Raw genomic sequence first — 72,089 nt, 5'->3', positions numbered from 1 at the left:
AAGGTATTAAAAATTGTCAATTGGTTATTATTAATTATTGTTCAAGTGTACAGGACCAAAGGCTAGTCAAGTAATTTCAACAGGTCTTGGAAGAACAATGAAAAGCAAAAGAATTCCAAGCATCTGAAGAAAACTGCTCCTGAAGTGATGACGTCATCAGAAGCAGAAGTTCATCAGAAGCAAGGTTTTTCATCAGAAGCTATATCATCACCAGAAGCAACAATTAATCCATATATTCAAACTGAAGGTCCAAAGTAGCTGTTTCTCATTTCAACCTTATCTAAGAAGAACGAAGAAGTGAAAGGGAGGTATCAACGGTCATTTGGATAGCTCTGAGCATTTGTCCTTCGTTAACAGAGTTGACAAAGTACAAGTGTACAACCACTACCTCCACTACTCTGTTTTGTCCACGCTACAAGACAAGACAACAGCTATGCCTGCAGAATTTGTGCCCTCAAGATGGGAATGAATTTGAAGCTTATTCTTCAAAGGAGTACACCCAAATCAGGCAAAGGATTACTGGTGGATGATCAAAGGATTTCAAACGACTCTTTAGACGTGCTGATTATCTCAACGTCTCTTTCACGCCTCTATATAAAGGAGTGAAGACTTGAAGATTGTAGACAGAGATATACAAGTTCAAAAGCGCCAAAACTCTGTCAAATTGATTCTACAAAGCACACTGAATTTCTGCACTGATTTGATACATCTTAGAAATTCAAAGTCTAGAGTCTTTATTGTATTGTATTGTGAACACTACTGATTGTATATCAAGTGTTCAAGTCAAACTCAATTCTCTGTATTTTTGTTTGATCAGAAGTCTCTTGCCTGCGTGCTTGAGCATTAGAAGTCTCTTGCTTAGTGCTTGAGCATTGGAAGACTCTTGCGTGTGTGCTTGAGCATTTTTGTGAAGTCTCATACTTTGAAAGTATTGAGCATTTGTAATCTTTGTGATTATAGTGAAATCTCCTTGGAAGTGCAAGGGGGACTGGACTACTTCCGTGTTGTGCAAGGAACCAGAATAACTGCTTGTGTCTTTGTCTTTCTTTTCTCTGCTCTGTTCTTTTCCGCTGCATATCTGACTCTGATCATTTCATCAGAAGCACTCACAATCTGCTTCTGAAGGTTTATCAGAGGAAGAATTTTTTGAGAGAAAAAGAAAACACAATTCAACCCCCCCTTCTTGTGTTTTTCTCACCTTCAATTCGTATCAGAGCTTGCTCTGTTATCATAGCGCTTAACAGTGTTACAGATCAAGATCCATTAGAAAAACATGTCTGGAGGAGAGGAATCAAATACAACCTTAAAATACACAAGTGTCAAACATGACTATGATACTGCTGACAAGAAAACAGACTCTGGTAAAGCTCCAAAGTTTAATGGAGATCCAGAAGAGTTTTCATGGTGGAAAACAAATATGTATAGCTTTATCATGGGTTTGGATGAAGAGCTATGGGATATATTGGAAGATGGAGTTGATGACCTGGATTTAGATGAAGAAGGAGCTGCTATAGACAGAAAAATACATACTCCTGCTCAGAAGAAGCTTTACAAGAAGCATCACAAAATCAGAGGGATTATTGTGGCTTCTATACCTCGCACTGAATACATTAAGATGAGTGACAAATCTACTGCGAAGGCTATGTTTGCGTCACTATGTGCCAACTTTGAAGGTGAAAGAGGCTAAAGCTTTGATGCTAGTTCATCAGTATGAACTATTCAGAATGAAGGATGATGAGAGTATTGAAGAAATGTACTCAAGATTTCAAACTTTAGTTTCTGGATTGCAAATACTGAAGAAAAGCTATGTTGCTTCTGATCATGTTAGTAAGATTTTGAGAAGCTTACCTTCAAGATGGAGACCTAAAGTAACTGCTATTGAGGAAGCTAAGGATCTAAACACTTTAAGTGTTGAAGATCTTGTTAGCTCACTCAAAGTGCATGAAATGAGTTTAAATGAGCATGAATCCTCTAAGAAGAGTAAATCCATTGCTTTACCATCTAAAGGAAAGACTTCAAAATCTTCTAAAGCCTATAAAGCCAGTGAATCTGAAGAAGAATCACCTGATGGAGATTCTGATGAAGATCAATCTGTAAAGATGGCTATGTTGTCCAACAAACTTGAGTATTTGGCAAGGAAGCAAAAGAAATTTTTGAGCAAGAGAGGTGGCTACAAGAACTCAAAGAAAGAAGATCAGAAGGGGTGCTTCAACTGCAAGAAGCCTGGTCATTTCATTGCTGATTGCCCTGATCTTCAGAAGGAGAAGTCTAAAAGCAAATCAAAGAAATCAAGCTTCAGCTCCAGTAAATTCCGAAAACAAATCAGAAGATGATACAAAAGTAGAAGCAGAAGATGATACAAAAGCAGCCATGGGGTTAGTGGCAACAGTATCATCAGAAGCAGTATCAGAAGCTGAATCAGATTCACAAGATGAAAATGAGGTATATTCCAAAATTCCTAGACAAGAACTTGTGGATTCTCTAAAAGAACTTTTATCACTGTTTGAGCACAGAACCAATGAGTTGACAGATTTAAAAGAAAAATATGTTGATTTAATGAAACAACAAAAGTCAACTCTATTGGAGCTAAAAGCTTCTGAAGAAGAACTAAAAGGGTTTAACCTCATATCAACAACATATGAAGATAGACTCAAAATTCTTTGTCAGAAGCTACAAGAAAAATGTGATAAAGGTTCAGGCAATAAACATGAGATTGCCTTGGATGATTTTATTATGGCTGGAATAGACAGAAGCAAAGTTGCTTCTATGATCTACAGCACATACAAGAACAATGGCAAAGGGATTGGATATTTTGAGGAGAAATCCAAAGAATACAGTCTCAAGCGCTACTGTGATTGTATCAAGGATGGATTGAAATCCACCTTTGTGCCTGAAGGTACAAATGCTGTAACTGCTGTTCAGTCAGAACCTGAAGCTTCTGGTTCACAGGCTAAGATCACATCAAAGCCAGAAAACCTCAAGTCCAAGGTTATGACAAAATCTGATCCTAAGATTCAAAGGATTAAAATTCTGAAAAGATCAGAACATGTTACTCAGAGTCTGATTAAACCAGAATCTAAAATCCCTAAGCAAAAGGATCAGAAGAATAAAGCAGTTACTGCTTCTGAGAAAACAATACTAAAAGGTGTCAAACCTAAAGTATTGAATGATCAGAAGCCTCTCAGCATTCACCCTAAGGTACAAGGGAGGAAAAGTAAAGCCTCCAGAACTAACCCAAAAGGACCCATGAAGATATGGGTACCTAAATCTGAATTGGTTAAAAATGCAGGTGTGCCTAAGGGCAAGAGAGAAACAAAGGTCATGGTACCTAGACAGCGGATGATCAAGGCACATGACTGGAGAGAAAGCTTTGTTCCTTACCCTTACAATGAAAGATGGAGGAGAAGTGAAGTTTGGTGGCAACCAGACTGGAAAAATCATTGGTACAGGTACTATTGGTAATTCCTCCATCTCAATAAATAATGTGTGGCTTGTAGATGGTCTGAAGCATAACCTATTGAGCATTAGTCAATTTTGTGACAATGGGTATGATGTAATGTTCAGTAAGACCAACTGCACACTAGTCAACAAGGATGACAAATCCATTACATTCAAGGGAAAGAGAGTTGAGAATGTCTATAAAATAAATTTCTCTGATCTGGCTGATCAGAAGGTAGTTTGCCTTCTGTCAATGAATGATAAAAAATGGGTATGGCATAAAAGGTTGGGACAAGCTAATTGGAGATTAATTTCTAAAATTAGCAAGTTACAACTGGTCAAAGGATTGCCTAACATTGATTATCATTCAGATGCACTTTGTGGTGCATGTCAGAAAGGGAAAATTGTGAAAAGTACTTTCAAATCTAAAGACATTGTATCAACCTCCAGACCCTTAGAATTACTCCATATTGATCTTTTTGGTCCAGTTAACACTGCATCTTTATATGGAAGTAAATATGGATTAGTCATTGTTGATGATTACAGCAGATGGACTTGGGTAAAATTCATTAAAAGTAAAGATTATGCTTGTGAAGTGTTTAGCAGCTTCTGCACTCAAATACAATCTGAAAAAGAATTGAAAATTTTGAAAGTCAGAAGTGATCATGGTGGAGAATTTGAAAATGAGCCATTTGAACTTTTTTGTGAAAAACATGGGATTCTCCATGAATTTTCTTCTCCTAGAACTCCATAACAAAATGGGGTTGTAGAGAGAAAGAACAGAACTTTACAAGAAATGGCCAGAACCATGATCCATGAAAACAATCTAGCTAAACATTTCTAGGCAGAAGCAGTTAATACTACATGTTATATTCAAAATAGGATCTATACAGACCTATGTTGGAGAAAACTGCATATGAACTCTTTAAAGGAAGAAGACCCAATATCTCTTACTTTCATCAGTTTGGATGTACTTGTTACATCTTAAACACTAAAGACTATCTGAAGAAATTTGATGCCAAGGCTCAAAGAGGAATCTTTTTAGGTTACTCTGAAAGGTCAAAGGCATACAAAGTGTATAATTCAGAAACATATTGTGTTGAAGAATCTATGCACGTAAAATTTGATGATAGAGAGCCTGGAAGTAAAACTCCAGAGCAAAGTGAAAGTAATGCAGGTACAACTGATTCTGAAGATGCATCAGAATCTAATCAACCTTCTGATTCTGAAAAGTATTCAGAAGTTGAATCTAGTCCAGAAGCTGAAATCACTCCAGAAGCTGAGTCTAATTCAGAAGCAGAACCTAGTCCAGTAGTACAGAATGAAAATGCTTCTGAGGATATTCAAGATAACACTCAGCAGGTTATTCAACCTAAATTCAAGCACAAATCTTCACACCCTGAGGAGCTAATCATTGGAAGCAAAGATAGTTCTAGAAGAACAAGATCACATTTCAGACAAGAAGAGTCTTTAATAGGATTGCTTTCAATAATTGAGCCAATTGAAGAAGCTCTCTCAGATGATGGATGGATATTAGCTATGCAAGAAGAGCTAAATCAGTTTCAAAGGAATGATGTGTGGGATCTGGTACCCAAACCCTTTCAGAAGAACATTATTGGAACAAAATGGGTATTCAGAAACAAGCTGAATGAAAAAGGAGAAGTAACCAGAAACAAAGCCAGACTTGTTGCTCAAGGCTACAGTCAACAAGAAGGCATTGATTATACTGAAACATTTGCTCCAGTTGCAAGATTGGAAGCAATCAGGTTACTTCTATCCTATGCAATTAATCATGGCATAATATTATATCAAATGGATGTCAAAAGTGCTTTTCTTAATGGTGTCATTGAAGAAGAAGTGTATGTCAAACAACCTCTTGGGTTTGAGGATCTTAAGCATCCTGACCATGTTTATAAACTTAAGAAATCATTATATGGCTTGAAACAAGCTCCCAGAGCTTGGTATGATAGACTAAGTAATTTCTTAATTAAAAATGATTTTGAAAGAGGACAAGTTGACACAACACTCTTCAGAAGGACTCTTAAGAAGGACATTTTGATTGTGCAAATATATGTTGATGATATAATATTTGGTTATACTAATGCATCTCTTTGCAAAGAATTTTCTAAGTTAATGCAGGATGAATTTGAAATGAGTATGATGGGAGAATTGAAGTTCTTTCTTGGAATTCAAATCAACCAAAGTAAAGAAGGAGTATATGTTCATCAAACAAAATATACAAAGGAGCTTCTAAAGAAGTTCAAGCTAGAAGATTGTAAAGTGATGAACACTCCAATGCATCCAACCTGCACCTTAAGCAAAGAAGATACTGGAACAGTAGTAGACCAGAAGCTATACAGAGGTATGATTGGTTCTCTGTTATACCTCACTGCATCTAGACCTGATATTTTATTCAGTGTATGCTTGTGTTCAAGATTTCAATCAGATCCTAGAGAATCTCATTTAACTGCTGTTAAGAGAATCTTCAGGTATCTGAAAGGAACAACTAATCTTGGACTCCTGTATAGGAAATCCCTAGATTATAAGTTGATTGGATTCTGTGATGCTGATTATGCTGGTGACAAGAATGAAAGAAAATCAACCAGTGGAAATTGTCAATTTTTGGGAGAGAATCTGATATCCTGGGCAAGCAAAAGACAAGCAACTATTGCTATGTCTACAGCAGAAGCAGAATACATTTCAGCTGCAAGTTGTTATACACAACTACTTTGGATGAAACATCAGTTGGAAGACTATCAGATTAATGCTAACAGTATTCCCATCTTTTGTGATAATACTGCTGCTATTTGTTTGTCAAAGAATCCAATTCTACATTCAAGAGCCAAGCATATTGAGATCAAACACCATTTTATCAGAGACTATGTTCAAAAAGGGATTTTAGATATACAATTCATTGATACTGAACATCAATGGGCTGATATATTTACAAAACCTCTATCTGTTGAAAGATTTGATTTTATTAAGAAAAGTTTGAACATGCATTTTGTGTCTGATTGAAAAATTGCTTGCCTCTGAATAAGAAGTTCGGTTCTGAAGTCTATTTAGAAGCATTTGGTCCATCAGAAGCTCTTAACTGAGGTTCTGAGGAAAATGTGCTTCTGAAGATGACGTCAGCACTAAGACTTCAGAAACGGTATTATTTGCTTCTGAATAGCAAGGTTAGTGGGAACGTTGGCAGTTACTTTTTGTAACAGCTGTCCCATTACCCAAAGGTTAGTTTTCTGAAAAGTCTCTGACGTGGTCTATTTGTATTGGAGTATAACAAAAAGGGCAATGATGTTTTATTTGCTTTTAAATGTACTAACACGCGCCCCCAATTTGTCATTAATGCTATGTTTGTTTGTCTCTTTTGAATTGCAAACGGTTTACTTAAAAACACTAAGTCAATTCACACACTACTCACTTCACAACAAACACTTTCATTTCTTTTCTAAACCTTCGTTGCTAAGAAACTTCAAAACCCTAGAACCCTCTTCAATCTTCAATCATTCAATGGAAAGTTCAAGTTCTGCTCCTGGTTCGTCTTCAAATATGGAAATAGATATTCCTGCGTATGAGATTAAAGGAAGAACCATGTCGATTGAGGAATGGGAGTTAATTATTCAAGCGGAAAATCCAGTGGATTTCGCCTCTTTAACTCACCATGGATGCGACCTGGTAAGGTTCTATAAGAAGCAGAAGTTAATGGGTTACTTTAGTCTTCTCAACGGTCCAACATATGAAGTTCTGGTCAGACAATTTTGGGTAAGGGCTTCAATATTTGACATTGATGCTGCTAGAGAAGAAGAAGCTCAGATGATTCTGGTTGATCCTACTCTGAAGGGAAAAACCAGAGAAGAAATGGGTCTACTTGCCTTCACTGGGACTGAGATTAGATCAAACGTCATGGGCATTCCCGTAACCATTAATGAGCAGATTATTGCTCAAGCCATGAGAAGGGATACTTCTGGGAAGTACTTTGGAGAAGAGATTCCTAATCCCAGAACCAGCTCCTGAATGGAAATCGTTAATCACACCATTTATGGATCAAAGGATGCTAAACCTTACAGCACCTTAAGCATGGAGAAGAAGTTGCTGCTGAAGATCCAGAATGAGAACATTTTTCCCAAAGGTGGAGGAAGTGATCAACCTTCACTTGGTCACAAAGTTTTCTTGCATCACACCATCACTCAAGAAACAACAATGAATGTTCCAAAGTACATGTTCAAGTACATGATCAAGGAACTAAAGAAGAGCCAGATGGAAAACAGGAAGTATGTTCCTTATGGAAGGCTGCTCTCTGTAATTTTTCAGGAAGGAGGAATCCTAAGTGCCTTGAAGGACGTTGGCATTTATGATAATCAGAAGCTGGGAGCAGTCACAGGGAAGATAATCAATGGATCAACTCTTGTGAAGATGAAGTTGATTCCTACCAATGCTCACCAGAAACTAGATACTGATATGCATGAATCTGATGCCATATCTGATCTGGTCACACATCTCATCCCTATTTGCAAGAAAGATCCCCGGGAGGTGCAAAGGACTTACATCATGGAATTCTACAAATCCTACAAAAAGAAGATTGACTTGAACGATGTCCCTGAGGAGATGTATGGTGGTGCCTTGCCTGTGGCCAAAGGCAGAAAATCCAAGAAGAAGCAGATCACCAAGGAAGAATATCTTGCTGATGATGCTACTGAGAAGGGTGCTCAGAAGCATCAAAAAGCTAAGAAGGAAAAATCTGCTATGTCCACTATTCAAGAAGAAGTGGAGGACTTGGATGAAGTCCCACTTATCAGAAAAAGGACAAGGAGTACTCAAGAAACGACAGAACAGCTTGCTTCTGAACAAACTGGTTCTGAACAAGCTGCTTCTGAAAAACCTCTAAGTCCTAAGAAGAAAAGAGAAGCTGCCCTTCAGACCATTAAAAGGAAGAGATCTTCAAGCTCAAGAAATCTGAAGACAGGTGAAGGACGCAGTGAGCAGATGTTGGAAGAACTTCAAGAGAACTGGGATGAAGACTCAAGTCCTAAGAAAGCTAAGAGGACTACCAATACTGGGCCTGTAGTCTTGCCCAGGTTTGAAGCTTCTGAGGATCAATTGAGAGAAGCTAATGAATATGCTGCTGCTAAGATACAGGAGAAGAAACTGCTGAGGCAGCAGTATGAGAAGGAAAGGGATGAGCAACTCAAGGCTGCTGGGTATATGCCTGAACCTGAAGTTGCTGCTTTAATCACTAAGTTAGAGCAAGAAACTATCCAGCATGGAGCATCTCTTCTTTTGCAAGCCTTGAAGAATAAGCAAGCTTCAGGAGCCACATCTTCAAATCCTTCTACAAAAGCTCCAAAAGCACCTCATTCAGAACCTCATTCTTCAGGTAATTCATCTAAAGCTCCATCTAATACTCAGATTCCTACCCTTCCTACTCTACCATCTTCACCTTCATCATCATCCACAGAATCAGATGACCAACCCATAAGCAAACACATAAATAAACTTCTCAATACCAAACCCACCAAACTAACAGAATCTGGAACATTTGATTTTGAGCAAACACAAATTGAATTTTCAAAGAACAGAATTAACATCTGTGAAAAATTCAATTTGCCTGCTTCTCACCCTCTTTATCTAGAAATTCAAGAAGCTGTCAGTATACAACACCCTGAACCTACCCCTGAACCTAACCCTGAACCTACCCAAACTCCACAAAGAGCCTCTGAAGCAGTTCTAGAAGAAACTACTTCAGAAATCCCCCAACAACAAGAGTCCTCAACCCTTCACAACCTAGAAAAACATCTAGGTGGTGAAATGCAACCAACACCCACAAAAGCCTCTAAGACAGTCCCTGAAAAGATTGTTTTGGAAACCCAAACTAAGCAAACCATCCCTGAAACCATCCCTGAGCAAACTGTTCCTGAGCAAACTGTTCCTGAACAAACTGTTCCTGAACAAGCTGCTTCTGAACAAGTTGCTTCTGACCAAGAGCTTGGTGCTTCTGAACAATCTGTTCATGAACATCATGTCTCTGACCAACAAACAGCCTCTGACCATCAAACAACAGAACAACAACAACCAGAATCACCCACTATTATAGACTTAACCTCTGACCAACCCTCCTCATCTCAAACAACCCAACCAGAACCTTCACCCATCCCTGACTATATCCTAGAGTCTGAGTATATAGATGAACAGCTAATTAGGCTTAGTGATGAGATTCAGACACTGATTCTTCGCAGAACAGTTCCTGTACCTCCTATTCACTATCATGATCAGTGGATGGATCTGAAGAAAAGTTTTGATGATTTGCTGGATCAGCTTAGAACCAAGTGTGTCTCATCTCACTCTGCCATGCTGAAGAAGATATTGGATGAAATGCATGAAGCAGCTAAAGTGAAAGAGCTGAATTATGCGCCTCTGCTTGACATCACTCCTTTCTATCCAGAAGAAGAGTACATCACAAGAGCTGCAAGAATACATGCTGGGTTTAAAAGAAGGATGCGACAAACCTCTATCCCAATAGTCAACTTATTAATTAGATCAGCAACAATTGAACTTTTTAAATACTATTGTTTGTCATCATCAAAAAGGGGGAGATTGTTGGAACAAAATGTGTTTCACAATGAACCTTATTTAGTTTTGATGATAACAAGGTATTAAAAATTGTCAATTGGTTATTACTAATTATTGTTCAAGTGTACAGGACCAAAGGCTAGTCAAGTAATTTCAACAGGTCTTGGAAGAACAATGAAAAGCAAAAGAATTCCAAGCATCTAAAGAAAACTGCTCCTGAAGTTGAAGTGCTTCTGAAGTGATGACGTCATCAGAAGCAGAAGTTCATCAGAAGCAAGGTTTTTCATCAGAAGCTATATCATCACCAGAAGCTACAATTAATCCATATATTCAAACTGAAGGTCCAAAGTAGCTGTTTCTCATTTCAACCTAATCTAAGAAGAACGAAGAAGTGAAAGGGAGGTATCAACGGTCATTTGGATAGCTCTTAGCATTTGTCCTTCGTTAACAGAGTTGACAAAGTACAAGTGTACAACCAATACCTCCACTACTCTGTTTTGTCCACGCTACAAGACAAGACAACAGCTATGCCTGCAGAATTTGTGCCCTCAAGATGGGAATGAATTTGAAGCTTATTCTTCAAAGGAGTACACCCAAATCAGGCAAAGGATTACTGGTGGATGATCAAAGGATTTCAAACGACTCTTTAGACGTGCTCATTATCTCAACGTCTCTTTCACGCCTCTATATAAAGGAGTGAAGACTTGAAGATTGTAGACAGAGATATACAAGTTCAAAAGCGCCAAAACTCTATCAAATTGATTCTACAAAGCACACTGAATTTCTGCACTGATTTGATACATCTTAGAAATTCAAAGTCTAGAGTCTTTATTGTATTGTATTGTGAACACCACTGATTGTATATCAAGTGTTCAAGTCAAACTCAATTCTCTGTATTTTTGTTTGATCAGAAGTCTCTTGCCTGCGTGCTTGAGCATTAGAAGTCTCTTGCATAGTGCTTGAGCATTGGAAGACTCTTGCGTGTGTGCTTGAGCATTTTTGTGAAGTCTCATACTTTGAAAGTATTGAGCATTTGTAATCTTGGTGATTATAGTGAAATCTCCTTGGAAGTGCAAGGGGGACTGGACTACTTCCGTGTTGTGCAAGGAACCAGAATAACTGCTTGTGTCTTTGTCTTTCTTTTCTCTGCTCTGTTCTTTTCCGCTGCATATCTGACTCTGATCATTTCATCAGAAGCACTCACAATCTGCTTCTGAAGGTTTATCAGTGGAAGAATTTTTTGAGAGAAAAAGAAAACACAATTCAACCCCCCCTTCTTGTGTTTTTCTCACCTTCACTATAAACCTTCTATAATAACCAGCCAATTCCAAAAAGCTTCTAATCTCAGTAACTAACTTAGGAGTCTCCCATTGCGATACCGCTTCAACTATAGACGGATCTTGTGACGCCCTCTTTGAATTATTTGTTTTATTTGATTCTTTTATCGAGTTTAGAGTCTTTTTGAATAATTTATTTGATTTATGATGATGTGTGTTATTTTTGTGTTATAGGTTCGTGTTTTAGTAGTATATTATCTAGTGTAGAAATATATTTGTTATAAAAATGTATTTGTTATTTGGTGTAGAAGTATTTTATATATATATATTAAAATAGAATATTGAGACTTTGGGGGCTGATTTGGGAATTTAGAAGAGTTTAAGAGAATAAGAGGAGTTAAGAGAAAATAGGTAGGTTAAGGTTATAAAAAGAGAAAAGTGAGAAGTCAGAATAGTTTTTCACGTACAACCAGTTTTTAGAGAAAAAGGGAGAAAACCTAGAGAAGAGGAGGAACGAGAAGAGAACCTTGCAATCGATTTCTTAAGGTAAGGGTGGGACTAACATTCAATAATCTTGAGTCTATGATTTTGAAAATTGTATTTAACATGTTGTAGGTTTAGTTATTGAGAATTTGAGAATTATGGTTAAGAGTGATGATTGTGATGATTTTGAATGAAAGTGAAGTTGAATAATATATGTTGCTTTTTCTGATTTTTCATTTCATCTCTGCCCCGAATTTGAAATGAAATCTCATATTGATAGGTCCAGAATTGGTCTTAGGTGTAAACACGAAAGTTGTAGGTATGGATGTTAGCTTTCTATGCCGTTGGTCTGACGTCTAAACGATTTATAGAACTTGAGTTATGGACTGGTATTGATTGGTACATAATTGGTCTTAGGTGTAAACACAAAAGTTGTAGGTATGGATGTTAGCTTTCTAATTCCGTTGGTCTGATGTCAAAAAGATTTATAGAACTTGAGTTATGGTCAAATTACTACACGCAGGTCATAGTGAATTTTTATGAATTTCAGCACAACTTTGTCCGAATTTGAAATAAAAACTGGTATTGATTGGTACAGCATTCGTCTTAGGAGTAAACACGAAAGTTGTAGGTATGGATGTTAGCTTTCTAATGCCGTTGGTTTGACTTCAAAAGAATTTATAGAACTTGAGTTATGGTCAAATTACTGCACGTAGGTCATAGTGAATAATTGAATATGATTGATGAATTTGTATATGTATGTATATGTTTGTGAATACTATATTGTTCATGATTGATGAAGTTTTATATGAATGTATATGTTTATGAGTATGATGTTGTTTATGATTGATAAATTAGTATATGTATGTATATGTTGCGAATACGATATTGTCCATGAATGATGAAGTGTTATATGTATATATGATGTTTAAGTTGATGTTGATTATCATTTGATGTTGTTATATCTTGAGATGTTTACGTGCTACCTATGTTGCTGTTGTTGGTTATGTGAAATATTTATATGCGTTATGTGGAAAATGTATGATGTTTAAGTCGTTGATGCTCTTCATTAATATTATTATGTTGTGAATTGCTTGTACTGTTTCTGTTGCTGTTGCATATTGATCAAGTTGCAGGTGTTGGTTGATGAGATAAAACCGCAAGTGCACGGTCTTACCGAAGTAGTATAAAAGAGTATCGTTCCGACAAGGAGTAGTTTAATTTAATTAACCTTTAGAGATGATTATAAGAGAGAAGAGAATTGTAAGTTGGGGGTTTTCAAGCGTTTGGAAGAATATAATAATAAAAGGCGCCTTGGGATCGTTGGTTTCCTCTAAATGACAGGTCCTTCTCAAACCAAAGCTATAAGCTTATAATGTTACGTTAGACCTAATTTCTCAAGACAGTTTCTCTTATGTTCCTCTAGCAACCAAGCCTATTTCGCTGACTTGATTACTATTAGATTTTGGTTCCTCTAACAACCTGATGAGATAAAACCGCAAGTGCACGGTCTTACCGAAGTAGTATAAAAGAGTATCGTTCCGACAGGGAGTAGTTCAATTCAATTAACTTTTTAGAGATGATTAGAAGAGAGAAGAGAATTGTAAGTCGGGGTTTTTCAAGCGTTTGAAAGAATATAATAATAAAAGGAGCCTTGAGATCATTGGTTTCCTCTAAATGACAAGTCCTTCTCAAACCAAAACTATAAGCTTATAATGTTACGTTAGACCTAATTTCTCAAGACAGTTTCTCTTATGTTCCTCTAGCAACCAAGCCTATTTCGCTGACTTGAATACTATTGGATTTTGGTTCCTCTAACAACCAAGCCTATTTCGCTGACTTGATTTGTATTAGTTCCCTTGAAGATCGAAACTATATGTCTCAAAGATTGCAAAGCCTATTTCGCTGAATTTGCAATCCTTGTCTGAATTCACTTGTTCGAATATCAAAGCTCCACTTTCGTTTTATGAATTGATATTTGGAATGATGGATAAACAATTATCAAACCATCCACTTTCGTTTCCACAGTTTGATAATGGTTGATCCATGTTAAGACGGTGAATTCAGATAAGAAATTAGGGTTACATAAGATTAGGGCTTAGAGCTTGGTTTGATTAGGATTATGTCATTTAGACTTATCCAACAATCTCAAGACAAGGAGAAGTCTACTCACTCATGTTCATCGTAGACATGGGGGAGAAGAGAGAAAGCATAAAAGTAAATGACAAGAAAGTAAAGGAAAAGAAAAGAACTTTAATTAGAAAAGCAATTGTCACTTATTGTATTCCAAGTAAAGATGAATATTTGTGATGGACGGCTACTTTATTTATAGCATTTGATCGACTTATAATCTAAGCGATTACATTTGGGCCAAAAATAGAGTAGCTTAAAATCTAAGCAAAAGCAGCAAAAGGCACTCTGGAGGGTGGCACGGCCGTGCCAAGGCTAGCACGGGCCGTGCCAGGCTTCTGACTCGTGGGAGGCATATTTTGTCTCTCAATCTTCATATTTTTGTGTCCAATTGGCTCCAAGTCCCTTTCTTTTGCTCCAAGACTCAATCCATCCAATATTCTTTCCTGAAATATAATAAAATGCAATTTAAAGTAAACTATCCTAAAATGGAAATAATACTAATATAAAATTATATAAAATCTAAATAAAACTAAACTAAAAAGCATATTAAAATAGTTAATAATTGACTCATCAAACTCCCCCACACTTGAATCTTTGCTTGTCCTCAAGCAAAAGGCATAAGCATAGTAGCACAAACAGTTATATCAAATGACAATTCAATTAAAGCACATGTCTCCTCAAGGGCTTAAATCCCAAATGTACATTAATCACAAACTCAAGCATTTCTTGTAATTTTTATTCAACCCAACGATCAAGTTTCAAGTGAGTGTGTGTGTGAAGTCCAACCCTTTTCTTACTCCTGTATAAGATAGGCATTATGAGGAAACATGGTCTAATCCTAGCACTAAACCAACCAAGAAAGATTCCTTCTATAATTCATATAAGAGAGATGGGAGTATTTGAGAATCTTTGTTCTTTGCCATTTGCACATTTAAGTTCTTTATTTAAGAAATAACATCTTCACGTAGGAGGTCGGAGGGCCTACCCCCTTCCCCAATCTAGATTCAATGGTATCCCTTAAAACATCATCTTCACGTAGGAAGTCGGAGGGCCTACCCCCTTCCCCAATCTAGATTCAATGATGCTTTTTAAAGTTTTTCCTCAAGATAACAATCATCTTCACGTAGGAAGTCGGAGGGCCTACCCCCTTCCCCAATCTAGATTCAATGATGAGATCTTGGAATTTATTTGGCTTTTTGGCTTTTTATGAACTCCCTTATACTAACTTATACAACTGGCACTTTGAGAATCTTTAAAGGTTAATGCACCACTAAGATTAAAACGCGTTTCCTTAAAATACCTATTCATACATTTACTCAAGGGAAGCAACTTTGCGTTTTTCTCATTGGAGAATTTTATTCACTTTAAAACAAGATGTGGGTATATCAAGAAGACTTAAAACACAAGTGTTTGCTTTCATGTACCAGAATCAATAAAATAAGAGGAGACAATGAAAATTTTTGTGTCATGATATTTTCAATAAAAATTAGCTACTTAACCATGCCTTTTACAATAAAACAAAACAAAAGAATAAGGTTCAAGGGAGTTTGGAAACACTACGACTAAAGACACTTTATTAGGCTCCCCCCACACTTAAGATATTAGAAACGAAAGAAATAAGGAAAAAGTGAGAAAGGATGCAGAAAGCTCACAATTTGTCGAAATTTAGAACTCCGGAGGCCTTCAGGTTGGCACGGCCGTGCCAGCTGTAGCACGGGCCGTGCTATCATTCTGCAAAGTTTTAGGAAGTTGGGGTTGTGGTTCTTGGCACGGCCGTGCCACCTTTCTGGTTCTTGGAACTTTGATTTTTCTTTCGTTTCTTAATCGATCTCGGACACTTACCTACAAAACAAAGAGAAATAATAGAAAACAAAGAAGGCAATTAAATTGGTGGGTTGCCTCCCACGAAGCGCTCTTTTAACGTCACTAGCTTGACGAAGATAAGGATAAAAATCCTTAAGGCGGGTCACTAAGGGTGAAATCAGCCACTACTTCATTTACTTCTCCGGTATTATAGATTTTAAGCCTTTGTCCATTAACCGTGAAGGATCCTGTCTCTTCAGAAAAGATTTCAATCGCCCCATAAGGGTAGACCGTGCGAACTTGAAAAGGACCGGACCATCGTGACCGTAATTTACCTGGAAAGAGCTTGAGCCTAGAGTTAAAGAGCAGTACAAGGTCACCGCTTTTGAAGTGCTTCTTGATGATTTTCTTGTCATGCCAGTTCTTAGTTCTCTCCTTATAAATGCGGTCATTCTCATAGGCATCTATCCTAAGTTCTTCTAGCTCGTGTAATTGAAGTTTTCTTTTGTCACCGGCTAAATTGGGGTCTAAGTTGAGGTTTTTAATTGCCCAATAGGCCTTATGCTCGAGCTCAACGGGAAGGTGACAAGATTTCCCATAGACAAGTTTAAAAGGGGTCATTCCAATGGGGGTCTTATAAGCCGTTCGATAGGCCCAAAGGGCATCGTCAAGCTTACTTGACCAATCTATTCTAGAGGATGAAACAGTTTTTTCAAGGATAGCCTTGATTTGTCTATTTGAGACCTCCACTTGTCCGCTAGTTTGGGGGTGATAAGGTGTCGCAATTTTGTGCCTCACTCCAAGTTTTTGCAAAAGTTTTTCGAAATGTCTTGAAATGAAGTGAGACCCTCCATCGCTTATCACAACTCGTGGCACTCCAAACCTAGGGAAAATGACCTTTTTAAAAAGTTTTATAACAACCTGTGCATCATTAGTGGGGGAGGCAATAGCTTCAACCCATTTAGACACATAGTCAACGGCTACTAATATGTACTGATTCCCAAAAGAGGAGGGGAAAGTTCCCATAAAATCAATACCCCAAACATCAAAAATTTCTACTTCAAGGATGTTGTTCAAAGGCATTTCATTTCTTTTAGTAATGTTACCGGTGCGTTGACATTTTTCACATTTAGAGATAAAGAGATGCACATCTTTGAAAAGTGATGGCCACCAGAAACCAGAATGAAGAATTTTGAAAGAAGTCTTTTGTGTACTGGCGTGGCCGCCATAAAAAGAGGAGTGACAATGAGTTAGAATACTACTTACCTCGTTTTCAGGAATGCATCTCCTGAAAATACCATCTGAGCCTCTTCTGAAGAGGTAGGGCTCATCCCAATAGTAGTGCTTGAGGTCATTGAAGAATTTCTTCTTTTGTTGGTAGTTAACTCAGGCGGTAATACTCCTGCTGCAAGAAAATTAACAAAATCTTCATACCAAGGTGTGTCAGTTTGTGCCAATAAAAAGAGTTGGTCATCCGGGAATGAATCATCCAAGGGTAACTCATCTTCATTGGTCTCCCAAAGTCGGGACAAGTGGTCAGCGATAACATTTTCTACGCCCTTTTTATCTTTTATTTCAAGGTCAAATTCTTGGAGGAGCAAAATCCATCGGATCAATCTCGGTTTGGCATCTTTTTTGTTTAGCAAGTATTTTATGGCCGAGTGATCTGTGTAAACAATGATTTTTGATCCCACCAAGTATTGCCGAAATTTGTCAATGGCGTAGACAACTGCTAGCAATTCTTTTTCTGTTGTGGCATAGTTTACCTGTGCCCCATCTAGGGTCTTACTGGCGTAATATATGGCATGCATCTTTTTTTCCTTTCTTTGACCTAACACTGCTCCAACCGCATAGTCGCTTGCATCACACATTATTTCAAAAGGCAAGTTCCAATCTGGTGGTTGTATGATTCGGGCGGTAATTAGTGCTTCTTTCAATCTGCAAAATGCCTGCAAACAAGAATCATCAAAGACAAAGTCCACGTCTTTGAGAAGCAGACTTGTTAGTGGTTTAGTGATTGATGAAAAATCTTTAATGAAACGGCGGTAGAACCCTGCATGTCCTAGGAAACTTCGAATTTCTTTGACTAAGGTGGGAGGTAGCATTTTTTCAATAATTTCGATTTTTGCTTTGTCTACCTCTATACCTCTGTCGGAGACCAAGTGTCCTAGGACAATTCCTTCTCTTACCATGAAGTGACATTTCTCCCAATTTAAGACTAGGTTCACCTGTTCACATCTTTCCAAAACTTTTTCAAGGTTAGTCAAACAATCATCAAAACTAGATCCATTTACAGAAAAATCATCCATAAAGACTTCCATTATCTTTTCAACAAATTCATAAAAAATAGACATCATGCATCTTTGAAAAGTAGCAGGGGCATTACAGAGACCAAAAGGCATCCTTCTAGGGGCAAAGGTCCCAAAGGGGCATGTAAAAGTTGTCTTTTCTTGGTCATTAGGGTGAATGGGTATTTGGAAAAATCCAGAATAGCCATCTAAGTAGCAAAAATGTGAATGCTTAGCTAACCTTTCTAACATTTGGTCTATAAAAGGGAGAGGGAAGTGATCTTTACGGGTTGCTTTATTAAGCTTCCTATAATCAATACACATTCTCCAACCGGTGACGGTCCTAGTGGCAATGGATTCATTTTTATCGTTTTTTATAACTGTGAGACCACCCTTTTTTGGTACAACTTGTACGGGGCTAACCCATTTGGAATCAGAAATTGGATAAATAACACCTGCATCTAGGAGTTTTAAGACTTCTTTTTTCACAACTTCTTTCATATTAGGATTTAGCCTTCTTTGATGTTCAATGGAGGGTTTATAGTCTTCTTCAAGAAGTATTCTATGCATGCACAATGAAGGATTTATTCCTTTAATGTCGTCAATGGTGTACCCTATAGCTTTAGGATATTTCTTGAGGACATAAAGCAACTTTTCAGTTTCTACTTCATCGAGACTTGCATTTACAATAACAGGATAGGTAGAGTTAGGGCCCAAGAATTCATACCTTAGATTTGATGGAAGTGTTTTAAGTTCTACTTTTGGTGCTTCCTTGGGTAGGAGTGCTGGCTCTTCTTTCACTAACTCCTCCACACTTAAACCTTTCATTGGAGGAGTTCTATCCAACAGCTGTTCATAAGCTTTTGCCTCCCCTTCTAGTTTTGTGCCTGCATTGTTTACTAAGCATACTTCCAAACCATCATGTGTAGTTGATGCTAAAGAGCACTCTTTCACACAATGGTCGATTATATCTATCATGCAACAAGAGTCCTTAATGGAAGGACTTTTCATTAGTTTAGCAAGTTCAAATTCAACAGTCTCCTTACCGACATTAAAGGCAAGCTTACCCTTTTTCATATCAATGATAGCTCCTGCAGTAGCAAGAAAAGGTCTTCCTAGAAGAATTGGCACTTGATTGTCTTCCTCCATTTCCATTACAACAAAATCAGCGGGGATGTATACCTCTCCTACCTTAACGGGGACATCTTCTATGATTCCAGCTGGATACTTAACAGAACGGTCCGCTAGTTGTAGGGTCATCCTTGTTGATTTAAGTTCCCCTATTCCCAACCTCTCATAAAGGGATAAAGGCATTAGGCTGACACTGGCTCCTAGATCACACATAGCTTTCTTCACAATTTCCGACCCTATGACACAAGGTATGGAAAAACTGCCTGGATCTTTAAGCTTTGGTGGCAATTTATTTTGGATGATGGCACTACATTCTTCCGTAAGGTTAACCGTCTCACCTTCCTCAATCTTTCTTTTTTTAGAAAGGATTTCTTTCAAAAATTTAGCATATGTAGGCATTTGGGTTAGGACTTCGGTAAAAGGCACATCAATATATATCTTGTTCATAATTTCTATGAACTTTTTGAATTGCTTATCTAGCTTTGATTTGGCAAACCTTTGTGGGAAGGGAATTTTTGGTTTGAAGGGAGGTGGTGTGTTTTCCTCAACTCGTGGTTCTTCTCTTTCTGCCCTGATTTCCCTAGATGGTGGTTCGCAGCTCTCCTTCTCACTGTCATCGGTTTTGGTTCCCCTTATGGGGTCTTCGAGTGGCTTACCACTCCTAAGTGTAGCAGCATTCATTTTATTGGGGAGGTCAACCTTACGAACTACCTGGGAGAGCTGAGTTTCAGAAGTTTTGTTGTGAGAGGAGATGGAGTCTATCTTTGTTGTGAGAGTAGCAAGAGAGTTGTTCAAAAGTCTAGTTTGATCCTTGAGCTATTGGAGCTGTTCGGATTGTTTAAGAAAATAGTTTTCCATTAAAAGCTCAATGTGAGATTTTTGAACAACTCTTTGGCCATTCTGAACAAAGTTTAACTGCTCAACACTACTTGGGTTGCAATCGGTGCTAGAATGACTAGATAGGCCACATGCTTCACAAGGAGATGAGAGGGTAGGTGTGCTAGCACAAATGCTCATGCGATCAAGTTTTTGAGATAACGCATTCACCTTGGTAGATAGATAGTCAATGGAAGAGGTTTTATCCATACCTGCCTCTTTTTTAGAGGGTGAAGGATCGATGATTGCTTTTTCTTCTGTCCATTGGAAAAGGTTTAGAGCCATGTCCTCAACCAACGCATAAGCTGTTGTGAAGTCTTTGTTCATTATGGCACCACCTGCAGCTGCATCAATAGTCAATTTAGTGCTAGATGTTAGACCATTATAAAAGGTATGGATGATTAACCATTTTTCTAGACCGTGATGGGGACAACGTCTAAGTATTTCTTTAAAACGTTCCCACACATCGAAAAGAGATTCCCCGTTCTTTTGAGTAAATTGGTAAAGCTTTCCCCTAAGTTGGGCGGTTTTAGATGGGGGAAAGAAACGGCAAAGGAATTCTCGCCTTAGTTGGTCCCATGAGGTGATGGAACCGGGCTTTAAAGAATTGAACCAATTGCTAGCCCTATCTTTTAGAGAAAAAGGGAAGAGATTTAGCCTGACGGTTTCTTGGTCGTCTTTGCAAGTTACACTAAGTCTCCAAAAGGTTGAGATATGTAAATTTGGATCTTCGGAGGGTGATCCAGAGAACTGGTTTTGTTGTACCAGAATTAGTAGTGCAGGTTTTATTTTGAATTTGCTACCTTGAACCGTTGGGTAAACTATAATAGTGCATGGCTCATCCGAAGAAGGGATCGAATACTCCTTAAGAGTGCGTTCCTCAGCCATGTTATCTATTATTTTTAAGGCTACCCAAAAAGTCAAGTGTAGAAAAGAAAAAAAAAAGAAAAGAAGGGAAGAAGAGGGGAGAGAAAAGGATTCTAATTACAAAGGAAGAGTTAATCAAATTAGTTTACTCCCCGGCAGCGGCGCCAAAAACATGATGAGATAAAACCGCAAGTGCACGGTCTTACCGAAGTAGTATAAAAGAGTATCGTTCCGACAGGGAGTAGTTCAATTCAATTAACTTTTTAGAGATGATTAGAAGAGAGAAGAGAATTGCAAGTTGGGGTTTTTCAAGCGTTTGAAAGAATATAATAATAAAAGGAGCCTTGGGATCATTGGTTTCCTCTAAATGACAAGTCCTTCTCAAACCAAAACTATAAGCTTATAATGTTACGTTAGACCTAATTTCTCAAGACAGTTTCTCTTATGTTCCTCTAGCAACCAAGCCTATTTCGCTGACTTGATTACTATTGGATTTTGGTTCCTCTAACAACCAAGCCTATTTCGCTGACTTGATTGTTATTAGTTCCCTTGAAGATCGAAACTATATGTCTCAAAGATTGCAAAGCCTATTTCGCTGACTTTGCAATCCTTGTCTGAATTCACTTGTTCGAATATCAAAGCTCCACTTTCGTTTTATGAATTGATATTTGGAATGATGGATAAACAATTATCAAACCCTCGACTTTCGTTTCCACAGTTTGATAATGGTTGATCCATGTTAAGACGGTGAATTCAGATACGAAATTAGGGTTACATAAGATTAGGGCTTAGAGCTTGGTTTGATTAGGATTATGTCATTTAGACTTATCCAACAATCCCAAGACAAGGAGAAGTCTACTCACTCATGTTCATTATAGACAAGGGGGAGAAGAGAGAAAGCATAAAAGTAAATGACAAGAAAGTAAAGGAAAAGAAAAGAACTTTAATTAGAAAAGCAATTGTCACTTATTGTATTCCAAGTAAAGATGAATATTTGTGATGGATGGCTACTCTATTTATAGCATTTGATCGACTTAAAATCTAAGCTATTACATTTGGGCTAAAAATATAATAGCTTAAAATCTAAGCAAAAGCAGCAAAAGACACTCTGGAGGGTGGCACGGCCGTGCCAAGGCTAGCACGGGCCGTGCCAAGCTTCTGACTTGTGGGAGACATATTTTGTCTCTCAATCTTCATATTTTTGTGTCCAATCGGCTCCAAGTCCCTTTCTTTTGCTCCAAGATTCAATCCTTCCAATATTCTTTCCTGAAATATAATAAAATGCAATTTAAAGTAAACTATCCTAAAAAGGAAATAATACTAATATAAAATTATATAAAATCTAAATAAAACTAAACTAAAAAGCATATTAAAATAGTCAATAAATGACTCATCAAACTCCCACACACTTGAATCTTTGCTTGTCCTCAAGCAAAAGGCATAAACATAGTAGCACAAACAATTTTATCAAATGACAATTCAATTAAAGCACATGTCTCCTCAAGGGCTTAAATTCCAAATGTACACTATTCACAAACTCAAGCATTTCTTATAATTTTTATTCAACCCAACGATCAAGTTTCAAATGAGTGTGTGTGTGAAGTCCAACCCTTTTCTTGCTCCTGTATAAGATAGGCATTATGAGGAAACATGGTCTAATCCTAGCACTAAACCAACCAAGAAAGATTCCTTCTATAATTCATATAAGAGAGATGGGAGTATTTGAGAATCTTTGTTCTTTGCCATTTGCACATTTAAGTTCTTTATTTAAGGAACAACATCTTCACGTACGAAGTCGGAGGGCCTACCCCCTTCCCCAATCTAGATTTAATGGTATCCCTTAAAACATCATCTTCACGTAGGAAGTCGGAGGGCCTACCCCCTTCCCCAATCTAGATTCAATGATGCTTTTTAAAGTTTTTCCTCAAGATAACAATCATCTTCACGTAGGAAGTCGGAGGGCCTACCTCCTTCCCCAATCTAGATTCAATGATGAGATCTTGGAATTTATTTGGCTTTTTGGCTTTTTATGAACTCCCTTATACTAACTTATACTACTGGCACTTTGAGAATCTTTAAAGATTAATGCACCACTAAGATTAAAACGCGTTTCCTTAAAATACCTATTCATACATTTACTCAAGGGAAGCAACTTTGTGTTTTTCTCATTGGAGAATTTTATTCACTTTAAAACAAGATGTGGGTATATCAAGAAGACTTAAAACACGAGAGTTTGCTTTCATGTACAAGAATCAACAAAATAAGAGGAGACAGTGAAAATTTTTGTGTCATGATATTTTCAATAAAAATTAGCTACTTAACCATGCCTTTTACAATAAAACAAAACAAAAGAATAAAGTTCAAGGGAGTTTGGAAACACTACGACTAAAGACACTTTATTAGGCTCCCCCCACACATAGGAGAAGCATTGTCCTCAATGATTCAAGATAAAAGAAAAGTAAAAGAGAAGGAGAGGTAGAAGAAGAAGAAGAAGAAGAAGGAGGAGGAAGAGAAAGAGGGGAAGAGAGGAAGAGGAAAGCTCACATTTTTATCATTGAGGTCCATATGGAGGACCTTGGAGGTGAAAGTGGTGCATCATGTTCCGAAGCATTTGGTTATTTTCTTCGGATATGCGGTTGCCCCTTTGGACATCGTTCCTTATGCCCATTAGTTCAAGACCTTGCCTTTGTTGCTCGGTGCTTATTCTTTCGACCTCGGTAGTCATCCATGCCCATCTTGCATCTTCATGTGTTTCACCTTCATCAGGGTCATGGTGCTCCTCATCATGGTGCAATTGTGCACCTTCCTCTTCTTGGTGCAAGTTTGCACCTTCTGATTCTTCATTATGTTGTTCTATGTGCACCTGTGGGTCATCATTAACATACAACAAATTTGCTTCCACCTCGGTGTTAGTTCGAGATGGGTTAGGCAATAAAATCAAAGTGGGCACATTGAGCTTGAGTGTATAAACAAAGGGGACTCGAGGTTTTATGAAATTCATAGAGATAGGGGTTTCTATGTTTAGTCTATTGTTACCCTCAATCTTGTTTATCCCTTGGTCTTCACTCACGCCGAACCGCGTAGCTATGTATGTAATGATACCACCAACTACTATTTCTCGCCTACTATCGGACCTATTTCCTATAAGGGAAAGGTAGTCAAGCAAGTAAAAACAAGTGTTAACGGGTTGGTTGTGCAGCATAGCCCAAAACATGAAGAGTTCATCGTTCCTAGTGTTCCCTAGTTCTGTCCGTCCCCTAATGGTGCAAGCCATAACCCTTTGAAGGTACCTAAGTACGGGGTTGTGAATGTTGCTAGCTTTGTTGGCACGTGTCTTAAACTGGTCAAGACCTGTAATTCGCTCCCAAAAGGCGGCGGGTTGATAGGCAACCGGTTTTAAATTTTTATCCCAAGAGTCGTGAATGAACCCCGCATTTGCGAAGCCCATCTCATCACAGAAGTGCTGAAGGGACATCTCATGATCAATATTCAAAAGCCAGAAAGAAACTCTATGGTTAGGGTTATCAAAATTCAACTTATCTTTCGTAAAAACAATAGAACTTAAAAATTCATAGGTGAAATTCTCATACCCTCTCATAGGTCTCAACATATCAACCCATCCTAACCTTTCTAGCAGATTAAACACATTATCTTTAATACCTAGCTTATTCAAGTCATGGTTATCAGGGTACCTGCAAGGATGTAAAGGTTTAGAGATTAGAATTTTGTACCTATCCCTTTGCTTGTTGTCCCTGAAGGTGATGCCATGATTCTTGGCTTGCGTTTTCTTCTTTGGAGGAGGTCCCCCAGACGAGCATGCAACTTCTTTACCACTTCTCTTTGAAGCCATTGCCTTGACCTTGCTTTTGGTGTGGTGGTGATGGTTTGGGTGTGGGTTGTTATGGCGGAAAAAGGTTGGTGGAGTGATGTGGTGAAGGTTTAAGTGAGTTTTAGGGGTTGGGTTATGGAGATTGGTGAAAAATTTCAGGTTTTTGGGTTAGGTTTATGAGGGTGACAAATTTGGGTGATGTTGCTGGGATGGGTGAAATTGGTTTTTGAATGGTGGGTTATGATTGGAATGGTGTTAGTGATTGATTGGGTGGAGAAATTTTGTGAATCGGTGAGATTTGGGGGTGGTTGTGGAGGTTTGTGGTTGTATGGTTATGGAGGTTTGAGAGAGAAGGTTGAAGGTAGAGAGAAGTTTGTGTTTGAGAGTGAAGGAAGTAGAAGGCCAAAAGGTAAGGTTATACCTACCTGGGATCGGGCACGGCCGTGCCAAGCTTAGCACGGGCCGTGCCAACATTCTGGAATATGGCCGGTTTTGGTGTATCAAGGTCTGGCACGGCCGTGCCAGTGTGAGCACGGGCCGTGCCAAGGTTCTGGAGGGCGAGGCTTCAAAATTTTCTGTTTCTTGAATTCTTCTCGGACAATGACCTACAAAATAATTTAAAATAACAAAAACAAAAACAAAAGCAGTTAAATGCGTGGGTTGCCTCCCACGAAGAGCTTCTTTATAGTCATTAGCTTGACGTTAAAAGAAAGTGTCCATTAGAAAGGGTCAAAGATGTTGTATTGTGTAGATGACGCTAAAAAGCGTTCTTTCACATTATGCTCTTTGACCATATTGCAATAATAAAGGGCGGGACCTTCCTTAATATTTTCAAACTCAAATCCTACCATGTCTTCACTTACTTGAAAAACTATCCTACCACTCTTAACGTCAACTATAGCGCCCGCAGTAGCGAGGAAAGGTCTTCCTAGGATCATAGGGCAATCGTGGTCTTCCTCGATGTCAACAACCACAAAGTCAGTTGGGATGTATATCCCTTCTATCTTAACGGGTATGTCTTCAACGTATCCAGCTATCGGGATAACCGAACGATCAGCTAATTTTAATATCATCTCGGTAGGTTTCAACTCTCCTATTCCCATCTTTTTAAAGAGGGATAGAGGCAACAAACTAACACTGGCTCCTAAATCACACAAGGCTTTGTCAACGGTCTCTTTCCCGATCACACAAGGGATGGCAAAACTACCTGGATCTCTAAGCTTTTGGGGTTGCTTCTTGACGATTGCACTACTTTCCTTAGTCAAAGCTATTGTCTCTTTGTGATCTATAGCCTTTTTCTTTGAAAAAATTTCTTTTAAAAACTTGGCGTATAGAGGCATGCGAGACAAAGCTTCGGTAAAGGGAATCTTAATGCAAATCTTCTTAAGTATGTTTAAGAATTTAGCGAATTGAGCCTCCAAGTTGAGCTTAGTAAGCCTTAATGGGTTAAGGGCCTTGTTCTTATCAAGTGGTTTCTTTATCGCATCCTTCTCACCTAGAAGCTTAACACTCTCTCCCTTGACACTTTTGGCTTTAGTAATGGTCTCTTCTAACTTACTGCCCCCAAGAGAGATAGCATTGACATGGGCTTTGGGGTTTGTTTCAGGTTGACCAGGAAAGACTCCTGGTGTTTGAGAAGAGGTGGCCACTTGTTGGGCCACTTGGGAGATTTGGGTCTCAAGCATTTTGGTGTGTGTGGCGATGGAATCAACCTTGGTATTGAGTTTGGAGAGAGAGTCGTTCAGAAATCCTGTTTGGTTTTTGAATTCTTGAAGATTTTTATTTTGATTAGCAATGCAATTTTCTAAAAAAATCTCCAAACTTGATTTCTGAGCCACTCTCTGGTTGTTTGTATAGCCAGGTGGTGCTGCTTGTCCATAGGAACCTTGAGGATTTTTGTAAAAATTTTGATTTGGCCTCATTCCTTGGTTGTATTGAGCGTAATTCAGTTGCTCAATATTGGCAGCACTACCTAACTGACAATCAACACCTATATGACCGGTTATACCACAGACTTCACAAGGAGGGGATGCAGAAGAAGGTGGGACAGTATTAACATTAAGTTTTTCAATTTTTTGGGTTAATGCCTCGACCTTAGCAGCAAGGTGGTTATATTCAGAGACTTCGTATATACCTGCCTCTTTCTTAGAGGGAGTAGGAGTGGTGACGGCTCTCTCGTTGGTCCATTGGTAGTGATTCCGAGCCATGTCCTCAATCAAAGCATAAGCCTCCGTGTAGTTTTTGTTCATTAGAGCTCCACCTGCATCTGCATCAACAGACATCTTAGTGGTATATGACAAGCCATTATAAAACGTGTGGACTATAAGCCACTTCTCTAGGCCATGGTGGGGACAAAGTCTAAGCATTTCCTTGAAACGCTCCCACGCCTCATAGAGAGACTCCCCATCTTTTTGATTGAAACGTGTGATTTGGTCTCTAAGCTTAGCGGTTTTAGATGGGGAAAAAAATCGGGCGAGGAATGCTCGCCTCATATCGTCTCATGAAGTAATGGAACCGACTTCTAGGGAATGGAACCAAGCGCTAGCTCTATCCCTTAAGGAAAAGGGAAAGAGATGAAGTCTTACGGCTTCTTGGTTCTCTTTTATGGTGCCACTGAGTCTAAGGAAGGAAGAAATATGGAGATTTGGATCCTTAGTGGGTGATCCAGAAAACTGATTTTGCTGCACTAAATTGAGTAGTGCAGGCTTCATTTCGAAATTATTACCCGCAACCGTTGGGTACACGATAATAGCTTGTGGCTCTTCCGTTGAAGGAGTAGCATACTCTTTGAGAGTGCGTTCAGCCACAACAGTATTATTTTGTGCCTCTCTCTTTTTCTTATGCAAAAATCTTTCGATCTCAGGAATAAATTCTCCGAGACTTTTACTTCTTCGCATAAGAAACCGAGAACCCAAGAAGTTAGTGGTAAAATAAAAGAAAGAAGTAGAAGAAAAGAGGAAGAGAAGAGAGTTCTAATCAAAAGGAAAGAGTTAATCAAATTAGTTTACTCCCCGGCAGCGGCGCCAAAAACTTGATGAGATAAAACCGCAAGTGCACGGTCTTACCGAAGTAGTATAAAAGAGTATCGTTCCGACAGGGAGTAGTTTAATTTAATTAACCTTTAGAGATGATTAGAAGAGAGAAGAGAATTGTAAGTTGGGCGTTTTCAAGCGTTTGAAAGAATATAATAATAAAAGGAGCCTTGGGATCGTTGGTTTCCTCTAAATGACAGGTCCTTCTCAAACCAAAGCTATAAGCTTATAATGTTACATTAAACCTAATTTCTCAAGACAGTTTCTCTTATGTTCCTCTAGCAACCAAGCCTATTTCGCAGACTTGATTACTATTAGATTTTGGTTCCTCTAACAACCAAGCCTATTTCGCTGACTTGATTATTATTAGTTCCCTTGAAGATCGAAACTATATGTCTCAAAGATTGCAAAGCCTATTTCGCTGACTTTGCAATCCTTGTCTGAATTCACTTGTTCGAATATCAAAGCTCCACTTTCGTTTTATGAATTGATATTTGGAATGATGGATAAACAATTATCAAACCCTCCACTTTCGTTTCCACAGTTTGATAATGGTTGATCCATGTTAAGACGGTGAATTCAGATAAGAAATTAGGGTTACATAAGATTAGGGCTTAGAGCTTGGTTTGATTAGGATTATGTCATTTAGACTTATCCAACAATCCCAAGACAAGGAGAAGTCTACTCACTCATGTTCATCGTAGACATGGGGGAGAAGAGAGAAGGCATAAAAGTAAATGACATGAAAGTAAAGGAAAAGAAAGAACTTTAATTAGAAAAGCAATTGTCACTTATTGTATTCCAAGTAAAGATGAATATTTGTGATGGATGGCTACTCTATTTATAGCATTTGATCGACTTAAAATCTAAGCTATTACATTTGGGCTAAAAATATAGTAGCTTAAAATCTAAGCAAAAGCAGCAAAAGACACTCTGGAGGGTGGCACGGCCGTGCCAAGGCTAGCACGGGCCGTGCCAAGCTTCTGACTTGTGGGAGACATATTTTGTCTCTCAATCTTCATATTTTTGTGTCCAATCTGCTCCAAGTCCCTTTCTTTTGCTCCAAGATTCAATCCATCCAATATTCTTTCCTGAAATATAATAAAATGCAATTTAAAGTAAACTATCCTAAAAAGGAAATAATACTAATATAAAATTATATCAAATCTAAATAAAACTAAACTAAAAAGCATATTAAAATAGTCAATAAATGACTCATCATTGGTCTAAGTTGTAAAGTTGTAAGTTGTCTTTCCAAAGTATTGGAGTCTTAAGTTGTTAATGTTTTCTAAGTTGTTGAAGTCGTAGTTGAAGCTGTTTTTGGTGACTGTTTATGTTCAGGTGTTTTATAAGAGGTGGTGTACCCTTATGTTGTTATTCTTTAAGAGGTGGTGTACTCTTGTCGTTTATAAGAGGTGGTGTACTCTTACGTTGTTATTCTTTAAGAGGTGGTGTACTCTTACGTTGTTGTTTATAAGAGGTGGTGTACTCTTACGTTGTTATTCTTTAAGAGGTGGTGTACTCTTACTTGTCGTTTATAAGAGGTGGTGTACTCTTACGCTGTTATTCTTTAAGAGGTGGTGTACTCTTACGTTGTTGTTTATAAGAGGTTGTGTACTCTTACGTTGTTATTCTTTAAGAGGTGGTCTACTCTTACTTGTCGTTTATAAGAGGTGGTGTACTCTTACGTTGTTATTCTTTAAGAGGTGGTGTACTCTTACGTTGTTGTTTATAACAGGTGGTGTACTCTTACGTTGTTATTCTTTAAGAGGCGGTGTACTCTTACTTGTCGTTTATAAGAGGTGGTGTACTCTTACGTTGTTATTCTTTAAGAGGCGGTGTACTCTTGCTTGTCGTTTATAAGAGGTGGTGTACCCCTACGTTGTTATTCTTAAGAGGTGGTGTATTCTTACGTTGTCGTATTATAAGAGGTGGTGTACTCTCACGTAGTTGTGTTGTCAGGTTGACGTTGTCGTTGATGAATCGTTGAAGTTGTTGATAAAGACAAACCATGGAATATTGATGAATATGTTGTTGCTTATGTTATTATAAGATGATGAATATGTTGTTGCTTATGTTATTATAAGATGATGAATATGTTGTTTCTTATGTTATTATTATAAGATGATGAATATGTTGTTCTTTATATGATTATGAGATGATGATTATGTTGTGTTGTTTATATTATTATGAGATGATGATTATGTTGTGTTGTTTATGTTATTATGAGATGATGATTATGTTGTGTCGTTTATGTTATAAGATGATGTTTATGATGTGATGATTTATGATGTTATATGATGATGGTTATGATTTGATTATCATGTGCTAAGTGATGATGTATATAATGCGATGAATATGAAGTTAATAATAATTAGAAGTTGGTTGAGTTATTAAGAATTAATCATTACATAAATGATTATTATTACTAATATATGAAGTTATTTATGTTGTTAAATATAATTAATGAATTATATGCTTGATATTATTGTTTTGTGAAATCTCATCCCTTCTGCTTGGAAATGTTGCTCTTCGTATGAGTAACTTGCAGGTGATCGAGTTTAAGTTGCTATTAGATTGCTGTCGTGAGTGGATTATCTCTCATGTGTGTCTTTAGGTACTCTGATACGTAACGGGATGGGAACTTTGTTGCATGCTTTTATATTCCTTACGTATTGCTTATGAATTTACATGATTAAGTTGTTAATTGGATTTTTATGAGATACTTTGATGAGGCCTTCGTGCCAATATTATTTTAGATGTTCGAATAAATTCCGCTACGAAGTATTAAATATTATGTTATTGAATTTTGAAGGATAATTAATTAATTATTCCGTTTATGATTTTAAGAAAAGAAGTGTGACATTCCGTTTATGTGAATTACTCTGATTAAATAAATGAAATTTTTACGTTGGGAAAACGAGGTGTTATAGATCTACCGCAATACCACTACCAGAAATAACATGTCCAAGAAAGCTCACTTCTTTCAACCAGAATTCGCATTTAGACAATTTCGCATAAAGCTTCTTCTCTTTCAACACTTGCAAAACCAGTTTCAAATGCTCAGCATGTTCTTCTTCAGACTTGGAGTAAATCAAAATATCATCGATAGAAACAACCACGAACCGATCCAAAAATGCATGAAAGATGCGATTCATGTACTCCATAAATACTCCAGGTGCATTCGTAACACCGAAAGGGATAACTTTGTACTCATAGTGACCATACCGCGTTCTGAAAGCTATCTTCTGCATATCTTCATCTTTTACTTTAATCTGGTGATAACCCGATCTCAAATCTATCTTGCTGAAAACTTTTGCACCCACTAACTGATCCATCAAATCATCAATCCTCATAAGTGGATACCTATTCTTTATTGTCACCTTGTTCAACTGTTGATAGTCAATACAGAATCTCATGCTACCATCTTTCTTCTTCACTAGCAAAACTGGCACTCCCCAAGATGAAACACTTGGTCTAACAAACTTTTTCTCGAGCAAATCCTCTAATTGTTTCTTCAACTCGGCCAACTCAGAAGCTGACATACGATAAGGTGTCATAGACACAGGCTTCGTTCCGGGAACAAGCAAGATGAAGAATCAAGGACTCATTAACGAGCCAAGTTGGTTTAATGTCGAGACCACCCGCTGCCCAAGGTCGACACATAATCTTCCAAGAAACAGTGCACACTTTGCGAGTGCTAATGTCACCACTCTAGATGAATTTTTTTTTTATCCAAGTGTCTAACTGATGAAGAAGACGTTTTGGTCACATATAAACATGAAAACAATACACAAGCATACCATGAATATTGGATTTAATAAGCTGCACCCGTCCCATAATAGTGAGCATTGTACCTTTCCACGTTGCAATCTTTACCTTTATTCCATCGACAATAAATTGGAAGTAGATCCCTTTCGGCTTGCCTTTGAAAATAGGGCAGCCAAGATAAGTAAAAGGAATGGTACCATCACTAAACCCGAGCTTTCCCGCAATCATATGAGAACGAGAGGTCGTCATAGCCCCCAAATAAAACCGACTTTTGCTATTATTGATAATCTGCACAGACACCTCAGAATATTCATTAAAAAATTTCAGTAAACATCTAATATTTTGTTTAGTACCTGCACAAAATATTAGAACATCATTGGCATACAAAATGTGATAGGAATAGAAGTCCCACGACAATAAAACATAGGCACAATCTTTCCCGCATAACAAGCCATAGAAATTGCCCTGCTAAGATCCTCTTCAGAAATACAGAAGAGAAGTGGAGAAAGAGGATCCCCCTGACGGACGCCACAAGAACAAGTAAAAAATCCCACCGCCTTACGATTCACCAAAATAGAAAGCCTAGCTGAGTGCAAAATAGCAAGGATCCAGTTCGTAAACACCAAAGAAAAACCGAATTTTTTTAGCATCGCAACCAAAAAATTCCAATCTAACGTGTCAAATACCTTTTTAATATCAACCTTCAAAGCCACATTGCCACCAAACTGCCTTTTATCAATCCTATTAACGACCTTTGATGCAAGAATAATACATCCCGATATATTCCTATCATGAATAAAAGCCCGTTGCTCCGGAGAAATGATGCGCATAGATAGAGAGCCTGTCAGCTAATATCTTCGTAACAATTTTAAATTGAAAATTTGCAAGAGCAATAGGGCGAAAGTCTCCCATTGCCTTCACCCCTATTGCCATAGGAATAAGAACCAGCATATTGAAATTTTATATTAAGCGGGAGAGTACCCGTAGTAAAAAACTCCTGAATCGAATAAATGACATCCATTTAAATAATATCCCAAAAAGTGTGATAAAAGTGACTACCAAAACCATCTGGGTCTGGAGAACCATCCCCATTCAAATCAAACACGGCATTTTTAATCACTTCACGCAAAGGGAGCCTAAGAAGATTATGGTTATCCTCCTCCGAAACCAAACAAGGAACATAACGATCCAGCATATCATTTTACACATATTATTATCAATGCTGAAAATGGATGTAAAATAGTTAAGCACATGTACCTCAATATTTGCAGGCTCTGTAATAATTTTATCCCCATTATAGAGAAGAGTGATAGGTTTGGCGGTTGCCTTGAACTTAGCAAGTCTGTGAAAATAGGAAGTGTTGCAATCCCCATTAATAAAATTCTGATCCCTTGCTTTCTCCTTCCATAAAATATCCTGATAATTCAAAGCCTTAGTGAGAATCAACTGAGCCTCTAGATCCTGAATATAAATAGCATCCGAAAATCCTTCAGAGTCAATCAAAAGTTGGATGCGATTTACCTCCTCTAAAGCCAACCTAACCTGCCTGTCTACGTCACCAAACACTGTGCGGTTCCAAGTCTTGAAAGCCAACTTCAAAATTTTCAATTTCAACTGTAAATGAACCATGCAGTGATGAGATAAAACCGCAAGTGCACGGTTTTACCGAAGTAGTATAAAAGAGTATCGTTCCGACAGGGAGTAGTTCAATTTAATTAACCTTTAGAGATGATTAGAAGAGAGAAGAGATTGTAGATTGGGGTTTTTTAAATGGTTGAAAGCAATATAATAAAAGAGCCTTGGGATCGTTGGTTTCATCTAAGTAACAAGTCCTTCTCAAACCAGAACCATAAGCTTATAATGTTATGTTAGACCTAATTTCTCAAGACAGTTTCTCTTAAGTTCCTCTAGCAACCAAGCCTATTTCGCTAACTTGATTACTATTGGATTTTGGTTCCTCTAACAACCAAGCCTATTTCGCTGACTTGATTGTTATTAGTTCCCTTGAAGATCGAAACTATATGTCTCAAAGATTGCAAAGCCTATTTCGCTGACTTTGCAATCCTTGTCTGAATTCACTTGTTCGAATATCAAAGCTCCACTTTCGTTTTATGAATTGATATTTGGAATAATGGACGAACAATTATCAAACCCTCCACTTTCGTTTCCACAGTTTGATAATGGTTGATCCATGTTAAGACGGTGAATTCAGATAAGAAATTAGGGTTACATAAGATTAAGGCTTAAGGCTTGGTTTGATTAGGATTATGTCATTTAGACTTATCCAACAATCCCAAGACAAGAAGAAGTCTACTCACTCATGTTCATCGTAGACATGGGGGAGAAGAGAGAAAGCATGAAAGTAAAAGACAATAAAATAAAGGAAAGGAAAAGAACTTTATTTAGAAAAGCAAATGTCACTTATTGTATTCCAAGTAAAGATGAATATTAGTGATGGCTAGCTACTCTATTTATAGTACACAATTGACTTAAAATCTAAGCAAGTATATTCCAAGAATATTCCTCGGTAGATTGTGCGCCAAAATATAATAGCTTGGAGTCAAAGCAAAAGCAGCAAAAGGTCTCTGGAGGGTGGCACGGCCGTGCCAAGGCTAGCACGGGCCGTGCCAGGCTTCTGACTTGTGGGAGATATATTTTGTTTCCCAATCTTCATGTTTTTGTGTCCAATCTGCTCCAAATCCCTTTCTTTTGCTCCAAGACTCTCTCCATCCAATATTCTTCCCTGAAATATAATAAATTGCATTTTAAAGTAAACTATCCTAAAAAGGAAATAATACTAATATAAAATTATATAAAATCTAATTAAAACTAAACTAAAAAACATATTAAAATAACATATAAATGACTCATCATGCAGCTACCTTGAACATTCCTAGAACAGTTATGACTAACCAGACTACGACAATCCTCAATTTCCGACCAAGCTTTAAAAATTTAAAAGGTACCACGTGCTTAACCACATTAACCTCAAGAGACAGCAAGAGCGGGTGGAGGTTAGATTGATGACGAACCAAAGCACTACAACTACTAAGCCGCCAGAAAGAAATCCAATCTTCATTACAAATACATCTGTCCAAATGAAGGGCAACATTTTCTAAACCAAAACGACCATTATGCCATGTATACATAGGACCTGAAGTGGGAAGGTGAGTCACTAAATTAGCATTAGTCCAATGTGCAAAATCAAAGCAAGACACACGTAAAGGAGGGTTGCGGCCCCTTTTTTCATGAGCACCAAGCACCGCGTTAAAATCCCAAACAAACAACCAATGCCCCTGAAAACAACCCTGCAGATTAGTGAGTTCGGCCCAAAGCTGACTGTAACGCCCTATTTCTATTAAAGCGATAAAACACGCGAATAGAACATATATTCAAGAAATAGACGCTACGTCTTTAGTAAATAACATCAACATGCATATATAAAATTTCTCAACAGTCGCAGTGGATACAATTCATACATCTCCAAATATACATGTCCTAAGATCAATATATATCATCATAATAATCTCAAAGTCCCGACATATGGGCAAAATATCAACAACATAAATCTAGAATAATCATAAGGACAGACATCCTAGATCAGATCCTACTCTAAGACTTGAAAGAAAACGATAACAAAGAAAGCTCCCGCTATCCAAGCACTAACCAAGCAAACTATTCCTGCACTCCTTCTACCCATTCATACAAACAGGTAGGCGGTCAAAACCACTTGGGTTAGCTTCACATCAATCATAATCAAATATAAACAATCATAAGCATTCAAGAATTTCATACATAGCACATATACATACCCGTCCCTCCTAGAATACTAACATCACATGATTATTATCCCCCATTCCATACACCTCAAGCTATCACATTACTATCATAGCATAGCAAGCATATTCAATCTCTAAATAAGTCATCGACATAAGCTCATCTTTCATCAACAACAATCAAAGAAAGGATTACCCACCTTATTCTTCATTTTAAAGTCACAAGCAAGCAATCATCATCATCAAAGGAATCACTAAATCATATATACATACATATGCAATTCTCATCTCATCATTATTATCAAAATAATTATCATCAAATTGATTCACCAAGCGTGTAACATCAACGGCCACTGTCACTGAGCCCATTGTGCATGCCATATCTCAAGGTGTTAACATCAACGCGCATCGCGGAAGCATCCCCGTGATTAGAACCATGGAAGAAAGGATGGAGGAACTTGCTAAGGAACTCCGTCGGGAAATCAAAGCTAATCGGGGAAGTAGTGATACTGTTAAGACTCATGATCTCTGCTTGGTACCGAAGGTGGATATCCCTAAGAAGTTCAAGGTTCCGGATTTCGACCGATACAATGGGCTAACTTGTCCACAGAATCACATCATCAAATATGTCCGGAAGATGGCTAACTACTCAGACAATGATTCACTCATGATCCACTGCTTTCAGGATAGTCTAATGGAAGATGCTGCAGAATGGTATACCAGCTTGAGCCGAGACGACATTCACACTTTTGATGAATTGGCTGCTGCTTTCAAAAGCCACTATGGGTTCAACACCAGGCTGAAACCAAACAGGGAATTCCTCAAGCCCCTTTTACAGAAGAAAGATGAAAGCTTCCGCGAGTATGCACAGAGATGGAGGGGGGAAGCTGCCCGTGTTACTCCTACTCTTAATGAAGAGGAGATGACTCAGACATTCCTGAAGACTCTGAAAAAGGATTATGTCGAAAGAATGATCATCGCTGCTCCAAGTGACTTCTCTGAGATGGTCACCATGGGAACCCGCTTAGAAGAGGCTGTCAGAGACGGCATTATTGTGTTTGAGAAAGGTGAATCCTCTGCAAATGCATCAAGGAAGTATGGTAATGGTCATCATAAGAAGAAAGAGACAGAAGTAGGGATGGTATTTGCCGGAACCAGTCAATCCATGGCTACTGTTGCCCCCATCAATGCTGCTCAGCTACCTCCGCCGTACTAGTACATGCAATACTCTCAGCATCCTTTCTTCCCACCATTCTATCATCAGTATCCTCTACCATCGGGTCAACCTCAGGTACACATTAATGCCATCGTTCAGCAAATGCAACAACAGCCACCAGCTCAACAACAACAGCAGCAACAAGCTAGACCTACCTTTCCTCCGATACCGATGCTATATGCCGAGTTACTCCCGACTCTACTTCTCAAAGGGCACTGCATAACCAGGCAGGGCAAGCCTCCACCTAACCCGTTGCCTCCCAGGTTCCGTTCTGACCTCAAGTGCGATTTCCATCAAGGTGCTCTGGGCCATGATGTTGAAGGATGTTGCGCTTTGAAGTACATTGTAAAGAAGCCCATTGATCAGGGAAAGTTAACTTTTGAGAACAATGTCCCTCATGTTCTTGACAATCCTCTTCCGAATCACGCTGCTGTGAACATGATCGAGACTTATGAAGAAGTTCCCAGTCTTGACGTCCGTAATGTTGCAACTCCTCTGGTACCGCTACACATCAAGCTATGCCAAGCCTCCTTGTTTGACCATGATCATGCCAATTGCCCAAAATGCCACCATAATACTTGGGGTTTCTACGTTGTTCAGAATGACATCCAGAGCCTGATGAACGACAATTATCTGACTGTCAATGACATCCAAGAAGGACAAGCTGCCGGCTGGGGCAAGTTAATACAACTCCTTGAGAATAAGCACAAAGAGGGTCTCAGATATTCCCCAACTTCAGGAGTCTCCACAGGAACCTTCTACAGTGCTGGGTTTGTCAATGCAATTACTGAAGATGCAACTGAATGTAGTCCTAGGCCTATGTTTGTTATACCAGGAGGCATTGCGAGAAATTGGGATGCCATCAACATTCCTTCAATCATGCATAATTCCGAGTGATGTGTCTTGTTGCTTAAGTGTTTCGTTTTTCAAAATAACAATCCTCTCGCTCTGCCCGAGGCGAAAGTGATATTTCTGAAAGGGCATGTTTGTTTCGGCATCGCCGTTATTAATAAAAATCGTCGTTTCTTTCACGGCTTTTATTTTTAGTGCTTTTTTTTCCTTGGAAATAATGGTAATGCCAGAAAAAACCAAAACATCTTTATTTTTCTTATTAATTTCAAAGATCTGCATGAAAGAAAAAAAACCCTTTTCTAAAATCATTCAACCATTCTACGCAGTTTGAACCATAATAAACCCGTTGAACACAGTAACCCTACGGTTCCTCCAAATTTTGAATTCCCTGTGTATGAAGCCAAAGATGAAGAGGATGATGATATACCATATGAGATCACTCGACTGCTTGAGCAAGACGGAAAAGCCATTCAGCCTCACCAGGAAGAGATCGAGATCATACAACTTGGGTGATATCCAGAATGGATCCGATAAAGTATATCTTCGAGAAACCTGTTGTTACTGGGAAGATTGCACGCTGGCAGATGCTCTTGTCTGAATATGACATTGTGTTCAAGGCTCAAAAAGCAATCAAAGGTAGCATTCTTGCCGATCATCTTGCCTACCAACCTCTTGATGATTACCGACCAATTAAGTTCGATTTCCCCGATGAAGAGATCATCTTGCCTAATTAATGACTTGATACCCCAAAATCGAGATAACAACCATGTGAACTATTCACAAAAGGTTTGTAAAATATTTGGTTTTAAAGATCATTTTCGACAAAGTTCGTCTCTCATTTTACAACTTTAAAATAATTGGGACAAATGAACCAAAACCAAGTAAATAAACTCTAGGGTGATGGGATAAAACCGCAAGTGCACGGTCTTACCGAAGTAGTAAAAAGATGAGTATCGTTCCGACAGGGAGTTATGAATTCAATTAACTTTAGATAATGATTAGACTGAAGATTTATAAGGTAGAAAGGTTTGGGTTTTTTAATTAAAAGCAAATAATAAAAGAAAAGATAAAAGCCTTGGGATTATTGGTTCATTCTAACGACAAGTCCTTCACAAACCAAACTATTAAACTTATAACCTTATGTTAGACCTAACATCTAAAGACAGTTTCCCTTTTGTTCCTCTAGCAACCAAGCCTATTTTGCTGACTTGATTACTATTAGATTTTGGTCCTAAGTTGCAACCAAGCCTATTTCGCTGACTTGATCACAATTTAGAATCCTTGAAGTTCGAAACTATATGTCTCAAAGACTGTAAAGACTATTTCGCTGCCTTTACAATCTTTGTCTAAATTCACTTGTTCGAATATCAAAACTCCACTTTCGTTTTATGAATTGATATTTGAGATGATGGACGAACAATTATCAAGCCCTCCACTTTCGTTTCCACAGTTTGATAATGGTTAATCCATGTTAAAGCGGTGAATTTAGATTAGAGATTAGGGTTATATAAGATTAAGGTTTAAAGCTTGGTTTGATTAGGATTATGTCATTAGACTTATCCAACAATCCTAAGACAAGAGAAGTCTACTCACTAATGTTCATCATAGACATGGAGAAGAAGAGAGAAAGCATAAAAGTAAATAACAAGAAAGTAAAAGGAACTTTTATTAGAAAGACAATTGTCACATATTGAATTCCAAGAAAAGATGAATGTTTGTGATGGCTAGCTACTCTATTTATAGTTTACATCCGACTTAAAATCTAAGCAATCACTAGAATGTTCCACAAGTAAACTAAAACAGAGTAGCTTAAAATCTAAGCAAAAGCAGCAAAAGTAGTTATGGAGTGTGGCACGACCGTACCAAGTCTAGCACGGGCCGTGCCAAGTTTCTGACTTGAGGGAGATATATTTTTGTCTCCGAATCTTCGTATTTTCGTACCAAATCAGTTCCAAAACTCCTTTCTTTTGCTCCAAGACTCAATCCATCAAATATTCGTTCCTGAAATATAACAATATCCAATTGTAGTAAAATAGTTCAAAAAAGGAAATAATATTAATATAAAATAAACTTAAATCTAATTAAAACTAAACTAAATAACATATTAAAATAGATAATAAATGACTCATCACAGGGCCTCGACTATGCATACACTTAGATCAGATGTGAGTGTAGTTGATTTATACATTTCACCAGCCAACTACGACAAAATCATCAAAATCACCAAGTTACGACAAGTTCGTATAATTTTTCCATTTTTCAAGTTATCCGGAAAAACAAAACAACAAGTTGGGAAACCTCAACTAAGTATATACACAAATCATATTTGAGTGTAGTAGTGTATACATCAATGTTTCATAGGCTAACTCACTCAAATCTCAAGTTTTGCAAAGTTCGTATCGTTTTACTCATAATACAAAACCAATTCATTTTCAAAACAAAACCAAGTTAGATCCAACAAGACATAGGTTTAATACTCTTAAACCTCTTACTTAAACTCCTAATACTTCTGGTTTTGAAGTTTGGAAACAAACCATAAGTTTTGGGTTGACTTAGAAATAGTTATATAGAATTTTCATAAAATTTCACCAAGACCTCCTTGGAATGGTTTCCTCATAACTCAAAATCTAAAAATCATTTTCAAGTCAAACCAAAGCCACTGCAAAGCTAACACAATTATCTGAAACTTTCATGTTTACACCAAAAGCCAATTCAAAACGAAAAAGAGTGAAAAATGTGAATGTTTTCCAGATTTTCCTGACAAAAAATCGGTGGCCGATTTTGACAATTCGGTGGCCGATTTTTGTCGAACCAAAACTGGAAAATCAGCTCAGAAATTGGGGGCCGATTTCGACAATTCGGTGGCCGATTTTGGGCTTCACAACAGTTCAAAAATCAGCTTAACAATGCGTTTCTCACGTAAGAAGCACTTTTAAATCACTAGACTTAAATACAAGACTCCCAAATTAAATCAAAACATTACCCATAATCATAACACTTGTAATAAACACTTATACCACTTCAAATCATCAAGTTCACATCCAAAATCATAATCAACCCATTTTTATACAACTCATTAAAGAACAACAACTTGATCATAATTCGTACCCAAACCTTGGTATGAGATTATCAACAACAATTAACAACAACCACAACTTATAATCATGTATTCAACCACAAATCAATAACAACATGTCACAATTCATCAATTGAGCATACCCAATTTATGTATAACATGAACATGCAATTTTACCATCAGCAATTCAATTATCAACAAGTTAACATACCTAATCATATCACTAAAACTAGAGCACGAATTTCAACTAGCAAGTTCATAATAATCACTTATCTCAAATAATCACTTATGCATAGAATTAGGGAAGAAGCTACAACTAAAGATTATGATTGAAATCTAACCCCTTTACCTCAATAAGCAATAACCCTAGCAAAAGCTTCAATTATGCTCCTAGAATCTCTAGCTCCTCTTGATTCCTCAAGCTTTTCTCTACAACCCTCTTCTCTTCCTCTAGCCTCTTTCTCTTGCTCTTTCTATCTCTACCTCTTCCAAATATTTTGCAAAATGAATGTGAACCCTAATTTTCTTAAAGACTAAGGCTTAAATAGTGTCCACACTATTGGGCTTAACCCTTAATGTCTTAATGGGCTCAATTCACTAATTCATCAATTCAAAATGTTTCTACTGACTTACCGATAAAAATAATAATAACGATCACTTACTAGTTATAAAATAAATTACTACAACCCACTAGTAACTTGCCTCATCATGAAATTACTATTTTACCGTTACTCGTAAAAATGGCTAAACTACCCTTCTAACACGAAAACCTATTAAAATACACACATAGGTAATTAATCACACGCGAGCATAATTAAACACATAAAAACAATTAAAATTAAATCTAGTGAAAATCGGGCTGTTACACTAACAGCGCGTAATATGAGAATTGCTAGCATAAACCGCCGCTATATAAATAGGAGACTTCTGCCAAGTAAGTTCTAAGCAATACACTGAGACGACACAAAAATAATAGAAGCAGTGATATCCGAACCCTAAAGATTCGACATCAAACCATCTCTAACATTTGTACAAAATTTAGTAACACCAATACTACGCCAATACCAAGAAGGAACTTGTGCAAACGTTATAATTGGTTCCGCCAAAAAAATAAAAAATGGCTTATGTGACAAATAAATTTGTTTTAGAGCGATTTTAGTGTCTGAATTACCAAAATCGCGTACATTGCAATAAAAAATATTCATTGATCACCTGAGTTGAAACCTCCCTGAGAGCGGGTTTTATAAGGCGGTGGCTTACCAATCTGTAGATTTTTATTAACTTGTGCCTTCTGTTTGCGAGATAAAACATGAATGAATGGTGCTTCGACATTAGCTTTATCAAAATCACAAACTCGCATCCAATGGTCCAAGTCATGTTGCACCTTCAGATTACTATGAGATTCATAAATTGTCATCATTCTGTCGCCATTCTCATCAATCCACGTATTTTCAACTATGGTTTGGGCAAGACGTTCCATTTCCAAAAAAGTGGCAGTGTCATATGGAATGGATCTAACAATCAGGGGGTCGTCTTGGAAACAGGTTTGCACGGCTTTGTGCGCTTCAAAATGTTGAGTCGGTGACATCTCCGTAGCTGAAGCGGAGGCCTCCAAGTCAACAATCAAGGAATGTTCAACATTCTAATAAAAATTATTGAGTGTCAATATTAGTATAATTAAGTAAATAAAAAGTCTACCTTTTGGATTGTCTTTCAAAAGTAATTTGAAAAGGTAATAAACAATCCTAATTTGCTTCTAATTTAAAAGGATCATGATTTTGAATAAGTTTCAATATCTGATATGATCTTTTGGATTTAGTCATAATATTTGTATATTAAAATTTTATTTGTTACGACCTGAATGACTTTGAAAATAGTTTCGAAAAGGATATATATATGACCCAATTTTATATGACATATATCGCAGTCAAAATATTATTTCCAAATCTTGATTGATTCTAAAATTGTTTAAAATAATAATAAATAGTTATTATTATTTAATTTAAGGTATATGGTTATGACCTTAGTTTATATTGACATTTGTACATTTATTTAAATATGACATGCGTGTCATAGTTTATTTTATTTAAATATGGTGTGCGTGTCATGATTTATTTTATTTAAATACGATCTGTGTGGCGTGATTTACTTTTATTTATTTTATTTAAGAATTAAATAATGTAAATGCTCAAGTTGAAGAGAAGACAACACCAAAAGATGATTTTAATGGAATTTTTTTTGAAGCTTGCTCGTGGGTCAAAGAATTGTAATAGAAGGATATATATATATGAATCAATTCTTACGCATTAGGAGGTCATAACCAAACTACCTTGTTTATTATTCTATGTATGTGATGCATGAAATGTGTGTTTAGATTAGTGCATGTATATTTTAAATATCTTTTATATACTTGCTATTTATGAGCATGAACGTCATGCATCTTTAAAGACACGTGTATGAGATACACATGTCGATGAGATCAAACTTAATTTAAATCCTTCAAATTGAATATTAAGTTAGATGTTTTCCAAAGTATAACATACTTCAAGACTAATATTGAAACGTGTGGGATTACCTCCGCGAAGTGCATTTTCTATACTAGTAAGTTGTGGTGCGGTAATTTCATTTACTGAATGTTATTCTTTGAGTTTAACTTAACTAAATTATTTTAATAATATTAAAATATATTTACTTCAAATAGAATATTAAGTTAATTGCTTTCCAAAGAATAACACACTTCAAGACTAATATCGAATATGTAGATTTTGCCTATGTGAAGCGCATGTTCTATACTATTAAGTTGCAGTGCGGTAATTCCATTTACCCGACTGTTATTCTTTGGGTCCAACTTAACTAAATTATTTTAATATGATTAAAATAAATTTAGAAGCAATGCTTGGGAACATCTATATGATAGACTAGAGTAAGGAGTTATTCACCCAAATAATTTGAAAGTTGTATGAGATACAATTGGAAAGAGTTCCTACCTAAATAAGTAAGTTTTGGGGGATCAACCCTCGCTGACTCAAAACAAAGTGAAATATGGATTTCAACCCACTAGAAAATCTTCCAATGAGATTTTTCGATTCAAATGTTGAAGGTCATTTGTTTTGAGTAAAATAGTGGGAGCATATTTAATTAAAGACCTAATTAAATATGTTTTTAAATCATAATACATTTATTTTATATATTTTCTATATAGAATTTCTTTAACATATACATTTTATTATACTTTTAAATGTTCTTATGAAGAACAAAATCAGAAAGGAGTTTCTGAATTGTTACAAAATTAAGAATTGTTCTTAAGAATGAGAAAAACTGTTAATGTTTTGAAAGAGTCAAAATAAAAGTAAGATGTCTTATTTGCCCATATAGTTATAGAAAGTTAAATTTCTACTTATACATTATAAATATATGATACTTGATGATTAATTTCATATTTGTTGAAATATAGAATTTTAAAGAAGCGGGACATTAACTATAAGTGAAGTCCACTTACGTCTAGATAGAAACAAATTGTTTCATTGACATAGGAGCTAATGCTTGGACTTAAATTTAACTTGATATGGAACCAAATAATTGTTATTAAATTCCATATAAAATAGAAGCATTTAATCATAAATCTTGTATTGACAAGAGAATAATTATATAGTTGAATAATAGACAAACGTTGTCCTATTATCCAAATTATGTTTTCTATATAAGTATGCTAATCAAGTAATGAATTTGAGTTTCATGATCTTGATAAGTTGGTTTATAACTTATGAGAAAAGGATCAAATGAGATTAGAACTTTTTGTTTATTATTGGCATTATTGTTACAAATAAGTGTGATTCAGATTTCCAAAATCCATCCATGGACATGGACTATTGAAATTATTTGATTTTATATCACTTCAAGGATGTGAGTTCCACATTTAAAATATTTCAGTATGTAAGAACATCTGATTTATTCGAACTAATATACATATGATGTATATAAATCACTAAACAAATTTGCCTGAGATGTTTTTTTTTCTTTTTAAGAAGCTAAATTAGTCCACCTAAATTGGCACCGGAGAGAATCGAACCTCAGACCTCAAAGAGGACCACACTCCCAGATTCCAAGCCAATACAACCAGGCCAACCCAAGTGGGTTGACATGATTCAATTTAGTAAATGAGCAAAGTGTATTTGACATGAGCAAAGTAAAAGGAATAAGTTTGAAAAGTATAGAGACCATACGAGTAAGTCGTGATGATAAATACTTGATTAAGGAGTATAATGATTATTTTTATCGTTACATGTTTGACATGACTTGATCTAAAATAGTTTGATTATAACTCAATGACTCTTGAAATTAATTAAATTACAGTTATTCTTCACCCACAACAAGATCCAGTTAAGTAATCATAAAGACACCATATTAGATATGGAGGTAAGAGTACCTAGTTTTGACTTTATGATAATTTGAGGTTTATTACATAAACTAAAACTTCAAATTAAATGAATGTATAGTTGTGGAACTATGCTTAGGAAACGAAAGGATACTATTTCTACATCTTCTTTGACAAAATTTGTTTGTCGCTAGAACTGGAGTATTCCTTTTCAAGGAGTATGTCTCTAAAAGAGCCAGTGGGAGTGATGTAGAACTTGAATTAAGTCAAGTACCACAAAATACACGTCTCTCTGATAATGGAACACAAATTGATTCAACAAAAGGTTGTTGTTAAATCACTAGTTTAAGTAGCACAAAATATAGATGAGTCTGATATGTCATATCACTAGGATGAGGAACATGATTTTGTCATTACTCGACAAGGTGATATGATGCGCCTGAAGGATGAGCCCCGACTTACTATAATGTCATAAATGGCCTGAACCTTGAGAAGTGGCTATATGCCATGAGATCTTATAAAGAAGCCATGACTCCTAAGATGAATGTGAGTTTTCTTGTAGAAAACTAACATGGATAGTATTATGAATACCTTTAAGATGTGATTGCTTGTATAAGGTTTCGTGCAACTCATGATTCAAAACATAACAAAACTTGTACATCATCGTAATCCTTAAAACTAACGATCCCACTTGTCATTGTTGTATAATAGGAATTCTAGGAGATGGATAACGACGTTGCATTCTTTAATTACAATGACCTTATATATGTATTTGACTTATATGTAGTGTTTCGTTAATCCAAAGGTTGCTAGAAAAAGGTATATATATATATATATTACAAGATTCATGTATGAATTGGAACAAGCTTCATGAAGTTGAATTATTTGTTTCATTAATGAAGTTTTATGAAAACTTTGATTAATAAAGAAATCTTGTGCACACAAGGAGATTATTGGGAGCATTGATATTAGTTTGGTGGAGTATGTAGATGACATGCTAGTTACTAAAACAATTTGTCTACACATGTAAGACATGGTTAGAAAATGATTTCTAATATGTACCAAATTGGTTTATAGCGTTCGACACTAGAATACTTTCAAGAATATCCATGGATATCTTAAAGGACTAAGGATTGTTTCTTGAACACGGATGAAGAAACATTGTAAAGGAGTTACAATGATAATGACTTTCATATCGAAGTATAGTATATCTAGATCACAATTTGCAATAAATGTTATGCTTGGACATCAACTATGAAATTTGTAAAAGTACAAGCTTTAAATAGTTGTTGTTTCTATTACAGATGTCAAATATATGATTTGGATTGTTTAGCTCATAACTTAACGAAAACATGTGAAATATGGTGCACCGTAAGGTACGAGGTGTAACACCCTATTTCTATTAAAGCAATTAAACATGCGAATAATTCATATATTCAAGAAATAGTCGCTACTTTCACCAAATCAAAGAAAAACAAAAGCAAATCAACGGTCAACATGCATGTATATAAAACCTCATCAGTCGCAGCGGATACAAATCTCATACATCAAACATACATGTCATGTGATCTCAAAAAAATGCATAAGCATAAAATCTCCAAATCCGACACATGGACAAAATCTCAAAGTATAAAAATAATCCAACAAGATCTAGAGCTAACAACAAAACCCCAAATCAGAGCCAACTCTACTCTAAGACCCGATAGCGGAGAAAGCTCCCACTATCCATCAACATCAGGAACTCACCAAGCTACTAATCCTGCACAACGTCTACTCACCCATACAGGCAAGTAGGCGGTCCATAACAGATCCACTAGGGGTAAGTATTACATCAACATAATCAATAATACAGATAAGCAGGAATAGCATAATCCAATATCATGTAATGAAATCAAAATAGATAAATTCCATACATGCATTAACACCACAATCCAAGTCTCGCCAACATAAATTCAATGAACACATCATCATCAATATTCATCAATCATATGAACAATTATCAATTCACAATTATTCATTCACAATCACTAATCACATATATCTTGAATAATCATCAATCACATTTCATGAACAATCACCAATCACATGTATCATGAACAAATATCAATTCACAGTTATTCATACATAATCACCAATCATATACATCATGAACAATCACCGATCATATACATCATGAACAATCACCGATCATATACATCATGAACAATCACCAATCATAAGCCATGCACAATCATTAATCATATCTCATGAACAATTATCAATTCACAAATATTCATTCACAATCTCAAATCACATTTCCAAATAAGACTCATGTCATGATATGCACCTATTGACACATAAATGCATGTGGTACCAAATCTCCAAAAGGTCGTCACCTCCGATGGACAAGTCAACATCGTATGTAAGGGTTCACCCCCGTCTTACATAATCTCCGAAGTAAAAGAGATCAACCATTTTACAACAACTCGACTATGATGCATAAACATGTATAAGGACTCGATAATGCGACAACAATCCACAATTTCAACCTCAATATATAGGACAACACCCAATTATATTGATTATCTCCACAACATTGCATTATCAAGAAAACATGCCCATACACAATTAAATCATAGTATTCACCATCACACATCAACATGATTATCAATAATCAACAATGTCATTCAACATCAACTATATCATATAGTTTCACCATTCCAAACAATTCTCATATTCCAAGTAAGAGAACATACAACATCTCATGACAAATATCATATCCAACATATAACCATTCATAATCAACTATCACATATAGTTTCACCATTCAAGCATTCCTTACATTCTAAGTAAGATAACATACAACATCTCATGATAAACATCATATCCAATACAATCATTCATTCATACAACTTCACTTAGCCATATAAGAATAGTCACCACAATTCGTAAGACAATTAGTTCAAGAAACATTTCCAACCAAAGACCGTGTCAAGTGGCAAACGGCCAACATTGACAATTCCCAAGACAAAACAACATAGACAAGTTGAGAGTTCTCAAACAACCTAAATCAATCATGTATTCATGAATTTAAGTTGCCTCCGGACCATTAAACATTAATCCAAGAACAACTTAAGTTCGTATGAAAAACCCCATTTCACAACTTTTCACATTCCCACCCGAAATATCACCTTTTACATGATTAGAACAAATGAACTAAAACCAAATAAATAAACTCTAGGACCTCAACCATGTATATACACAAATCACATATGAGTGCAGTACTGTATACATCAACGTTTCATAGGCCAACTCACTTAAATTCAAGTTTTGCAAAGATCATATCATAAATGTTTCATTAAAGTCAAGAAAACACAAGGGCTCACTAAGCCCTTAATACAAAGCTATTTCTTTCATAAAAACATCCCTAGATGATTAGGATAAAGTCCCTACACTTAGGAAGAAGTTTGGAACCAATTGGAGTGAAGAAAATTGCATTTTGAGGTTTTTGGGCAAACAGAATCGTGGCACGTTGGTTTCCCATCGTGGCACGATTTTTCCAGAATCAGACAGGCTGAAAACCTGGTCAAAATCGTGGCACGTTGGCCCCGAATCGTGGCACGATTTTGGTTTGACAGACAGCATCAGATTTTCAACTTCTACGTTTTCGCGCATAAAAATCAAACAGTTAATCCGTTTTCGCCTACATGCTCCTAACACTTAGCACTATCATAATGCACAGAAAAATCCCAGTTTCAACAACCTCAAATTCATTTTACAAACCTCACACAAACACTCGTTTTCCAAAACAGTTAACAAACGAATTTTCAAACGAAACTCCCGTTTTCTTCCAAAAGGACTCGAATAACGTAACCACAACATAAAAACAGAAATTCCATCAAGTTTAACTCATCCAACCACATAGACCACTCAGTCAACAACTTTGTATATCAAATTTCACTTTGGGTTCTTCACTTGAGCATCTAGCACAACTTCACCAATACAAACAACTTATTTCATAAAATGGAATACTCATGATATCATTCAAGAACAACAACATATCTACTTCAACAACACTTCATTTAGACATGAATTCAACCATAATTCAACAACACAATATCCCAATCCAACAATTGAGCAAAACACATAAGTATCCATTTTCACCAAACCAACAACAACAACTTATTTCACAACAACAAAATTATGAATCATGCATACTCAAGCCTTGAATTAGCATCCATAACATCACTTAACAACAACAACATCTATTGATCATGAAACATATCACAATTCATCAACAACCATGCATAATTCACCAATTGAGCATAATTTACAAACTACCCATTTTCATACATAATGAACTTGCAATTTCATCATCAACAATTTATTTAACATCAAATTAACATATCCAAACATATCTCTACAACATAAGCACGAATTTCAATGATTGGGTTCATGATAATCACTTATTCTCATAATCAATTATGCATAGAATGAAGAGAAAAAGAATTAACCAAATGATTATGATAAAGACTAACCCCCTTACCTTAGATGAAGATTAATTCCAACTTAGGCTTCAATTCAGCTCCTAAGCTTACCCCAATTGATTCCTCACGCTATTCTCTTCAAAACCCTTGTTCTTCTCTTCACCTCTTTCTCTCTCTACCTCTCTCTCTAGGAAAATTTTATGAAGTGAATGAAAGATATTTTTCTATGACAACCCTAATGTCATCTCCCTTAATGGGCTCAATTCTAGACCCTAATGGGCTTAACCCATTCTAACATAATTCTAAAAAGTTTTTATACACTCAACTGTGATTACCAACGACGGTAAAACATAACCAACAGTCACTAAACGGTAAAAACTAATCACTACACTAGTAACTTAGTAAAATAAGGGTTCTCACTAAATATTTAAAATAATTCTCACCAAAATTACCATTTTACCCTTACCCGCCAAATGACCAAAATACCTTTCTATTATGATAATTCATGTAAATGCACCCAATGACAATTGAATACACACAAGCACAAATAATCACGCACAACACATAATAAAAGTAATTAAAATAAATCTAGCTAAAAATCGGGCTGTTACACGAGGTACTTAAGTGCTTGACTTGTTAACCACACAAGTGGTTCTGTAAATAGAACCCTTGTGCTGAAGCATTACTAAGTTTTTGTTGAACACTTAAGATAATTCACAAAAGTTGTGAAACCCTAGCCGCCACTCTTTAAATCTTGTTCTCTCTGAATCTCCGTTGGAATTGGCTGACACTGGTCATCGGAGAAGTTCTGTTCGTTTGGACTATGTAGAGGCATTGCTACGTTGCTTTGCTTGTGATCGTAAACAATTCTTCTACAAAGGTTATGCTCTTCCAGAGGTAAACACATGAATCCTTAAATTGTTTAAGTATGTGTTTGATTTGTGATTAATGATTTAATCAAGATCCGTTTTAATGGGATTTGTTTCGCTAAGAGATTAAATTTTTGAAAAACCTCTCTTTAAATCCCTTCACGAATAACTATCTATACTTCTCTAAGATAGATCTTCATGAATGTCCTCCTTGTCATGAACTATAATTCCAAATAGTAAGCAACGGTTACGATTCTACGAATCCCCCTTGTTTATATGGTTGGATATTAAGTAGCAGTAACGTCGCGTTTATTTATCTTAGGTGAACTATACAAGTGATGAGGTCGTTGGGACGTTACTAACCTAATTGGTCTATGTAACGCCCTATTTCTATTAAAGCGATAAAACAAGCGAATAATAATAATATTCAAGAAATAGACGCTACGTCATCATACAAAATTCCAAACAATCATGCATATATAAAATCTCAACAGTCGCAGCGGATTATAAACCATATACTTCAAAATATACATGCCATGATATCAAAAATACATTGTCATAAAGTTCTCCGAGTCCCGACAAATGGGTAAATATCCAACATAAATAAATCCAAACAGATGGTCTAGACTAAGCATAAAGGACAACTAGTTAGAGCCTATCCTAGACCCTAAAGACACGATAGCGGAGATAGCTCCCGCTATCCAAGCAACCACCGAGCAACTCACCAAAGCAACTAATCCTACACAGCGTCTACCCATCAATACAGACAGGTAGGCGGTCAAAACTACTGGGGGTAAGCATTACATCATTATAATCCACATAAACAGTTAAACATGAATGAACTGATTCAAGTATCATAGGATTAATCAAGAGTAAATAATTCTCATAAACACAGTCTTGTCATAAATCCAAATTCATAATTATGTAATTAAGAAACACATTTATCACCCACAATCACCATTCACATACAACAAGTAAGACTCATGTCAACATGATATGCGCCTAACAGACACCTACATGCATGTGGTACCAAGCACAACAACGTCTAGGTCGTTACCCATGATGCCAACTACACATCATATGTAAGAGTACACCTCCTCTTACGCACAACTATGTTAAAGTACACCTCCTTTTACATTTCACATATGACTCGATATGACGATGATGCATGGACATAAAAGCAAAGACCGAATAATGCAACTACTCAATTCATACACATCAACACAATGTAAAAGTACACCTCCAGTTACATTATTCAACTCCAACAACATTTGCATTATCAAGTATTTACATCCACACAATCAGTTAAGTCATAATTCAAATAAAAGTCATCATCACATTATCAACCAATCATCAATGATCATCAATATCATTCCACATGAACTATATTATATAATTTAACCATTTCAATTATTTCTCATATTGCAAGTAACGAGAAAACACAACATCTATGATCAACATCATATCTAACCATCTAGCAACTCATCATACATCTTCATTTAATCACATAAGGCTAGTCACGAAAGGTTGGAAGACAATTGGCTAAAAAGGATCATTTCCAATAAAACCGTATCAAGTGGCGAACGACCAACTTTGATAACTCTCAAGTAAGGTAACATAATCAAATCTTAATCAATCATGTAGCCATGAGCTTAAACCACTTACAAACTATTGGATATTAGTTCAAAGAATAGCTTACGTTCGTATGAGAAAACCCAAGTTCACATTTTCCACACTCCCACCCGAAATTCAAGTTTTACATGATTAAGACATTTATCTAACATTACAGGTCTTGCCTAAGTCTATAGGAACTGTAGACTCAACTTGTAACCTTAGTTAATTCACAAAAGTTCGTTTCGACAAAATCCGATAATTCCCAAAATTTAAAGTTTCAATACCAAAATGAAGAATTTCAAATTTGAATGAGAAAAACATGATCTAGTAGGTTTAGGAGTTCAAACAGATGTTAAACAAGTTGAAAGAATCATTTTACGAAGTTCGGATTGGCCTCCTAAGACCTAGAACCAAAAAGGCTCGCTCGCTTAAGCGACCACCTGGTTCGCTTAAGCAAACAAGTTCCATTAAGTACCAGAATTGCTCACTTACTAGTCCCTTACGGATCGCTTAAGCGACCAGTCTCCAGAATTCACTATGAACGTTTGCTTACGCGTTCGCTGAAGCGAGCAGTCATAGTTTTTCAGAAAAATGTTACGGGTTTCAACCCTTTTTCACCCAAAACCCCCAATTTTGATCCCCTAATGCCCAAATGTGTTTCCAGAGTTTGCTTATAGGTCAATACAACTAAAAGGGTTCACAAAAACACAATAAACATGAAAACAATGATCATTTGAACATAATTCATCAATCAACCCATTTCATACAAAACCAACAACAACAATCCATTTCTCATCATCAAATCATGAATTATGAATACCCAAGCCATGAATCATCAACAACAATATCACTTAGCAACAACAACATCAATTAACATGGTTATCATCATAATTCAACAACAACATAACATAATTCAACCATTTGAGCATAATTCATAAGTTAGCATTTATACATACTTTGAACCTGCAAATTCACCAACAACAATTCAATTATCATCAATTTAATGCATACAAACATATCATCATAGTTAGAGCATGAATTTTAACATCTATGAACAATTAATCACTTACTCAATTAAGCAATTATTCATACAACAATTGAAAAATTACACTAAATGATTATGATGAATTCTAACCCACTTACCTTAATTAGCACAAATTCTTAGCCCAAGCTTCACTTTAGCTCCTAGTATCCTCACCTCTTCTTGAATCTTCAAGCTTCTCTTTTCTAACCCTTTTCTCCTCTTCACTAGCACTTTCTCTCTCTACCTCTCTCAAAATATCTCTTGTAATGAAATGAATGGGTTTTTTTTTCTCTTAAGACAAGTCTTATATAGGCTAGTCCACTAATGGGCTTAACCTAATACCTTAGTGGACTTAACCCACTCAACACACAATTCCAAAATGTTTCTACATTCTCAACGGTAAAATACTAATAACGACTAGTTAACGGTAAAATACTAACAACGGTCACTTAACGGTTCACCACTAATTACTATGCTAGTAACTTAGAAAATAACGGTTCTCACTAAACAGTAAAAATAATCCTCACCAAAAATTACTAATTTACTCTTACACGTAAAATGATCAAAATACACTTGAGTCCAAAATGATTAAATTACCCTACTAACACGAAAACCCATTAAAATGCACCCAATGATAATTAATCACACACAAGCACATATAAACACTTATTAAAATAATTAAAAAATAAATCTAGCGAAAATCCGGATGTTACAGTTTATCCCTCCGATGGCTAACTACACTTGCTAATCGCACGGTGATCCTTGCATGCGGGGTCGTGCTAATTCAAAGGTAATTGAAATATAAACTTAAATTGGCTTTCCAGTTTTTCCCTGTTGCAATGAATGCCAAGGTTCCATTAGGCCTGCCCATATATAAATCTTATGACAATCTGTTCGATATTTGAATGTTGGCTTCACTTTTGCCTAAAACAAATATTCAAAGTGAGATGTTGGATATGACGTTCCTACATCCTGGCATGGTTCAGTTGACCTGCACCTTGCCTTGTTTTCGCACGCGTTATTTTATTTAAGGAACTAAAGTATCCTGAACCGTATTGCTTCAGTATTTAAACAAGATTAGAAGATCTAAAGAACTATTCAAGCCATCATTTTGAAGAATAGATTATTTAGGGTTTTGAGTATGTTATTTGTGAGCTGTTCGTTTAACATCTTGATGCATATTTAAGACTGTGTTTGAGTTATAATTTGTTCACTACTCTGAAGCTTTTAAGCAAAGAGTTAGGTAGATTGTAAACTACACCAAAGCTGTTAAGCACGGTTGTTAGTTGTTTTGTTTTGAATGTAACTTCATTTGATTGTGTCTGTAAACTGAGAATTACAGGGGTTGTGATCATTTGTAAGGGAGTGAGAAGGGATCTCAGATCTAGGAGTTCCTAGGTTGAAGTCAGTACGGGTAGGTCCTAGGTCTTTGGTGCAAACAAGGAGTTTGCTCAGAGCTATTGAATAAGGACTACACTAGTGGATTTCCTTCCTGGCTTGGTAGCCCCTAGAGTAGGTGACGTTGCACTGAACTGGGTTAACAAACTCACTATGCTATTTAATTTTTTGTCTTCGCTTTACGTTTGTTTATTTCCTTCTGTTAGCTTAATGTTCTAAACATTTTGTTCAACATTTGTTTATGTGTTTTGGTGCTGGAACACTACATAGAACATCTTAAGTCTAACGTGCCAAAATGTCACACTCATATCACACCCTCTCTCACTTACTTAGTAGTTCTACTAACGGGCAGCTATAATCTACGTCCACCTTACTAAGGGTTTAAGAGAATGGTTCTATTAGGCTACGACTGATTTCCTTTAGCTAGGCACTTGTTTCCCTAATTACTAACCAGTTACATCCTAGGTTCAACAGAGTTACTACTCAGTCTTAGTAATGTCACCTCCTAAGTACCTACTATTAGGTTCAACTCTCTTTCGGTATCTTTCGCTTGTTAATAATCACTTACTTCGTAGACAGATATTTATCAGTATAAGGATATAAATATCAAGATATAATCATTCAAATAGTGATAGAAATATTAGGCCCTGTCACAACCTAAGTACCTAATCCAGGGTTGCACCTATCACAGAAATAAACTAAGGAATTTCCTAATAAAACTTAATAGCAAACAAAAAATAAATAAAATATAAATGACATTAAATTAAATAAATATCCAACAAAAATAAGCAGAGGTTCATCTTTGAACTCTAGCCTAAAAAGTTTTAGTTACACATGGTAACTAAAAACAAATTACTAACGATAAAAATATACTCTAGAAAATCAAGAAGAAGATAGAAACTCTCCCAAAACTCCAAAGTTGCCTTCCTCTTGAACTGCCACAGTTCTGAACGAGAATTTCTGAAGGAGGAAGGCTAGTATTTATAGTGAGAGTTTCTACCTGGGTTTGGGTTAAAAGTGCGGGCTTTACCCAACACGGAAGCAGGAAAAGACGGTTGTGCCCTGCATTTTTGCATGCATGAGGCGCATCACAAACACCCTAGACACATGTGAGTAGAGCCATTTGCATTCCCTAGGAATTTTTCCATGCCCTAGGCGCATGATGTAACGCCCTATTTCTATTAAAGGGATAAAACATGCGAATAATAATTATATTCAAGAAATAGACGCTACATCATCATACAAATTCCAAAACATCATGCAAGCATAAAAATCTCAATAGTCGCAGTGGATATAAACCATATAATTCAAAAGCATACATGCTAAGATATCAAAATACATCAACATAAATGAATCTCCAAAATCCCAACAATGGGTAAACTCCAACATGAAAGAAATAATCCAAAACGAAACGATCTAAATAACACAGACACCTAGATCAGAGCCACCCTAGACTCTATAACACCGATACCAGAGATAGCTCCCGATATCCACCAAAGCACCAGTCAACTCACTCGAGAAACTACTCCTGCACAACGTTTACCCATCCATACCGACAAGTAAGCGGTCAAAACTGTAACACCCCGTTTTCCCAATATCAAAATTTCTTAAAAACATAACATTTATCAGAGTAAACATCAAACAACGGGATATCACATATAAAGTAATCCAACAGTTAAATAATAATTTAACCAATATCTTAAACATTGCAGCGGAAAATCATAAACATAATTCATGAAACGTTTTGGCACGCAGGCCCAACAGGTATCTCAAAAGAGTTAATCAAACAGAAATTATCATAGCAGTTCACGTAAGAGAATGAAGCATGTTATAGCATAAAACCCCATCCCGTTACGTATCAGAGCGACCTAGACGACACAGTGAAGGCAAGGCCACTCACGACGGCAACTGCACACTAAGCACGATCACCTGCAAGTTACCCATACGAAGGGCAACATTTTCAAGCAGAAGGGGTGAGATTTCATAATAAAATAACATTAATCAATGTAATCGTGAATCATAAATTAACATCATAATCATTCCATTATTAACTTTGCATAAATGCTACACAGTTATCACGTAATCATATATCCAATCATTATAAACAACATCACATAATCAATAAACACTTATCACGTAATCACGTATTCATTCATTATCAACAAGGCATCTTAATCATGACAATGTGACAATGCTCCTAGACTCCATATATGCATGTGGTACCAATCATCATCATAAGTATTAATATACTTTAATCGTGCGGAGGACAAAGCTCCTATAAAACGTGCGGAGGACAAAGCACAATGAGATGCTATGCATGGACACATATGAACAAAACATCGTAATCAACTTATCAACATGCATCCAATAATTTGGAGCTAAACTTTATCATATACTTATGCACTTAGTTAAATAACGAAAGCAGCATAAACAAGTCACATAATCAAGATCATATCATTATATCAATAGCACATAAATTGCACCATTATCAAACCTTCATATCTTGCATGAATATACAACACCTTAGTCCATGTTCAATTAATGTTAACATAACCTAAACATCTCTACAGACTTTGTTTAACGGTATTACTAGGTCTCATTACCAGTTAGGGGTTCACTCTTGATTAACAAGTGCGACACAGATCGCACAAACACATAAACAATCTCATTCTGGTTGTACTCGCGAGGTGAGAGTCCTTACTCGCCATGGCGAGTACCACTCAACTCCCAAACTAAGGTTGTTCTGGGTTCCCTCTGATCCTACATTCATTCCTAATCAATACTAGGTATGTTCAGGCACTCAAAGGTATACAAGGTTCAACTAAAAAGGTCGAAACACGAAATCTAACATACACTCGTGTGTTTTCCTCAACTCGTGGTTCTTCTCTTTCTGCCCTGGTTTCCCTAGATGGTGGTTCACAGATCTCTTTCTCACTATCATCGGTTTTGGTTCTCCTTATGGGGTCTTCGAGTGGCTTACCACTCCTAAGTGTAACAACATTCATTTTGTTGCGGTGGTCAACCTTACGAACTACCTGGGAGAGCTGAGTCTCAGAAGTTTTGTTGTGAGAGGAGATGGAGTCTATCTTTGTGTTGAGAGTAGCAAGAGAGTTGTTCAAAAGTCTAGTTTGGTCCTTTAGCTCTTGGAGTTGTTCGGCTTGTTTAAGAAAATAGTTTTCCATTATAAAAGGTGTGGACGATTAACCATTTTTCTAGACCGTGATGGGGACAACGTCTAAGTATTTCTTTAAAACGCTCCCACACATCGAAAAGAGATTCCCCATTTTTTTGAGTAAATTGGTAAAGCATTCCCCTAAGTTGGGCGGTTTATGATGGGGAAAGAAACGGCAAAGGAATTCTCGCCTCAGTTGGTCCCATGAGGTGATGGAACCGGGCTTTAAAGAGTTGAACCAATTGCTAGCCCTATCTTTTAGAGAAAAAGGAAAGAGATGTAGCCTAACGGTTTCTTGGTCGTCTTTGCAAGTTACACTAAGTCTCCAAAAGGTTGAGATATGTAAATTTGGATCTTCAGAAGGTGATTTAGAGAACTAGTTTTGTTGCACCAGAATTAGTAGTGCAGGTTTTATTTTGAAGTTGCTACCTTGAACCGTTGGGTAAACTATAATAGTGCGTGGCTTATCCGAAGAAGGGATCGAATACTCCTTAAGAGTGCGTTCCTCAGCCATGTTATCTATTATCTTTATGCTACCCAAGAAGTCAGGTGTAGGAAAAGAGAGAAGAAGGGGAGAAGAGGGGGAGAGAAAAAGAGTTCTAATCACAAAGAAAGAGTTAATCAAATTAGTTTACTCCCCGGCAGCGGCGCCAAAAACTTGATGAGATAAAACCGCAAGTGCACGGTCTTACCGAAGTAGTATAAAAGAGTATCGTTCCGACAGGGAGTAGTTCAATTTAATTAACCTTTACAGATGATTAGAAGAGAGAAGAGAATTGCAAGTTGGGGGTTTCAAGCGTTTGAAAGATAATAATAAAAAGAGCCTTGGGATCGTTGGTTTCATCTAAATAACAAGTCCTTCTCAAACCAAAACTATAAGCTTATAATATTATGTTAGACCTAATTTCTCAAGACAGTTTCTCTTATGTTCCTCTAGCAACCAAGCCTATTTCGCTGACTTGATTACTATCAGATTTTGGTTCCTCTACCAACCAAGCCTATTTCGCTGACTTGATTGTTATTAGTTCCCTTGAAGATCGAAACTATATGTCTCAAAGATTGCAAAGCCTATTTCGCTGACTTTGCAATCCTTGTCTGAATTCACTTTTCGAATATCAAAGCTCCACTTTCGTTTTATGAATTGATATTTTGAATAATGGATAAACAATTATCAAACCCTCCACTTTCGTTTCCACAGTTTGATAATGGTTGATCCATGTTAAAGCGGCGAATTCAGATAAGAAATTAGGGTTACATAAGATTAAGGCTTAGAGCTTGGTCTGATTAGGATTATGTCATTTAGACTTATCCAACAATCCCAAGACAAGGAGAAGTCTACTCACTCATGTTCATCGTAGACATGGGGGAGAAGAGAGAAAGCATGAAAGTAAATGACAAGAAACTAAAGGAAAAGAAAAGAACTTTAATTAGAAAAGCAATTGTCACTTATTGTATTCCAAGTAAAGATGAATATTTGTGATGGATGGCCACTCTATTTATAGCATTCAATCGACTTAAAATCTAAGCTATTACATTTGGGCTAAAAATAGAGTAGCTTAAAATCTAAGCAAAAGCAGCAAAAGCGACTCTGGAGGGTGGCATGGCCGTGCCAAGCTTCTGACTTGTGGGAGACATATTTTTGTCTCTCAATCTTCATATTCTTGCATCCAATCGGCTCTAAGTCCCTTTCTTTTGCACCAAGACTCAATCCATCCAATATTCATTCCTGAAATATAATAAAATGCAATTTAAAGTAAACTATCCTAAAAAGGAAATAATACTAATATAAAATCAAATAAAATCTAAATAAAACTAAACTAAAAAGCATATTAAAATAGTCAATAAATGACTCATCAGGTAGGCCCTCCAACCTCCTACATGAAGGTGTTGTTCCTTAAATAATGTACCCAAAATGTAATTGGCAAAAGATCAAAAAGGTCACAAAAACTCCCATCTCTCTTATATGAATTGAAAGAAGAATTTTTCTTGGTTAATTTAGTACTAGGATTAGAACCTGTTCCTCATTATATCTATCTTATACAGGAGCAAGAAAAGGGTTGGACTACACACACATACTCACTTAAGACTTGATTGTTGGGTTGAAAAAGGATTATAAGAAATGCTTGAGTTTGTGATTAGTGTACTCTTTGAAATAAAAGCATTTGAGGAGACATGTGCTTTAATGTAATTGTCATATGATAATGTTATTTTATGCTACCATGTTTATGCCTTTTGCTTAAGGACAAGCAAAGATTCAAGTGTGGGGGAGTTTGATGAGTCATTTATTGCCTATTTTTATATGCTATTTAGTTTAGTTTTAATTAGATTTTATATTATTTTATATTAGTATTATTTCCTTTTTAAGATAGTTTACTACAAATCGCATTTTATTTTATTTCAGGAATGAATATTGGATGGATTGAGTCTTGGAGCAAAAGAAAGGGGCTTGGAGCTGATTTAGTGCGAAAATACAAAGATTCGGAGACAAAAATACGTCTCCCCCAAGTCAGAAGCTTGGCACGTCCCATGCCAGCATTGGCACGGCCGTGCTACCCTCCAGAGTCACTTTTGCTACTTTTGCTTAGATTTAAGCTACTCTATTTTAGCCCGCAGTTTCTTGTGGAACATTCCAGTAATGTAATTGCTTAGATTTTAAGTCGAATGTATGCTATAAACAGAGTAGCTATCTATCACAAATATTCATCTTTTCTTGGAATTCAATAAGTGACAATTGCTTTTCTAATAAAAGTTCTTTTCTTTTCCTTTATTTTCTTGTCATTTACTTTTATGCTTTCTCTCTTCTTCCCCATGTCTACGATGAACATGAGTGAGTAGACTTCTCCTTGTCTTGGGATTGTTGGGTAAGTCTAAATGACATAATCCTAATCAAGCCAAGCTCTAAGCCTTAATTTTATGTAACCCCAATTTCTTATCTAAATTCACCGCTTTAACATGGATCAACCATTATCAAACTGTGGAAGCGAAAGTGGAGGGTTTGATAATTGTTTATCCATCATCTCAAATATCAATTCATAAAACGAAAGTGGAGCTTTGATATTCGAATAAGTGAATTTAGACAAGGATTGCAAAGGCAACGAAATAGTCTTTGCAATCTTTGAGACATATAGTTTCGATCTTCAAGGGAACTAATAATAATCAAGTCAGCGAAATAGGCTTGGTTGTTAGAGGAACCAAAATCTAATAGTAATCAAGTCAGCGAAATAGGCTTGGTTGCTAGAAGAACAAAAGAGAAACTGTCTTGAGAAATTAGGTCTAACATAAAGTTATAAGCTTATAGTTTGGTTTGTAAAGGACTTGTCATTTAGATGAACCAATGATCCCAAGGCTCCTTTTATTATTATTATCTTTCAAACGCTTGAAAACCCCAACTTACAACTCTTTTCTCCTCTAATCATTATCATAGGTTAATTGAATTAAACTACTCCTTGTCGGAACGATACTCATTAGTTCGCTTAAGCGACCACATGGTTCGTTTAAGCGAACGAGTTCCAGTAGCTAATGTAACACCCCGTTTTCCCAATATGAAAATTTCTTAAACAATTATCAGAGTAAACAGCATAAACAAACGGGATATCACATTTATCAGAATCCAATAAAAGTTAAATAACAATTTAACCAAATAACTTAAACGTTGCAGTAGAAATTATTTCATAATCCATAAACCGTTTTGGCACGTAGGCCCTATCAAAATATTTCAACAGTCAATCCATAACATTATAAAAATAACATAATAGTCACGTAAGAGAATGAAGCATGCATAACAAACACCCCATCCCATTACGTATCAGAGCGACCTAGACGACACGGTGAGGCAAGGCCACTCACAAACAGTAACTGCACACTAAGCACGATCACCTGCAAGTTACTCATACGAAGAGCAACATTTCCAAGCAGAAGGGGTGAGATTTCATAACACAATAACATTAATCAATGTAATTTCAAATCATAATCAACATCTTAATCAGTCTTAATCAACATGGCATCTTTGATAAACATTTATCACATAATCACAACTTCAATCTTTATCAATAGCATAAACAACTTTAAACTCGACAAATGCGACAATGCATCTTAGACTCTTATATGCATGTGGTACCAATCGTCATCATAAGTATTAATATACTTTCATCGTGCGGAGGACAAAGCTCCTAAACGTGCGGAGGACAAAGCTCCTAATCATAGTGAGGACAAAGCTCAATTAATGCTAATGCATGGACTTTAACAACTAAACACCTTAATCAACTTATCACTTATACTTCCAATAATTTGGAGTTCATCATCGACTTATTCATAATCATGCAACTTAGTTAAATAACAATTGCAGCATAATCAAATCACATCAAGTTAAATAATAAATCATTCTCAATAGTTTCTTGATCATTCAACAACAATTCAAGTAAGTATAATTCAATCCATAATTCACTTCATAATCATTTGACAATTCATAAAGCTTCACAATTCATAATCATTATCTTTAATAGGTCACACTATGTACCTAAAGTTCCTTTCTAACCAATCCAAACAACTCAGGTCTCACAATCCACTAAAACACTCAATTCTGGAAGTGGTCGCGAGGCGAGAGCATCTGCTCGCCATGGCGAGTACAAGCCAGCTTCCCAACTAAGGTTGTTCCAGGTTCAATCTCATTCCAAATCAATAGTATGCACCTAAAGGTACTCAAAGGCATCTAAGGTTCAACTCAAAAGTCAAAAACTCAGAAAATGTCAAGCACTCTGGTCAAGCTCGCTATGGCGAGTAGGGTTGTTCGCCGTGGCGAGCTACACCAAGTAACTCGCGAGGCGAAAGGTTAAGGCTCGCGTGGCGAGCGATGAAGTTCATCACTCGCGAGGCGAGAATCATAGCTCGCTATGGCGAGCGATGAATTTTGGCTCGGACAGATTGCACTTTCTACACGAAAATCATCATCTAACAAAGTTCTAAGCTTAGTTTCAATCCCAGAATTCATCCTAAACATATTCTAAGGCTATAGGACGGTTTCTACATCAATCTAACTTAGTTTTACCGTTTGATCATCAATTTTAGGGATTTGACCTAATTCCAAAACTTTTCTAAATCAATCCTAACTTTGTCAATTAATCATCAGAATTACAACAATTAACATTACTGAATTATTAGTCTCACCCTTACCTTGTATGAAGAAAATCGCAGCCCTCCTCTTGATTCTCTCTTCTCTTGGCTTTTTCTCCATTTTTCTCCAAAAACGTATGTACAATACTGTTTTTCTAAAACTAGGTCTATCTCTTATATACCTCTTCCTAAGATCTTATCTTATCTCACTTTCTTCCCCAAAACTCTCTTAAATCTCAAAATAGCCCTCAACTAAATATATTTATTTTCTTATCAAATCTTATTTTATTTAACAATAAAATAAGTCTTATAATCTTATCAAATCATCAAAACACATCAAATTATCCAAATCAACTTAAATCACCTTAATTCAACAAAACTCACATATATATTATAAAAATATAATATAATCGCCTAAACTCGATTAAATAAATAATTAAACGAAAGTGGGCGTTACAGCTAACAGAAAGTACGCTTACAGGACGCTTAAGAGACCTGGTCCCGGAACACCATATGAATGCTCGCTTACCGTTTCGCTTAAGCGACCCCTTAAGCGAACGTTCATAGTTCTGCAGAAAATGTTACGGGTTTCAACCCCTTTTTACCCAAAACACCCAATTTTGATCCCCTAGTGCCCAAATGTGTTCTCAGAGATTGTTTATAGGCCTATATAGCTAAAATGATCAATAAAGACACAACAACATAGAAACAATTGACATTTGAACCAATTCAACCCATTTTACAAAGTCACCAACAACATCTCATTTCTCACCAACAAATCATGAATTATGTTCACCCAAATCATGAATTATCATCAACAACATCACTTATTAATAACAACATCAATTGAACATGAATTTCATCACAATTTAACAACACATAGCATACTTCAATAATTTGAGCATATTTCAACAAATACCATTTTCTCATACTTTGAACATGAAATTTCTCTAACAACCATTCAATTATCAAAAACTTCATGCATACATACATATCATCATAATTGGAGCACGAATTTCTAACAGTTATGAACAATTAATAATTTACCCAATTAAGCACTTATTCTCTAGCTTCACTTTTGCTCCTAGCTCTCTCCCAATCCTTGATTCTTCAAGTTCCTCTTCTCTCTAACCCTCTTCTCCTTTGCTCCCACTTTCTCTCTCTACCTCTCTCAAAATATCTATGTAATGAAAATTGTGTGATATTTTCTCTTAGGACAACCCTTATATAGTCTATTCTCTTAATGGGCTCAACCCTAAACCTTAGTGGACTTAACCCACTCTAGCTCAATTCTAAAATGTTTCTACACTTACAACAGTAAAATGCTATATAACGGTCACTTAACGGTAAAATACTACCAACGGTCACTTAACGGTAAAATACTAATTACTACTCTAGTAACTTAGTAAAATAATGGTTCTCACTAAAAAACTAAAAATAATTCTCACCAAATTACTAATTTACCCTTCTAACACGAAAATCCATTAAATGCACCCAATGACAAATAATCACACACGAGCACATATAAAATACTTAAAAATAATTCTAACGAAAATCGGGCCGTTACAAAGGATGTATATTTCCTTGGCTCAAGTCTCCGATTTTCCGTCGTTTTAGGTCTTCGTCTTCAAGTAACTTGCCTCGGAACTTTGGGAACAAAATTCCTCCCATTTGTAAGTCTTCTGAGGACTCTTGAATCTTCATTCTTGGTTTTCCTAAGTCGTCACAATTCTTCGGATGTTCTTTATTTGCCATTTTGCATGATTTCTTCGTGAATTACTTCAAAAACCCCCTAAAATTGCTATGTTTCGGGAAAACTAGAATTATAGACTCAAATATAGAAAACATTACAAAATTCCTGAAACGATAGGCAATGGCTCTAATATTCCTCTTTTTTGCTGCTAAACCCTACTAAAAATAACTGAAAAACATGCTAAGAATAACGTAAGATAACTTGTCATCAACTACCGAAGTGGTAAGAAGGTTAATTGATATCGAGAAAAATTTCTATGATATAGATCTTTGTGCATTATTATACTTTTTCCTGCATGTATATATTGAACACAAGGAATATTATGGCATCCTTTTGTAGTTCAATAATGAGTGTTTAGACATTTCTCTTGTAATGTAGGCGGGGAAAATTTCATCTAGATCACTCCTGTGCCTCAACATGATTTTTTGAGTACCCATCAACCGACTTTATGGTCATCCTCTTATGGATGATGTTTGTAGGACAACAAAGTATCCAACTTTTGTATTTTGGTTACTAGTGGGTTGTCGGAGCATGGAATACACCAATTATCAATATGAGAATGAATTGTTACTATTACATAACGTTCTATGTATAATTACTACCCTTAATATTTATATATGTGCGATGACTTGATAATTCCTTATCCATGACTCGTGACATGTAATCATCAGTCTAGCCATATAATAGTTTCTAAGATTTTAAAGTTATCCCTCTCCACACTAAAGCTTGACTACGAATGTTTTAAGAATAATGCCTTGCTGTTTATTGCTGTCTCACGATTAAGTTATACTTAATGTTCCATTTAAAATAACTAGATATTCTAGAGACTTTATTACTTTAAAACCATAAACATAATAACAAAATGATTTTATTTAATAAATAAGTATTTGTTACAAGTATCAAGTTCTTATAAATAATTGGCCTCTAAGGCTTACAACAACAATAGAAACATAATGCAAACATTATTATATGAATTTTGAAATTATAATTATTTTCATATTTAATAGCCCACAATAAAGGTACAAATATTATTATATGATTTCAGGAAAGATAATTATTTTTAAATTTTATCATCAGGGAAAATAAATCCTACATAAACCATTAACGCACAACACATATCTAGGTAATATTTGTTGTGGACAATCATTTCTAGAATCACAAGGAATATCAGCTGCATTGCCAAATAAAAAAAAATTAATAAAATTGTGAGTATAAGATAAACTAGAAAATATGAAAATGGTGTGAAAAAAGACATACTTTTTTTGGTTTCAACCAAAAATAGAGAAAGAAAGATGATCAAAGCACCAACAAACATGATAACTTGAGCCATATTTTAACACTTTTGATTGTAATGTAAAAGTATTTTCGATCACCTAATAAGTAAAACTTTATGCTTTTTTAGCTTTAATTAAATGGGGTTTAGCACTTCGGGGTTGCAAAAGTCAATTATTTAATGTTAGTTGTTGAAAGTGTTGTTCATTATTTTCTTTATTAAATTTGTTGTACATATTATTTATTCATATTTTAGCCTCTTGAAATATATATGAGGACATCCAAAAAGAGAAATAACAATAATGAATGATCTCTTCAAAAAAAAATAAAATAATGAATGATGAAAAAAAATAGATGCCTGAATAGCGCGAGGAAAATGCCTAGAAAAATCTAGTATTGAGAATTTAAGTTAAAAATATATAATTTTTTTTAGTTAATAGGTCTTTACCTCCGTAATACAGGTCATTTCCGGTTTCCCCCTGTAAAATTTTTATTTTGATTCACCCTCTGTAAAATATTTTTATTTTGATTTACCCCAATAATAGGTCAAACAAAAACGAAAATTTCTTAAAAAAAAAATAAAATTGGTTTTTGTTTGACCTATTAGGGGGTAAATAAAAAAAAAAAAAAATTTACAGAGATGAATCAAAAAAAAAAATTTACAGGGGGAAAACTAGAAATGACCTATATTACAGGGGGTAAAGACCTATTAACCCTTTTTTTTATGGTATTGAGGAATTCAAAATTTGTAGGAATCCCTGCCCCATACCACCTAAGATATCATTAAAATTTTCAATAGAGAACAAACATCTTTAGATGAATAAACCAAAGTCTTATGAAGGAACACATACAAGCAAGTTCCTCGTTATAAATGTTAGGTTAAATTATATTTTTCGTCCTCTAACTATTTAGTTGGTATCGGATTAGTCCTCTAACTAAAAATTGATTTATTTCGGTCCTCTAAGTTTCTCACCGTTACTACATTTAGTCCTTTCTGTTAGTTTTATTCAAATAAACGTTAGAGTTTGTGTTATGTGGGTCCTCTAACTTTATTTATTAATATCATTTTGGTCCTATTTCTTGTTAAGATATTATGATTAAATAGTGACTGATATTATTGGTAACTGTTATGGTTCATATGTATCTGTGAAACAGGAGGTCAGGTACCCAAATTACACAAACCCTAACGTTTATTTGAATAAAACTAACAGAAAGGACTAAATGTAGTAACAGTGAGAAACTTAGAGGACCGAAATAAATCAATTTTTAGTTAGAGGACCAATCTGATACCAAATAAATAGTTAGAGGATCAAAAAGATAATTAAGCCTAAATGTTATCAGGAAAACTCAGATAAAGCTTTATGATTCAAAAAAGAGTGTAGTTAAAACAAGGTAAGTTTTTAGTACAATGAGGTAAACTATCTGTCCAAATGAAACGATCATAAAGAAAAATAGAAATATGCTCATTCACAATGAATAAGGACAAGGCCAACTTGCATGAGAATTCACAAAAGGAATAAGGACAAGGAATATGCTCATTCACAATATATTGAATTTTGAGTGAAGTCGTATATTCGTCGGATAGTTTTAGAGTGCAATATGTCCCACTAGTCTAGGATCAATTCTCAATTGCATTAACTTTTTCCATGCATAAAAACTTTGTTAAAATCCTTTTCAAAGCACTTTTTACTAAAATTTTGCTTTGCTACAATATTTGATTCATTCAAGTCATAAAGTTTTTATTCATTTTTGAATCGTTGTTAATCGATTCAAAAGTCATAACTCACTTTCTTAATTGATTCACTAATGTCAATGAATTTCTAGTCAGTTTGAATCGTCTCAAAACTGGATATAAGGATCATGAATTAAATCACTTTTCTTGGAGTTCATCTTAATCGATTCGACCTTCATCTGAATTGACCCGATCTTCATACTTTGTCCAGATTCATTTTCTTTCATATGAATCGATTCAACATAAGTGTAAATCAGTTTGTCTCAATTGATATTGTTTTTCTCTAAAATTCATCTTTCTTAAGTGCTAATATCCTCCACCGATAAATATAACTTTCCTTTATATTTCCCATTTACTGAAATCATTCATCACTACTCACTCAACTTTGTTTCTCTCAAAGAGCTTGTGAAATAATTTTCTATGAGAACTTTTTAGATAAGTTGGTAGATCAGGGGGGATATTGTAGGTTGTGAAGTAGTTTGATTCATTCAAGGAATTTGAACTACTCCAGATTAAAAAGGATGCAGGAAATCTCTCTTTTCTCCTTTAATCTCGTAGATGAATTTTGTAACAACCCGTTTTTCGATAGAATTATTTAAATTATTATTTGTGTCATACTTGCATATAGGGTCGTGTCTAGACAAATTTCTTAACTTGATAAGCTTGCATACTTGCTATGTGCTTAGTGAATATTTGCATTGGTGAAACTTAGTGAATTATATTCTTGATGGAATTTGGTTAATATGTGAAGATGCGAAAATGTCTTGTGTATTATTATACTCGTAAACTTGAGGATTATTAATGATGTTGAGTTGTTGTGAATGATTTTAATTAAGTGTTGTTTAATTATTTGAAAATATTTACGCCGTTTTACTTTCATTTATTTATACTTGTGAAATGTTATCTAACCCCAGTGGTCGTTTGGTTGACCGCTTACCTTATCTGTATGGATGGGTAAACGACGTGCATGATTAATTGTTTGATTTGCTGTGACTATGCTTGAGGCTAGCTTTCGAGCTACCTCGACTTTTTCCTTGGGAGTCTTAGTTTAGGGCTCTGATTAGGTGTTTGTGGAATGTTATTTATACTTTATGACTTTATGATATTTGTTCACTCAGTTGTTGAGATTTGGAGATTTATTTTGGTGATGTAATATGATTATGTGGCACGACTACTTTAGATATGAGTTGTATGATATTATTCCGCTGCGACGTTTTGGGAATAATTATTTATGCATGTTTGGACTTACAGAAGAAGTAACATCTAAATTCTTTGTATGATTTGTATTATTTGCATGATTTATCGCTTTAAGGGTTTAGGGTGCTAAATATTTTATATTATACAAACATGTAAAGAAACTGATGGAACCTATGTCAAAGAAGGGATTTTAACGAATATCTCTGAAGGATTACATAAGGTTGAAAATTCAAAGGGTTGAGGATTAAAATTCAAAGGATTCGGATTTGCTTCAACCTTAAGGCGATCTTATTGAAGTAGATCTAGGTTTTATCGTCTTTTGAGTCAAAGGTTGACATAATTGGTAAATTTCTTGTAACACAAACCTTGTAGCTCTTTGTGTATTCAAGAATCAATGTAGAAAACCGTGAATTTATTCAATAATAGTAGGCGCACCCTACAACGAGGATGATTAGGGGAACTGCTATAAAATTGGTTGTTTTCTCTTCCTTTAACCTTTTGTTTTTGCATATTTGATTTGATATATTTTAAATATGTTAGAACAAAAATGGTTCATATAAGTTCTCTTGGTTTTTGATGATAATAAATTATTGAAGAATAATTGGAATACTATACATATGTTCAAGTATGCATTAACTCTTATCATGAAGAAGGAACATATGAAGATCATCAGAAAGGGATTGGAAAGCTTAGAAGACTATGGTGAAGGACATCAAACACAAAATCTGACTAGGTTACGTAGTTATAAGGGACCTAGAATCCACGTAAGCTTTTCTCTTATTATGTTAATTGTCTCTATCATTGCATCTGGTAGAACAACTATTTTGTCTTCTTCTGTCTACGTGTAAAGGACGACAGGAACGAGGAAAGCAACGTATAATTCCCATTTTAGTGAAGGAGATTCAAAGTACTTTACTACAATATTATCCATATCAGGAAAAGGGCTAAAGTTCGTGATTGAAGCCTCTCAACGACTTTATTTGTACTCTTCTTCAACATCTTTCAAATCAGTGCCTATGAAAGGAGATGAAGACCTGAAGAAGTAGCAACAAGATTCTCTATTTTTCTGTGCCAAAAATCTGTCAAATCAAATAGCGCAAAACACTTAGGATTATTTTTAAGTTTATATCTTAGAAATTCTGAGTGAGTTTGTTGATTTGTTCAGTTTACACTCACTATTAGAAAGAGTGTAAGACAAAATTAACGTGTTTGCAGTAGGGGTAAACACTTTAGAAAGTCTCTTGCCTGCGTGCTTGAGCATATAAGTCTCTTGGTGAAACCTTGAGCCCCTAGGAAGTCTCAGTCAGTTGTGATTGAGAAGGGTAAAGTCTTAAGCAGTTGTTCTTAAGCAAGGGAAGTCTCTTGAAGGGGTGCTTGAGCAAAAATAAGTCTTTAGGTAGAGTCCTAGAGCATAGAAGTTTCTTGCTGTGTGCTTGAGCATTATAGTAAAATCCCTTGGAAGTGCAAGAGGACTGGACTACTCATGTGTTGTAGGAGGAACTATTATAAATTGCTTTGCGTCTTTGTTCTCTCCCTAACTCTTTATCTTTTATCTGTGTCTTCTCTATTTTCCGTTGCATTCAGACTCTAAGTCATAATCTGCAACATCAGATTCTGTCAAGATCTGTATTTAACACTTAGAAGAAGAAATAGAAGAAAAGACTCACATAATTCAATCCCCCTTCTTGTGTGTTTTTCTCACCTTCAATATAATGATATGTTTAATTGCAATAATCTTGATGTGATTAAATATGCGAAAGTCTAATTTTCATTGATTAAATCATAACTGTAATTAGCTTGTTCATCATTTCATCATAGATCAAATCATTGTCTGTTCTTTGTTATGAATTTATTGTTGAAATATTATGTTTGATTTGTGATTGTATTGTGTTATCAATTTAGTGTGTTAGTTTTGATTGTAAGATACTATTTTAATAGTTAAAGCCTTATTCAATATTAAAATCAATTGCTTAATCATTGTTTTACTTGTATTCCTTTGATTCAACTGTTACAAACTAATATTTCAAACGATTTATGAAAATGCTTTTAAAAACCGTATTTTTTTAAGAACAAAATTAAAAGGGGATCTGTAGTATCAATTTTTACAGGGGGTTGATGAGATAAAACCGCAAGTACACGGTCTTATCGAAGTAGTATGAAAAGAGTATCGTTCTGACAGGGAGTAGTTTAATTCAATTAACCTTTTGATAACGATTAGAGGAGAAAAGAGTTGTAAGTTGGGGTTTTCAAGCAGTTGAAAGATAATCATAATAAAAGGAGCCTTGGGATCGTTGGTTCATCTAAATGACAAGTCCTTCACAAACCAAACTATAAGCTTATAACTTTATGTTAGACCTAATTTCTCAAGACAGTTTCTCTTTTGTTCCTCTAGCAACCAAGCCTATTTCGCTGACTTGATCATTATTAGTTCCCTTGAAGATCGAAACTATATGTCTCAAAGATTGCCAAGACTATTTCGCTGCCTTTGCAATCCTTGTCTAAATTCACTTGTTCGAATATCAAAGTTCCACTTTCGTTTTATGAATTGATATTTGAGATGATGGATAAACAATTATCAAACCCTCCACTTTCGTTTCCACAGTTTGATAATGGTTGATCCATTTTAAAGCGGTGAATTTAGATAAGAAATTAGGGTTACATAAGATTAAAGCTTAGAACTTGGCTTTGATTAGGATTATGGCATTTGGACTTATCCAACAATCCCAAGATAGGAAGAAGTCTACTCACTCATGTTCATCGTAGACATGGGGAAGAAGAGAAAAAGCATAAAAGTAAATGACAAGAAAATAAAGGAATAGTACAGAACTTTTATTAGAAAAGCAATTGTCACTTATTGAATTCCAAGAAAAGATGAATATTTGTGATGGATAGCTACTCTATTTATAGCATACATTCGACTTAAAATCTAAGCAATTACATTACTGGAATACTCCACAAGAAACTGCGGGCTAAAATAGAGTAGCTTAAGATCTAAGCAAAAGCAGCAAAAGTGACTCTGGAGGGTGGCACGGCCGTGCCAATGCTAGCACGGGTCGTGCCAATCTTCTGACTTGAGGGGAGACATATTTTTGTCTTCGAATCTTCGTATTTTCGCACTAAATCAGCTCCAAGCCCCTTTCTTTTTCTCCAAGACTCAATCCATCCAATATTCATTCCTGAAATAAAATAAAATGCAATTTGTAGTAAACTATCTTAAAAAGGAAATAATACTAATATAAAATAAAATAAAATCTAATTAAAACTAAACTAAATAGCATATAAAAATAGGTAATAAATGACTGATCAAACTCCCCCACACTTGAATCTTTGCTTGTCCTCAAGCAAAAGGCATAAACATGGTAGCATAAAATAACATTATCATATGACAATTAAATTAAAGCACATGTCTCCTCAAAGGCTTTTATTTCAAAAGTACACTAATGACAAACTCAAGCATTTCTTTTGCCAATTACATTTTGGGTATTTTATTTATGGAACAACACCTTCACGTAGGAGGTTGGAGGGCCTACCCCCTTCCCCAATCTAGATTCAATGGTGCCCCTTAAAACATCATCTTCACGTAGGAAGTCGGAGGGCCTACCTCCTTCCCCAATCTAGATTCAATGATGCCTTTTAAAGTTTCTTTTTCAAGATAACATTACCTTCACGTAGGAAGTCGGAGGGCCTACC

The 72,089-nt window shown here is 35.9% G+C and overlaps 1 long non-coding RNA gene, 3 other non-coding genes and 1 pseudogene across 4 annotated transcripts; 3 read left to right on the top strand and 2 right to left on the bottom strand.

Moving 5' to 3' along the window:
• Positions 1 to 15,857: 15,857 nt before the first annotated feature.
• LOC120576061 (uncharacterized) lies at positions 15,858 to 35,643 on the bottom strand (annotated as a pseudogene).
• LOC120576281 (small nucleolar RNA R71) lies at positions 20,415 to 20,521 on the top strand. The gene has a single exon (XR_005642359.1). It is a non-coding gene; the product is annotated as a small nucleolar RNA R71 (small nucleolar RNA).
• Positions 27,033 to 27,139, top strand: LOC120576227 (small nucleolar RNA R71). Its single transcript, XR_005642304.1, has one exon. It is a non-coding gene; the product is annotated as a small nucleolar RNA R71 (small nucleolar RNA).
• A 21,735-nt stretch (positions 35,644 to 57,378) lies between the features above and the next one.
• LOC112418391 (small nucleolar RNA R71) lies at positions 57,379 to 57,485 on the top strand. Its single transcript, XR_003008607.1, has one exon. It is a non-coding gene; the product is annotated as a small nucleolar RNA R71 (small nucleolar RNA).
• A 7,565-nt stretch (positions 57,486 to 65,050) lies between these two features.
• Positions 65,051 to 65,614, bottom strand: LOC25479848 (uncharacterized). Its single transcript, XR_003008599.2, has 2 exons — positions 65,456 to 65,614; positions 65,051 to 65,369 (listed from the first exon to the last, which is right to left on the bottom strand). It is a non-coding gene; the product is annotated as an uncharacterized lncRNA (long non-coding RNA).
• Between the last annotated feature and the right edge of the window lie 6,475 nt (positions 65,615 to 72,089).

Source organism: Medicago truncatula, chromosome 6 (genome assembly GCF_003473485.1).
Source record: "Medicago truncatula cultivar Jemalong A17 chromosome 6, MtrunA17r5.0-ANR, whole genome shotgun sequence".
Classification (NCBI taxonomy): domain Eukaryota; kingdom Viridiplantae; phylum Streptophyta; class Magnoliopsida; order Fabales; family Fabaceae; genus Medicago; species Medicago truncatula.
This window is presented reverse-complemented; position numbering and strand designations above follow the sequence as displayed.